This window comes from Vanessa tameamea, chromosome 8, assembly GCF_037043105.1.
Source record: "Vanessa tameamea isolate UH-Manoa-2023 chromosome 8, ilVanTame1 primary haplotype, whole genome shotgun sequence".
NCBI classification, from domain to species: domain Eukaryota; kingdom Metazoa; phylum Arthropoda; class Insecta; order Lepidoptera; family Nymphalidae; genus Vanessa; species Vanessa tameamea.
The window spans coordinates 4,598,590-4,670,678 of NC_087316.1; the positions used below are offsets into that span (position 1 = coordinate 4,598,590).

The 72,089-nt window shown below is 31.8% G+C and overlaps 1 protein-coding gene across 1 annotated transcript; it reads right to left on the reverse strand.

Moving 5' to 3' along the window:
* Positions 1–1,535: 1,535 nt before the first annotated feature.
* Positions 1,536–39,796, reverse strand: LOC113400053 (ras-related protein Rap-2b). The gene is made up of 3 exons (XM_026639428.2): positions 39,568–39,796; positions 13,399–13,834; positions 1,536–2,656 (listed from the first exon to the last, which is right to left on the reverse strand). Exons 1-3 carry the CDS (start codon positions 39,654–39,656, stop codon positions 2,333–2,335), a joined length of 849 nt encoding a protein of 282 aa, XP_026495213.1. The 5' UTR covers positions 39,657–39,796; the 3' UTR covers positions 1,536–2,332.
* Between the last annotated feature and the right edge of the window lie 32,293 nt (positions 39,797–72,089).

The window sequence follows — 72,089 nt, forward strand, 5'->3', positions numbered from 1 at the left end:
GTTTTGACTAACGGTTAGATTATGAGACCTGCACCACTCATTGTTATAATACTATGGTCGAAACCTTTACGAAATTATCAACGGATACTATACAAAGTTTCAATTCAATCGGATGAATAGTACGGAAACGCCCGCGTGGGTAAATAAAGATAATAAAGATACATTTATTTTTTTATTTAAATAAATATATATCGAAGATAAATATTTGAAACGTACTCCAAGTTTGTTTTCTTTGTGTTAAATGTCAACGTTTCTGTTGCGGTGTTGGACAAATTCCATTCAATTCGAATCGATGTTGAAAGAAAGATATGCTTTTCGTTTATAAATCATAAAATACTGGACAAGAACGGAGATACTTGTGTCAATACTTTTTGGCGTTTTTCTATCTTACTAAGGCTGGCCTAATATTCGTATTGTCCGTATTTATAAATTAAAAAATCGGGAGTGTTTTGTTACGATATTTTTTTTATTTCAGTAGTACGTTCAGAAAATAAACTAACTGTATACAGATCTACGCAGTTGATTTAAATGTACTTCATATGATTGAATCGATTTGAAACTTTGCAAGTGTGTGTAATTCAAAATACAATTCATGGATGGAGCATTAAATAGTAGTGTTGGACTAATATTGAACCTGGGTTTGTGTTTAGTTGGTTTGTTACGTCCAGGCACACTAGTACATACATAACACTGAAATTAAAAATATTCATTTATTAAAATTATTTTCTTGAAAAATGTATTAAAAACGTAAATTGATCGACTTGATAGGTATTTATATAATATCAAATACAAACAATTTTGTGACTATAATTCTATAAGTAGTTATTTAATTGATTTAAATGGATTTGATAATTTATATCCGTATAATTTGATATTGTGTACATCAGTAATATATAATGTATTAATTGGAGTTATTTAAATCATGACTTGTCTAATCCTATAACATATATTGTATAAAATTTTAAAAATAATATTTAAACAAAGTTACAACAAAAATACTTACTATGAACTTATATAACAACAGAACTACAATGCGAAAATAAACTATATTTTTATTAAATAATAAAATATTATTTTAATATTATATATTTTTTAATAAAAATATAGTTTTAAATAGTTTTTCTCATATGTAATATATTCACATAGAAGTACATTTAATTACGATTGGAATCAATGTAAAACAAAGACGAAAAAACTATGAAATCAGAATACGTATTTTTACTCCTACGCTTCCAGCGACTTATGGTTGTAATATAAAAAATAAAATGAAAGAACTTTTTCCTAGTATTTACAAAATTGTCCTGACTTTTTTTTCATCGTGTAGTGCAATATGAAATTAACCAATTGACTTCACCCCTGCATCAATAAGGTAAATATATCTGCGGTAGCAGTCTTCGGACACGTTTATATGATTTCGAATTTTAATATCTCTGACTATATGAGATTATGATTTTTGAACCTTATATTTACAACAGAATTGACTAGAATAGAATAGTTTTATATTTTAATTTAAGATTAAAATTTATAATCACGATATAAATCCGATTAATAACATTGTTGTTCAAGTACACATTACAATTTGAAACTTGAAAAACGTAAAAGAATAGTCGGTCCAATAGATTCTGAGTAGCACAGAGGACGGACCAAAGAAGAATGAAGAGTTAACTATTCTAATATTTTCTTACGTTATAAGTGAAATAATTTTACCTTAAAACGAACCAGTCATGATACAATTCAACCTACACTTAATCACCCTTTCCAAAAATTTCATTTCCAAGATATATTTTATAAATTCTAACTTATATAAACTAATTGCCTACGGCGTTGGCGTTACATTTTAATTTTTAATTTAAAAAATCTCATTCGATTATTCGAAGGCTTAATTAGTTTTAAAATAAAACGGGGTAGTTGTTAATTAAAAGGAAGATAGATGAAGTGATATACGTTTTATAAAAATGTTACGAAGTAATGTATACATTTAGACGTTTTATCTGTTAAATCTTTTTATACAAGAAGGATAAGAATTTACTCATCTTTTGTTAACAATCGTTTTTGAAGCTGTGGTAAAAATTCTGTGTCACTGATGACAAAACATATTAAATATTAAGAGTTGTGCTAGATTTAGTGTTCGCTTTTAAGTAAATAATGTATCTAGAGATAAAATATCTTTGAATGTTTTAAAAAAATACGTTTAGGGATTTATTTTCAATGGAATTCGAATCAAAATAATAGTTTCGACGTAAATGCAAGGAAGACAAGTTATGTTACATGCAATATCTTTAAAAATAATCAGTAAAGATTGCATGATTATACTTCAGAATGGAAGGATAATTTAGGAGATAGTGCATGAATTACGTTTGCTATTAGCGTGTCTTTCCCTGATCTGTTGTAGGTGTGCGAGCTGCGCAGGCGACGGTACATGAGGTTGATTGGATTGTGAAGGACTTGGAGCAGAACCAGGGGGCCCTTGGGGGCCAGTCGGCAATGATTGACGTCGTCGTCGCCGAAGAGCTGGAGATAGATTGTATTTTACTTTCGCTTGCACCAGCAGCTCCTTGAAGATCTGGGACACGTTTATGTTATCCTTCGCTGATGCCTCCACAAATCCGTTCTCCCAGTCAACCGTTACAACTGATTCGGTTGTGTGGAACTCCACCTGTAACAACATGATATTGTAAAATACAACAACGGAAAAGCAAATGAACAACACGTGCTAAAATGATGGCCTAACTATGGCGACAAGTTTGCGCCGATCGCTTGTAAAACTGTTGTACCAATGCTACACGCTGTTGAGGAGCTTTAAAATAAATCACGCCTTGTGATGCCCTGTTCTATGTTTAATTTTTTGTTGCAAAGAAGTTTTGAAACAAAGTTCTTTTACGGAGCTAACAGTAGAGTGAACTGGCAGAAATCGTCACGTAAGGAAAACGCTTTACCGTCCGTCCAGGTGACCTTTTCCTTTATTTTTATTTTCTTTAGTGTCTTTTCACATACGGTTTAATATATAATTACTTAAATTATTTTTTTGTAATCGTCTCAATTTACTTGGAATTTTTAATAACAATTTTATTTCTTGCTATTTAATTATTTTCAAATGTTGTTAATTGATTCCACTGTCTATTATATAATAGCGATAACAACTTCTTTCCAACCGGGTGTCCAACGACACTTTTTTTTTAATAAATGTCCATTCCACTTGTAATCTTTCAAGAATTTACCCGAGTATTGGTCTTTGGAATATATTCCAAATTCAAGTATTTACCTTAAATACCCTTCGTTAAGAAATACGTTTCATTATAAACGCGGGCTTAATAAATCCGTTTCATTTGGGATGTGACACGTGTTTCTAGGTTAATACCTTTAATAAATCATGGCCTTAGAATTTAAATTACCGTAGAAGTGGCGACGTTCTAGGTGTGCTTATTACAAATTACCTGAGTTATTCCGCTACTTTTGATTTAAAAATATATAAAATTGGCAAGTACTTGAGTAGCATTCAAATAATACAATTATGTAATAAATATCTTAAAAAAACATTACAATTGTAAAAAGAAAAATATGGTTAAGTAATGCTTGTTTGTATACACTTACAGCCTTTTCAGATTTAAGCTTTATTTAAGGCTACCCAATATATATATAAAATATCCCAATGGTTACAATTAAAATAAGTATTTAAAATGTTAATTAACTAATAATCGAAATGACTGTCTCCTCAGCTCAAAAGGCTACGGGAAAATTAAAATGACATTAAATTCTGACACAAAAGCAGCTTGAATTTTGGATGCAAGTAAATCCGTTTCGATTCGATCCGACTCGGTGCCTGAAATACTTTAGGTCATGTCAGAAAGCCGTCTCATTGGAGTATGAGGATTTACTAATCACAATCAAATGTAAGCTGAAATTATTTGAGAAACCATTAGTATCAGACTGACACCTTCAATTACTATGCAAACTGCTAATACTTTTTATATGAAATGTGTGTCTGAGTGTGTATGCGTGCGCGTGTGCGCGCGTGTTTGTGTGGGTGAGTATGCGTTTGGGTGGGTGCGTGTTGAGTGAACCTAACCTGTTATATATTCATTTTGAATGGTTATAATATTGGTGAGCAAGTGGGCTGTAGGTAAGTGATTACCACCGTTCATAACCGTTTGCGTCGTAGGAATAATCATTTCTAATATAATGTTCCTTCAGTTTGAGACCTAGCTTAATAAGACAGTCTGCGCTTAATTCATATAGCACTCGCGGCACGTACCGCTTAGTTCATATAGAACTCGAGTTAATTGCTCATTTATTAGACGTCTTGGAACTATTGAATATAATTAACTGAAGAATGTTTCTGTGACATATTATAATCTAAAAATAAGTCGTAATTAATCTTTATTTATCGAAGGTACTAGTAGTTCTAACAACTCGATGTATGATATTAAATCAACATTTTAAGATAAATACTAAATTGTTGACTGATTAAAGTGATATTTATCTTATTCGTATTGATTCTTACAATAAATTTAAACAACAAATATTGTACTAATATAAACATAAATCACTAGATCGAAATATTGTTTTCATTGACATAAATCGTTTTAAAACTGACACGTTACTTTTTTTAATTAATTATCCTAAATATTAATCAAAATCAAAATATACTTTATTCAAGTAGGCTTTTACAAGCACTTTTGAATCGTCATTTAACAAACTATTTAAAGTAAAACTACCACCGGTTCGGAATGTAGATTCTACCGAGAAGAACCGGCAAGTAACTCAGTAGTTACTCTTTTTCAACGTCTAAAAATACAGTCATGTTAGTTAAATATATATGTATGTTATGTCTCCTGCCTGGAAGTCAACAAGCATTAACTCCACGCTTTTTTATCATCAATATAATCTTGTATCGAATAATATGCCTTCTGTACCAATGTATTTTTTCAATTGACTTGAATCTATGAAACGGCAAAGTTAAAAACGTCTGCGGAATTTTATTATAGAAGCGGATACCTTGCCCCAAGAATGATTTATTGACTTTGCGGAGTCGGAAACTTGGCGTTCTAAGCTTATCCTTACTTCTTGTTCAGATACAATAATTATCACTGATTTTATCAAAGTGATCAATGCTACTGTGAATATACATAATATTGTTGTAAATATACTGTGACGCAACTCAGTATTCCTACTTTGTTAAAAACATCCCGAAGAGAGTCTCTAGCTCCAAGATTATAAATGCTGGACTCTGACTTAAATATAAAGCAATGTTTTCCAAATACTGGTTAGCCGTTCCAAATTTAATAAGTGTAACTACAATTATGCCACAGGTTCAAACTAATTATAATATACAAACAGGATCGATGCAAGCAACCTGTTCGCTCGTACAATGTTAATCCAACTGACCGCACGCCACACGTATCTGTTCACATGCGTTTTACAACCTAGATCAAATTGTAAAGTGTTAACAACGGGTTTGTTTCATTATTTATTGTGTTGGTGTAGAAAAATGTTTTATGTTAATATATATATTATAGTCACTAGGTGGTAGTCCTATATGCAAGTCTGTTGAGTAGGTACCCTTATATATTTTACCGCCAAACAGTAATATTTATTATTGTGTTCCAGTGTGGTTGAGTCAGTGTAACAACAATCTTAGCTCCCAATATTGATATTATGATATTATGAGTAATAATTAATATTATAAACAGTACCAGGGTTTATGGGCAATGGTAACCGCTTACCATCAGGTGGCCCATTTGCCAATCCGGTTACTGATGAGATACAAAAAAAATGAGAATTTTTTTAGGACACGGAAATTTCTTCCTCGAATAATGTGAACTGAAATCAGTTTTAAATATTTATAAAAGAAAAATACTAATATCATAAAAGTGAGTATTTTTTGTTTGTTTGTTTCGGGTTTCATGCAAAAAAATACTAATCATACTAAAAAATACGAATTTCGTTTATCGTTGCATTGTTTGATATGTTTTGAGATACAACTGGTTTTAGTGGGTAAGAATCCAAAAAAATAAACATAACCCGGTCCCAAAGGGACGGGTTAACCGTTCTAAAGGTTACTGAATTGAAAAAAAGAAGTTCGGATAAGTAGATTTGTTGGCGAATGTTTATGGTTAAAAAATAGCTCGAAAAATGTGTGACTTTTTATTCTACTCGAAAATAATACGGCACTGTAAAGCTATCCTGTGAAAAGAAATTTCATGTGCGACATTGACTAAAATAATTATAAAACATACATATACAGGGTTATTGATAATTCGACGTATTCCCGTTAGGAGGTGATAGGGGTGATTATTTGCGATAATTTTAACTCCCATATGCATGATGCAAAAGTGAACCATTTTTGAGTTATCACGTTTTTTAGATCTTTTCAAAATAAGTCCAAAATCAACTGTTTAGTAACTTTTAAAATGTATTTATCACAAAATTCACTTATATTATTCTTTTAAAGTCAAACTTTCGTTAATAATACCCTCCCCTCGCCCTGCTATCCCCGCGTACCCATTGATATCTCAAATGTTTTACATTTCCGATTGCTATTTAGGAAATGTATAGATTTTCTAGGAAATGTGTCTAATATAATTTAGTTAAATTTTAATTTCATACATTTCTGGTAACATATATGAATTAAGACTTCTTTTATTATTTATTTCTTCAGTTATTTTGTAATTACGTACAAAATAAATTTCGATTATTGAATAAATGGATTGTTATGATAACTTTACAAGAGATTTATACAGTCTAAGGTCACTTATTACGTAATATGTTCTCAAATGTTATATAAAACGTTATATATATATATATATATTTAATTTTAATTAAAATTGTATAATCCACAAGCTCATATCAGAACCTACCTAGATAGTTTTATTAATTTATTAAACGGATACAAGTGATTTCTCTGAAATTCTAGAAAAAAAAAAAGATCTGTAATGAAATCACTCGTGTAGAAAATGCTATTTATTACTACAAGTAAAGCACACGATCAGTACCATTCGAATGTGATAAGGTAGAAAATGTGAGGCAGTATTGTAGAAAACGCAGCAAAGCGGATATTGGCGGGTCGGCGGATGCTGCAGGCTATTATCCAGTCCATTCCGGTCTTGTCACAAGCCCTCTACGTGGGTAACTGCGTTAATCCACGGCCGCTACAGCGCTGTGGCGTAGTTACAAAGATAAAAAGTTTTACGTTTTTTACTCAAACGACAATTATTAACGTGTTTGATGAGTTATTGTTGATGAACTATAGCTATGCAACAAAAGACATATTTGTTAATATTAAAATTAGTTAGTTTTATCATGAGTTTGAGTTGTGTTTATCTCGTGTCAGACGTTTAAGGAAAACTTCGTGAAGAAACATTCTCTCAAGTGTGTATCTACAACAAAACGCGTTGTAACGGCATCTTTGGAATAAGTTCTTAACTAAGATGAGAATTAATTTATACTCATATCTTATATCAACTATGTGTGCTATAAAAATGGATACTATAAATAGTTCATCACTGTTTCTACTTGTATTTCAACAATATATCCTAGAGCCTTTTCTATCAGAAATATCAATAAAGATCAAAACAACGCAATGTACACACGTTTATTTGTATTAGTTAGCAAAATATGTTTTGAACCTATGACTTCCAAATTTACAGCTTTAAATGCTAGCCACTAGATCAATGAGGCATAAAATAATATACAACTGATGATTGCTACCTAGGAAACCTACCCTTATCCCGTTTACCTAACCGACGATAAAAGTTACATATGATGCGAAGCTAAATATATTATATAGTTCCATTAAGTTAAAATATACGGAAATTAAACGTTACTCTACAGCATGTATTAAGGTTGTTACTCGAGCTACTCGGGAAATGCAAGCGTCCGACGTGCATCCGACATGAGGGCGCCAATGCCGACTGCGAAGCTATATTTTTACTTTACGAAGATCCGGATATTCAATTTATTCTCGGAACTAGTAACTCACCGAAATTTACCTTTACTATATGGGAACCGAAAATCGATTATAATAAATTTGAAGGCAATTTTGTGGAAAATTGTCAGTAATGTCGCATTATATTACATTGTCCCAGAAATAAGTATTCATAAGGAAAATTTAAATGTGATACAAGGGATAAGATTTGTATTGTATACTATTTTCTGTATAAAGAATGAACTCATTTAATTTTGTAATTAACTTATAGCCAATGCCAAAATTAGCCCTGTAATAATTAAAAACATTCTTGTTCCATTATAAATACTAAATGAATGTTTTTACACTTATTTTTCTAAAGTTATCTCTAATAAATCATTATAAGTTTTAGGACCCGTCTTTTCATCCTTTTTTTTTCTGTGACACGATCTGTTAGTAACGTACAATAAAGAATAAAATAATCATATTAATGAATAAATAAATAAGTTGGCTGATAGAAAAATGATCACCAGATGTACAGTTGTATTCTCCGCCCATTGACATTCGTACTGTAAGACATTAACTGTTTTTTAAAGAATAGCAGCAATACCATTGGTAATTATAGGAATATCAGTAATTTAAGGAATTATTAATACATACAAATTAAGCGTTGCAATTTAGCTTAAAGCGTGTGCAAGGAAAGGGGACGATGAGTTAATTTCTTACGTTAATAGTTAGACGCAAACCAAGGAAATTTACTAGTGTCTCTTATGGCTGTAACTAAACTAGCTCACTTCAAACAGAAATACAATAATACGAATTAATGTTATTTGGAGGTGAAAATACTTATAAGAGCTTGGTAATTAAAAAAAAACTTGCGTAAAATCCTACACTCAGCGTGATACTGAAAATACTTTATCAATCACAAAGCTTATCTAATATTCAATGCGTTTTTTATTGTTCTATTTGTATCTCCACAAACATGTTGTTCGTGCTATTGGTGTTTTTTAATGTGTTAATTTTTTATAGTTGTGTGCATGCAATGGTATAAATCTGTGCGTAGTAAAATTTCTAATAACATTAATAATAAATTTTACTGTTTTGCGTTTGCAATAATAGAAAAGGTATATATTTTCCATGTTATACTAAAAAACATTGTCAAAGAATAATTATTAGCCCCAAGATAGGCCGTTTCATTATCTCAAAGGAAGCTTTTCCGTGAGCTTCTTAATAAAAGAATTATAAGATCGCGAAATACTAGAGTTTTTCTATCATTAAAACCACCACTTTTTCATCTTTAATATACCTTTATAAGTAAAAATATTTTTCTTTTGATGTTTTCATAGTACTTCTTATTAGTTATACGATTAAATTAATTAATAAATAATACAATTGTATTTTTAAATCAAAGGCGTTCTTTTACTCGTAAATATGATAAATTTTCTACGATCAAACATAAATAAGTTTATCGTCATTTAAATAAAAGAACATCCCTCTTTTGTTTTATACGCGCATGCTAACTAAATATAATATTCAATCGCACTTTTGCCTTTAAATAATTAAATTAAAAACATATTATAATATAATATAGAACTGCATATCTGCTTATTAATCAATTAAACTTTTGCAGGGAGACTATATCAGTTTTTTAGTTAAGACAGTCTATTTTTTTTTTTTAGTTTTAAATAATAATAGTGCGTTGACAGTATTAGAAATGCTACCTTAATCTTAATAATATTGTAATTTTTGTAAACAGTACTTCTATTGTTGTATTCCGATTTGGAGGGTAAGTGAGCCAGTGTGATTACGGGCAAATGGCTCCTTATTTCTTTATCCCCAAGGTTGGTGTTGCATTGGTGGTGTAATGAATGGCGATGAAACGTTTATATTCCTTGCGCCAATGCCTATGGGCGGTGGTGGCCAATTAAGATCCAGTATCCCATTTGTCAGTTCACCTACCTTTTATAAATGGAATCATCGCTCAATCAAAAATTCATGCGTGTAGTAATTAATAATATTAAGGATTGTTTTTTATTTATTTATAAAAAAGTTAATAAAATATTAGTTATGTCGAGCGAAGCGCGCGGATCAGCTTCATACGTCGATTTTATTTACTGAAATCGACGTATGAAGCTGTATCGGTCTGTAGCCAGAGGTCGACTCGATTATAAAAATAAGAATATCAAGAGCAGAAATTTATTCGAACATAGTTTCTGACAAAGGAATATATGTATATGATACGGCTTGAATCACAAGTCGGAGTTCTAGCATTGTCTGGGGAACGTACCTATAATGTTGACAGATGAATTATAAAGTTTGAAAAGCCTTATTTTTATTATAAGCCCATCGTTGTCAGTATAAAAATTACGGGTGCTATTACAAAATATATAAGATTAAAGTTTTAATTAATACTTTATTCAAAATGATAAGATTTTTTAATCGTTATTTTATAAAAAGAATTAAGCGTAAACCGCCAAGGATCAATTCAGTAGTTAACGGATTTTACAAATAAATATGTGTTCGTTTTTTAAAAATTGGTAATATTTTTCGATCATTAATTTTCATAACATGTCAAATCGACGACCATTGTTAACTGGACATCTGGTTGTCTAGATATAGTTTAATACTGATTGATAAAATTGTTTGTAAGAACATAATTTTGAATTATTACTTTAAAAAATATCAGACATGATACTAATATTACACAAAATAATTCTATCTGTCTGTTACTGTCTAAAAATAAATATCTTTGTGTAAAATCAACATCGTAATAGCAATGTTTACTGAACACGCCTATACCCAAACAAAATATACAAAATGTGGCATAGGTAATGAATGTCACCAATAGTGTTCATATTATACAATTTCAGTTTTATAATCAGATAACAATTATGTTAATAACAAACTTATGATATTACGAGTATGTGCTTCCAAATGTCGTCTTATTTTTTTAAATGTTTTTATTTTTATTTTAACATAATTCATGGTATCTGCGTGCAGGGCAAGCATAGGGGCAATTGGGTCTGATAGTAAATGGTCATCTTATTGCCCTTAGATTGGCACCGTTTGAAATATTTAAAATTTCTTGCACGACTGATGCGCTACCGACCACTGGAACTGGGATGTTATGTCCCTTGCACATGTACATTGCCTCACTCACATTTCAAACTGGAACACAACAATAACAACAATTGACAATACTATTACTGTTTGGCGGTAGAATACATTAGTGGAATTTTTTGGAAAATCTTTTCGTCGAAAAAATTAAGTCTTAATCCACAGATTGTTACTACACTTTACTTTATCCTGTTCAATTATTTGTAGTTATATCAGACCAATCAAGCACTAATTTCACCACTAGTCTCCGAACGTACCAAGATTTTCTTGACCCAGTGGGAATACATCGAGTACTCGCTCTACGTAATTTTTATTAAGTGTCCTTCTTAGCGTCTTTTCACTTATTAACCATCTTCCACATTTTTCAAGTTCAAATGACTTTTTTTTATCTCCTACGTGCATTGGCGAAATAATCTGTGCCCTGTCGGCACAACTAAAAGCCATTAAACTAAGAATTGAATTGAATTGACTTTTTTATCTACGAAATAACTTAAATTAAATATATTTTCAAGCCATTGTTAAATGATTACATTTTCAAAATGAGTGATTAATATGAATAATTTGAAGAAAAACAGCGTCATTTAAAATTTAAAGTAATTAAAATTTACAAAGTGTACGAACGTTTTTTTTTAATGTTACTGTAATAGATTTGACATAGAATCTACTTGCAAAGTCAATATTATTAGGCTTTGTTAGCAATTATTATAACGAAGAAAATGTAGCAGTAAATAATCCCATATGAACTAACCTAATAACTTTACTCTGTGTTAGATATAGATGACAAAACACTGTGAAAGTATTTGTTAATTATCTAGATTCTAGAGATAACCTAAGTATTGTATGTATATGTTATGTATTAGATGGCAAAGTGTAACTATTGAATTTCTGGCCGGTTCATCCCGATAGAATTAGATTATGATCATTAGACTAAGATTTAATTTTACAAAGCTTAAAATATGATATTCTACTAAATGAAACTAATAATTAAAATTCACAAAAAATATTATTGGTTTTTAAGATTACGTGAATTTTTACCGAGGATAAGTTACAATACATTATAAATATAATAAAATTTTTTTGAAACATCGTCATAAAAAGGCACAAGTAACATTATTATTGCACACAAATAGAATACATCATCACACCACGTCAAGTTAGAAGCGTGCAAACGTGGCCTTATCGATGTAGCGATTTGTTCCAGGCGACCTTTATTAAAGTATAACTTCTTAAATTGATGGGTTTGGAGATATGATTTTCAAAGCCGTATTAAAGGCTGCGAATCAGATCGTAAGTCGAGCCATGGGAAGGAAAGTTGGTCGCCCACGTAAATAACCAAGCTATCTTACATTACTTCAATATAAAAATGCGTTTGTCCATAACGTAAATGAGAGGTCTTAGAACCGATTTCAAACCAAGATAAAAAATATATAATAGCTGACTACACCATTTAATACCGAGACACTCTGGACTTTTTATTATTTTTATCTTATCTTGTGCTACCCTCGCGATTTATGAATGTTTTGGATAGCATGTGATACATTTCACCTTTTATAAGGAGACCAGGTTAATGGGTTTCACAGTTTTGTTTATTTCATTCATTTGTTTTTAATAAATATGCAATAATTTCGGTATCTACGTTATTCAAGAATTATATAAAATTTTATGTTTATTGTGTGTGAGATGAGAAAATATCTTTGACGGTCAATTAGCATTGCTGAATATACATATATAATTAGCATAGTACTTAATAATTTAAAATATTCTGTAAAATAAATTATTTATGAATTTTATCGACGGTCCAAACCCACCTCAACTTACTTATATTAATAAATAAACAACGAAAATTATCTTAAAATTAGGCGAATTTATCGTACAATTTCGTCTAAAAACGATTGAGCGTTTTGAGGTAGAAGCATTACTGGTTTAAATTAATTTGATAATTGTGATATACTACATATTTTAGTAACTATTAAGATTGTTTGTTTTAATTAGATTTAGTTACTTGGTTTCGTTATTAACTAAATAAACGTTTTATTTATCGAAGTTATAATTATCAGCACCACAAACCGGCAATTATCTTGCGCTATCTAAAACTGATGAAATGTTATTTCTCTGCAAAGTATATATATAGTATAGTATATGGATAGACAAACTTACATATGAGCCACCTGCGAACTAAACAATTATGCCTGTTCCTTGTGTCTGTAATTACACTGGCTCATTGATCCATCACATCGGAACAGTATAATAACACTAATTTAGTTTTTGAATAAGCATTGGGCTTGTACCTTAGCACTGAGTTGTCGGTGATATTTTTTTTAATTTCACTTTAACAAAAAATAAAATATTTAAATGCAATTTAATTTAATTTTACAAACCTGTCTCTCTCCGGATTCAGCCAAATCAACTTTGTTACCGACAACCACAATCGGAACCGCTGTGCTTTCCTTAGTTTCATGAATTTGATCCCTCAGCGCACGAACTTCGACGAAACTATTCGCATCAGTTATATCGTAAACTAATATAAAAGCATCCGCTGATTGCATGGATAGTGCTCTCATCGCTGGAAACTCGTAAGCACCTGACGTGTCCAAAATATCTAAAGTTAATCTCACGCCGGCTACGTTGAAGTCACCATGGTGCATTTCTTCGATAGTTCGCTTATATTTTGGAGAAAATGTATTATACAGGAACTGTGATATGAGGGATGATTTGCCAACTTTGGCCGCGCCAAGGACGACTATTTTGTGTCGTACTGCATTGTTGGTGAGGTTGCCGCTGCTGGATGTAACTGTGTGCTCGGTTCTTTCAGACCTGCGAACAAAGACGAAATTCGTAAATAAAATTGTTAATTACATGAATTGCAATAGTATGAAATATATATAGTTATTTTTTCGGAGGCCACACAATCTTTCGTACTTCACTCATAAACATCGACACTGTAAAAATTATAAACCACTCGAAATATTGACCTACTTATTGGTGTAACTGGCAAACTTACAATAAGTATTGCTGTATTTTTGGCGGTAGAAAAAATGGTGTATAGTTCCTAGACGTACCAGCACATATACCTAACCTTACATATTAAGCAATTGTCAATATTCATGCGAAGATTACCTAACGACAATGATATCAATCACTGTATGAATGTATTCAACCACTGAAATGGCGCCCACGCTCGCTTTTGTACGTGGGACATATTTCGTGAAGCGAATGTGAATCGTTCGGTTTTCGGGGGAACCTCGCAAAAATAGCCAATTAGAATAATTTATGTACGTACGAATTGTTAGATAGCAATAAATACTATGTACTTATTGTTTAAGATCTTACTTAATATTTTATATACTTACTGATATTTATATGAATATAAATGTATATATAATATGCGATATGATTTCCTTTTGTCATAGTAATTTATCTGAATTTATTTAAGTATAATATATTAAGTACTTTTTAGTTTGTATATTATGAAGCTTACATTTATTGTATGCTTAATTTCAAGTTATGGGACGTGGGTAGGTTTAATAAAATATCAACAGAAACAGTTACGATCAGCTAACTATTGAACATATCATAACATAATAAATACGACAACACAATAAGAAATCTAGGTTTTAATAAAATTTTCTTTAAATCCGAAATATTTTCTCGTTAAAAATGATTAACAAATATATTATAAGTGTTATAGAAGGTGCATTAAGTTAACTAAACATTTTTAAGCAAGTATAAGTCCATTGCAAATAAACTTATTATCTTTTATCGTTTGTCTTACAAGTTATTAACTAATTAACAAAAAAGCCCCAGACATTTTGCAACTCACAAAAAAAAAACATATTTTTCATTCAGTCTATTCGGTATAATTTATTGGGATATTTTTGCTTCGCGCCACCCACACCACCACCTTTTTAGGTTAATGTAAAACGCGAAAGGTTGTCAGTATAAATTTACGCCATGTTTTCATTCAAAGAATTCTAATTTTAAAGACAAAAAGTAAGTAAGTAAAATAAAAAAAGTTGCCGTCACGGGACGCCAACACAGATTTGAAATAGCGAAGTTGATGATTGATGAAATATATTATGATTAAATAAAACTAATAAATAAATAGTAGTAACCAAATATATTATATGCGTTACACACGGAAGTAGATAATGGCGGCAGCGACATAGTACCGTGACGGCTTAAGCGATATTTTAACATAAGTATAAGAATAATTCATTGAATAAGTATATAAAACAAAGTATGTAGCTATATACCATAAATACAATATTTAAAATACATATAAGCATTGCAATTTCAAAGCTTATGTAATTTCAGTAGTTCGGGATGGCAATAAAATTGTTTTTTACAATGATGCTCCAATCTCTCTATATATCTTTTACAATCCCCCACAATCCTCCAATTGTTTTCCTTATGACAGCTCAATCATTTTTAAAATAAGAAATAGTGCTACATGCCAGTATTAAATGTTATCCCATAAAATAATATTAACTAAAGTTGTACAAATTATTGATCAATTAATTACAATAATAATTGTATATATTTATAATATATGATATTATTAATGATATAATTAATTATAATATCCTATGACGTAGCACCGTATGGGGGCTAGGGCTAGTCTCGTAACACTTATTTTGTTAAAAAAGTGTGTTTTTGTTTATATGATTTTAACAAAATTGTCCTCTATCAATAAGAGTATGATATTTATCGTTTGTACGTATCAGTTGTCCGCGCCGTGTCACCGCTTATCGGTCGGCAATCACACGGCGGATCAATACATAACGTGACTATTCCCTGCCTGTCTTAGTTAAAATATAATTTTACGTTTATATTTATTATATTTAAACATCGGTTTGGCTCGTGATTTCGTCTAGTTAGTTACGATCCATATAACATTGATTCCGCGAACATGGGAAGTGCAATTTTATAGTGTGCCAGCACTTTGTTAAATAATATGTGAACTAGAACTAAATTCCAGCAGGTATCACAGCCGTAGCTGAGGTGTATAAAAGACTAATAGTCTTATTAATAAACTAGACCGTAGTCCAGCGGATAGCACAGTAATAACTACGTTATTCAAATCGACGATTAGACTTATAAATAAATCAACAAACTAGACCGTGGTCCGGTGGTTTTCACAGTCATAACTGCGGTGTTTATAAAGTAGCCAATGCCACAACAATAATAATAAAAATAAGGATCAAAGTCCCATAAATAATCAATCAGTCATAGCTGAGGAAATCTGTAGTCAATGGGTTAAACCCTGGATTATCATTGCATTAAATCACTGTTTCTCATACCAGTTCAAGTGCACGACCATCAGGCGGCCTAATGCAAGCAAAACGTTTTTCGTTGCTATATCCACTGTCGGAGAGTGTCGTTTTTTCGTAAAATAAAACGTAATAATTCCAAACATAGTGGAATAATATTCAATGAAAGTCATAGATTATGGCATAAGCATCATTTAAGTGGATTTAACATAATTTGTTATATTTTCTACCGTAGTAGGTTATAAAGTATGAATATATATTATAAACGTATAATCGTATTCTTCTTATAACTAAGACATATAACTAAATAGAACGTTTTATATACGCTTCGCGTATCACGTTTTACTTAAATCTATACCTATACAGTGGATATACTTAACTCTAGCCTACAACAGGCACACACCCGATAATCGATTATCTAAACCAGCTTAGAACTCAGATCATTATTTGCACGTGATAATCAACTCCAAAGAGATATACGCAGCCTTATTACTAAACTAGGTGCCCTACTACAGTGTCTCTTATAATATCCTTAACACTGAGCTAAGGAGGCGTCCCTAAAAGGACGAACATTTTGCTACAAACGACACTTCTCAAATAAAGCGATTAGTGCCCCATATATAGTGATGCCAGCCTGGATGAAATCCATTATTTGGGTTCTTCACTGCATGAACGTATCACTTCAGCCTTATTACAGGCACCTTAACGCCCTGCAACATTCGGTCGTGATTCTGGTACTACGGATATCGTAACGTCAACCAGCCATAGCTCAGTACCACATAGTACATACACTACTCTAGCAACCCGGTAAGACAGAGTGAGGGACACTACCATATCGCCAAAGACGTTATACAGTAACCTCAAACCCCGCAACTGCATCACCTAAGCAAATTTAAGACGACATCGCCACGAGGGACACTAGCAGCCTCGCAGTATAACCCGCACAGCTGCACCGCCTAGTATCATTTCTAATTATGTAATTTGATATGCATTATTGCACGCGGCCGGTGCGGCGAGCGCATCGCTCCTCGCGTCCAAATTAAACTGAGCTGTCAAGCATCATACTCATATATATGCGCCGCAACGAGTATGACATTCGGCGCGGGTCAACCTGAAATCTATAGAATTTTGTATGGAAGAAAGCTGGCGCCGAGATTTTTCCTCAAAATGTGGCACGTCATTTTCTTCGCCAATACACGAACATATCCTTGAATACACGAACGATTTCACCAAAAACGTATGAAAAAAATATGTTTAATAAAATGTCATTCCTTTTAATATCCTTTATTATTCCATGTATATGTATACATTTACTATGCAATCTCATGAATTTATTTGCGTGTCGGTTTTTATGTTTCTATATATATATATATGTATGTATGCATGTTTTTGTGATTCTATATATGTGTGTATGTATGTAAACTCTCCAAAACAACTTGACCAATTTTGATTAAATTTTAATATGTTTTTAATTGGGTCTACGGACGGCTTATATTGAACCCGGTAGGAGACGCTGCGACTGATGTTATGTTTTAAAGAAAGAAAAAAAAAAATTAAAATATCAATAAATCATTCTCACGTATAAACGTAAATAATATAGTATAGTCCGTTACATCAACTAAACTTCACCTAAAACAATCGCATCACACCATGATATTCTCAAAACACAAAAGTTCTTTCTAATCTCAAAAAAAAAGTTAGGGAGTAGTTTTTGAACTACTTTTAATAACATTTTATTATAATTTTAAATTGATTCAAATACCTTTTTTGTTGTTGGAAATAAATATTAGAACAGTAAGAAATATAAGCACGATATTTAGAATCTTGGGATTTAGGATACTATATCCTTTGTGCTTTTAATTATACTGGCTTACTCGGCCCCTAATCTTCTGGAAGATTTTGATTTAGAAATTTAAACATCATTGTGCATCTTGTTTACCTTGATGTCAATATTATAAGAGCTACGTTTCGATATTACAATATACATTTTTAAAAAAAAATAACGTTAGGTTCGAAATCGAATACATGTGTATTCCTATAAAGGATTTTTTTTATATCATACATGGTAAGTGGTCACCACTGTCCAGTAGACATTTTCCCCGTACGAAATTTCAACCGTGGCTAAAATCGCCCATATGCAATCATTATAGTTATATCGGCTCACTCAGCTTTAGTTGGAACACAGAATTACTAAGTATTGCTGCTTAGTGGTAGCATATATGATGGTAACTATCCAGACAGGCATGAACAAAGTTGTACCACCAAGTTCCCTAAAAAAATATGCTCTTTACTATTAAAGACGAGATGAATTAGAAACACAAATTAAGCACATGAAACATCCTTTCCGCGGTTTCAACCCCTAATCCTCGATTCAAGTATACTTTTAGCCACAGGGCCTTATCGGTTCACAGGTTCACATATAAAATGCGTATTGTCATATTTCATCTGAAAGTTAACCCCAAGTTACCCAACTCTTATACGAGGTCTCTTCCAATTCATGAGATTGAATATATCATGTTCCTGATTCATAACTTCGGTAACAGAAAAGGGTCTTGAAAATGTTATTATTTCCAACGTTTTTTGAAGATAGATTATTGGAAAGATATCTTTATACTTAGGAACAAGTGAAATATGAGAAGATCTATGTTTCTTGATTGGCAGTTTTCATGTTAGTACCGTATAAGGAATACTAATCGACGTGGGAAAAACTACGCTTTAAATAATTGCTAATTTTAGATTATGAAATTTATAATCGTTAAAGAAAATGAGAGTCCATTATGTAAAAAGTTCCTAGCCTCGAGTTACAGTTGCCTTGCTCTAACTAGGCAGTTAGAGGGACAGCAGGGAACTATATTTGTGCTAATTATAATAATGAGTCGAGTACTTAATATTATGAGCTCTTATTGTAAGAGTAAATAATTATAAGGCTACAGTTTTTTTTAAAGTTTTATATACCTAGTCTCGATTTTAGAGACATATTCGTAATATTGGCTGCAAATTTCAAGGTACATACGGTTATGCTAACTCGATCAGTCTATCAATTATGTTCGACCGCTAACTCGGTAAGCACTAGATAACTACATGTACGGAATCGAGCGTATTTACCATGCCGACGTTATTTAGTGTACTTTGAAATGGCATACAATGAATGACTAACTGCTTGGCCGATATAGCAGAAAAACAATTGACATATTGAAAGTTTTACATAATGAAAAACAATGCAACAATGAATTTGGTTGCACTGTTTTTAGAGCTGGTCTAACATTATGTAAAAGTATCATTAAAATCGATTCATAATAATCGAAATAGACGAGATGGCCTAGTGGTTAGAACGCGTGCATCTTAACCGATGATTTTGGGTTCAAACCCAGGCAAGCACCACTGAACTTTCATGTGCTTAATTTGTATTTATAATTCATCTCGTGCACGGCGGTGAAGGAAAAAATCATGAGGAAACTTACATGTGTCTAATTTCAACGAAATTCTGCCACATGTGTATTCCACCAACCCGCATTGGAGCAGCGTGGTGTAACATGCTCCAAACCTCAAAAGGAGAGAAGGCCTTAGCCCAGCAGTGGGAAAATTATAGGCTGTTAATGTAAATGTTTGTAATGTAATAATCGAAATAGTCGAGGTAAGAGAAAAAATGGCTGAATTGGTACTTCGTTTTTGAAGGCAGAATTTCTTGCAATTACAGGATCTATGGCACCTACCATAAGTTTCTGAAATGATGACTAAAGCCAGAATAGCTTCTACTCGCTAAATACTAAAGGATTGATAAAAACCAATGAGTGGTCGCCTATTCCTTCAACGGTTGTTATGGATCAATGAGCATTCAGATAAAAGATTATTGTTTTAGAAAATTTTGAAGGATAAAATTTCACAACTTAGAGCTCCAGCTACAAAAATTATAAATCATCATAATGATATATGATAAATTAAATACTTAAGGGCGAATATTACGGAAATTACCAGTGAAATTAAACAGTTACTTAAAATTGCTTGTCATAATTTGTAACGACGAGACAATTTATAAGATTCCGGGCAATTACGAATTCAAAGTATATTTTTGTATTGCGAAATACATTTTCTAATTTTCCTTTTTTTTTGTATAATATTTATGTTTAACATCACGGAACTTATCTAACGTTGGGAAACATACCTTATATACAATAAAACACTTAAAGAAGAAGGCCAAAAATTTAATTTCAATCTCATTTCATCTGAACCGATTTATTGCATTTGCTAGAATCTAAATCAATCTGTCATCATAAAGCGGAATTATAATGTCATTTTATAATAGGTGGGCGGAAAATAGGCCACCTGATGGTATCTGGTCAGCATTGTCCATTGATATGGATGCCGTAAGATATTTTAACCATTCCAATCATCGATAGGAACAGAGATGTTATGTCCCTTGTGCCTGTAATGATACACACCCTGAGTGAGCCAGGAGTGAACCAAAACGAAACACAATAATAATAAATGTTGGTATAATATCCCTATTAAATAATAAAGTATAACAATTTAACTTAGCTAAAAATAGTTATGATACGTTTAAATGAACAGAACTTTCATAAATCAGATATCTGACTCCCGAAATAAAATTATTTGAACAAGTAATCATTTTGTCTCTCATGAAATATCTAAAATAAATTAAGTCGTGTTTTGTTTCACTAATTGTTGTCTGTTATTCTCTTTTTGAAATACTTTCAAAGTTTCGAGAACTTTTGAATTTATTTGTGCACGTAGAAGATATCTTTTTTAACTTGATGTTTTGAATATAGTCACATTATAACTGCAACCTTAGAAATAATCTCCGCTACTGAATTATGGATTTTGCGGCCGCCATCTTTCTAAGTCGGATAATACGTTTCGTAGGTAATATATTGATTCAGTCTAAGACTGCATTGATTCAAAAATAAAAGGTCGTAAGTAATATTTACATATAATAGAACATATATCTAAAGAAGAAGGAATTACTGAGGCTATATTCTTGAAAATGTAATCGTTTCCCTGTTATATATTTTATTTATCTGATTTTAACTGTTCTCTATATTTCTATTATGTTTGAATAATTAGAGCACAAGAAAAATATATGGTTGGAACGAAAAATAAAATAGAGACGACGATGTGCTTTTGTGTGAAATAAATTTCCTTACGAGGCAGAAAAATGATTGTCGGAGCTATCTTTTAGCGTGTAGAGAACAAAGAGAACAAAGAAACACTGTAAGAATCAACAGCGTCGGGTAAGCCTCTGAAAGATTTAGGAGGCGTACTTGAATTTACATTCTGCAGAGGTTGTTTTTTTTTTAAATCAAGAAACAAATTTTGTCAATATTTCTATTTAGTTTAATTGATTTATGATAAAAATAAATTAATCATAATAAGTGAAATTCGAACGTATCTCATTACAAACATCATATGTAAATATTTAGAAATACTTCGAATTAATTCAAATTAGTTAGTTTTCAATATATTTCATTAAATATTTTAAAGTTGTTGCTCCTTTTGCTAACATCACGATACGGAACCCTGTAAAATGTAAACAGATAAATATTTGTATAACGCAACAGTATAACCTTTGATATAAGCTGAGTATCGAAAGGTCAAATTGGACAAGAAGGTTCAAGGGTTCCTCCGTCACTCTAATAGAAGGTATCGACCAGTTATTGCCTCCGATACAATTATTTTGATTAAACACCCGATTGTTCAATAAATTATAAAGCAGCCTATAGTTTTATTAACCATATATTATTTAATGTACTTGAATTAATGTTGTTTGATCAAAAAAGGTTATAAACATGAATATATTAAAAAAGGTTAAAAAAAACCAGTAACATAAATTTGTTACTTAAAAAAACTTCAGATAAAAATAAGTAAAACAAGATGAATATTTAGAAGACGAACTGGAACCTTCTCCCAAGCGTCAGCACTAGTTGATTCTTATGACAAGCGAGCGAAATTAACCCATCACCACCCGAAGACATCTCGGAATCAGTCTGAGTATGAACAACAACAAGGCTGTAATTAATTCATAACGGAACTTGCTAAAGCTCAGTCAGAAAAGTCAGAAAGCTCAATCTGGTGGCGCGCTCCTTAAGGTTTTTGATTTCGTCATCACCAGCAGAACCGAAGAATATAATGTCTTTCTTATTAATATGTCTTTGAAATAAACGGAGAGGTATCTTTTTCTAAAAAAATTGGTTAAACACTTTTAAAGAAATACAGACCTATGGCGCACGCCATGTTTACAAGCTGTTCTTTTCTGGAAAGTTCTCGCTAATTATATCGCATTGAGTGAAAAGAACTCGACATTGACATCAACGGCAAATACTTCACAAACCTTTATTAAGGCAACAATATACTGACCTTCATGAAATAGATGAACAACCTTAATCGGGAAATCTGAACAGTGCTCCATAACAGGTCAGTCAGAAGACTTTCAATGCGTTAACGACATTGAGTTTGGACTCTTTTCAGTCGTTTCCAATTGCCATCTCATTGGAGTATCAGAGATAGAGAGGGAGAATAAACTTATGTATTATATAATATCCATTGTTATATTAGTCCTCACGTTCCATTAGAACCTTTTTGGTTAATAACATTAAATTATAAGCTTATATTCAATTTGTTACATAAACTAACATAATGGTAGAATTATTTATTTAAATATTTATCATTATCTTAAGTCTCGTACTTTATCGCTTCGTAACTATTGGAGCACACTAATTCTTAAGTAGTTTTATGACATGAAACTACTTAAACCTATTTATAGTGTTGGTTTATTAAAAAATTAAAATGGAACTTTATATTCATGAACATAAAAATAGAATATATGTTAGATTTCCAACTTAAAGAACAATTTACCTATTGCTTGTTATACAAAATTAGTCATAAACATCATTGGCACAATCACCTATCTTAGATCCGAACATAACATATTAAACAACATTTTTTTTAAAACTTAGATTTCATTTTGGTCATTTTCCATTATAATTGTTGACTTTGCATTAACAATTACTATTTTTAATTATGTGTCTTTGTATTATTTAAATTGTTATTGAGATATGTGTGATTATGATTTTAATAAATAAGTTTTGTGACAATCGCGTGCATTTAATCTATGATATTATTCGAAGTAAGTACTGGCCTACGACGTTTTTAATAATAAAGTGAATTTTAATAGGATTAGTTAAGAAATTTCCATTATTAAACTTAATATTACAAAATCATTAATGGATAAGGCACAAATTTATTATTTACTAAATTTGCAGGCAAGACATAAAAAATATTGGAATCATTTAAATGACAATTCGCGAAGAAGTCTAATATTTAATGTAACTTATTGAATTTCTATCCAAACTTACAGCTATTTCTTCTTTTAAATGTTTAATTTGACAATAACAATTAATAAGTTTTGAAAAAATTACAATTACTCACTCCTAACTAATATTGTACATAGGAAAGTGATTTAATGCTTTCATGTTTTAATTAGTCAACTGATCAACACAACATGTTATTCATAGACCTAATATAAAGTAACCTGATCATCCCCCTAACCCCACACTAGAATGAACCCGCGGAAACTAGTAAGTTAATCAAACTACGTATTATTAATATTTAACATCAGTTTGTGTGTTTGATCTACTTGTTGATACAAGCTCAGTGTTTCTTAGGAATAATTTCTAATACCAACAGGCTGTTGTTTATACACAGAATGAACATCAGTTTATCTTCGTGAATTCTAATGGTAACTATCATTATTTTTTTTAGAAATAATCGCAAGAATTCTTTTTTTTTTTTCATTAAATTAAGTCAAATATTAATGGACGTGATCAACATTCATCATCAACACCATCAAAAGATGGTCCAGTTATTGGACCTGAACCTTAACCAAAGATTATGTCATACTATTTGGTTGGGTTCATTCATTGGAACTCGTCATTGAATTTTGGTATTAATAATTAAGCTTAATTTTGGCTTATAAATATTTATCTCGTTAGTAAATTCAAGTGCTATATAAAATTGTGTATTCGCACTTCTTACTGATGACGTGTTTTGGTGTGCAGTGTTATAACCGATTCAAGGGAAATGCATTTTTAATTCCTAAGGTTAGTGGCGTAATGATGATCTAAGGAATGGTTCATATATGGAATGTAAGTTTTAATTTATTTACTTTGTACGTGCGTTGATGGTTCTGTAACGATTGCGAAAAGTTTCAACTTATTCAAATTACGAATGGCAGCTAAGAAACTTTATTTTTTACGTTCTATAATATTAATCTAAGATTAAATATTTGTTTCTTTTTTAAGTATAATAAATACTTACATTATAAAGATTAATGAAATAATGCTAGATTTTTATCAACAATGTAACTGTATTATAGTTCAGTATAACTAATGTCGAAAAAATGAGTTTTTTGTCAATATTTTCAATGAGATAATAACAATTTAGAATATATGGTTTTCTTTTACAATCGGAAAATAAAAACATTTAGGATTTACAAAGTGCTGAGTGTGAAGGTAATAACAATATCGTAAAAATGTTACGACGAGAATAAATAGCTCTCGAGTGCCTGAAAATATTAACTGTGATGATCACTCTATATAAAATTATAGCCCGTTTACAGTAAATCGAAACGAGTTTTATAATACTAATCTCGATCATATTAACCTATAATTTACGATACTCGAATCCATCTGATAGTAAATCATTCGTCAAGTATTTTACAGATAAGATATATCGTAACGTGATCATGTAAACGGATTCTTTGATATAATTATTCTAAGAAAAGCCGCATACATTATTGGAGCGTTTTATTTATCAGTAGGTGGTAAACAAAATATCTTTATTGAGTAATCATGAGGCAATCGAAGTTCGTAACGTCATAATGTTTATTATCAATTTGAGAATGCTATAAAATATTTTCTTTCCGTCTTAAGCTGTTATCCAGTTAATCGTATTTTTTTATTATCCTGCTTGAGATGGGTGATTATATAGTCAATACTCTATTTAGTCTCAAGCGTCATCAACTTTACAGAACATTTGACAGAGCAATTATTGACAGTTTAGCGGTATACAAAAAAATACTTTTTAAAGACAACGTAATAGGCTCGCGCATCGCATGTGGCGCCGCCCTCGCGGCTCAATCGGAAAGTTAATAGATGCCCGTGTGTTTTTGATTCCAATCGATCAAACGTTTCGTGGTAGGAAAGAGACTTTCTATCGTAACACCTTTTTTATATTTTTCAACCTGACTCTTCTTTGGTTGATTCCAAACTTGTGGCTGATCAGTTTTCGAATTTGAACTTTACCTTTTGATATCGTTTTTCCACGAAAAAAATGTAAATAGATTGATTGAAAACCACATTGGATTATCGTCGAGGTCATAACGTTAATTATTTTCGATTAATAATGACCTCGAAGTGCGTATGAATCATATACTACTTGGGAAGGCGCCAGTCAGCTGGGCATCTACGTATTGTCACCACTGTTCCGCGAGATCGCGCAACAGTAGGCGCATCGCGAGACGCACGAGGCCTATATAATTGTTTTTAAAGTAAGAACTTATTCATACTAATAATTTGAAGTTAAAATGAAAGTCAATAAAAATATTGACTCATGGTTATCATCAAGAAATATTTATTTATTAACTCTGAATCTAAGTGTCAACTCTGAGAAATATCAACAAAGTAAAATTTTAACGTTGGTCCTTTTCCCTAGTGTAATTAATTAATTGCATTTTTAGGTACCATGGGTATTTGCAAGTTATTAAATCCAAGACGGCTATTACTTATATTTTTGTTTATCTTAATCATACTTTATCACCGTATAAGGATTATTCCAAGGTTTTTTTGTTCCATGTATAAATTAAACGCGGGTCAAACGTCACGTTACGGTTGCGGGTACAGTTCACAGAACAAATAATCTATATTTTATAAATGCAACACTAACTCTGTTTGTGTACCTGTCTGTTGCCCTTTCACGTCCAAACCACTGGACCGAATTTGATAAAATTTCGTATCATTGTACGGGAAGCTGCGGGAAAGAACTGTTTTTCTATATTCTAGAAGTGAAGAACGTCGAAAATTGTCGAATTACAATATTCCACACATTTTACACATGCGGTTGACCGCATAAAAGAAACGCCCACATGAATGTATAATAAATCAAAACAGTATGGAAGTTGTTGATATTTACCAAGAAATGAAGATAATATTTTCCTTTGCACAATGCCGCAGTGTATTGCTTACAAATCGTTTCTGTGCGTTTACGTAATGTTCTGTGTATGAGTAAATCAGATTGGACCAATATCAATTGAGTTTTATAATGAGAAAAAAAGTATGCACTTTCATGTCTCAGAAGGTGGTCCTGGTTCTGGTCTGAAGAGACGGCCATGTTGACTGGCCAATTATCGGACTATGAAAATACACGTTTGCACAGACGTTCTGTTGTGGATTATCTTTGGTTGAATTCTCGTAAGTTCTTTTTAAAGATTTTATTTGTGTGGTATTTATAGTTATATATATATATATAGACTGAGAAACTTCATAATTATGCGTCACGTCTCACGCAGCACTTCAGTACCCGGCCTTTTATCCAACAATCGAGCGAGAAGTTCTTAAGTTGTTGTTACTTCTCATTATTAGTTTATCAACCGGGTCGATAATTCATTCGACATTCTACATGACAATATTCTGGTGAGCAAGATCCGAATATAGTCGTATTTACACTTCATGACGTAGTCGTATAAATTAAACACATGATATTAACTTCATACTAATCCGTCAAATCATAATTTATAAACGAGTGATTATTATTTAAAGCTTTGTAAAAATTTAAATCTCTAATGTGTACTGAGAAAACTGCATATAAAGTAAATAAATATTGTTGACAAGGACGTGATAGTAAATAGCGTACGCAGATGAAATCGTACCAGAACCAATTTTTCTTCATGTTGACATACATTCATAACACTGGATAGAACTAGGAAATAATGACTATTCCGCGGGCACACATGTTCAAACATTGTATATATATAAGTGAGATTGGTGTATATATGTATATATACATAAATCTTACTGATGTTTGCATCACACCAAATGTATATTTGTATGTCTGTTGCCCAAACTATGTTTCAAAAGTAAATACCTTTTATATAATAGTGCATAATAGTTTGAATTTTCACGTTATTCAGAAATGTTTGGTCCAGAGCACGAATTTCTCTTTACATTTTAAAAATTATTTGCGAACCAGAGTTTTGGTGAGCATTCTACAAGACAACTACTGAATTTTGAAGATTGGGGCCGGATAAGTTAATCTATTAAATACTTTTTAAAATTTGATAATTTAAATATAAAAAATTAGACTAACCTGATATATCCATGCCAACGTAAGTTTAACTAACCATTTACAAAGAAATGTGGTCGACTCGTGACTAAGCAACGCTTGGGTTGAGCACGACGCGCTTTTTCCGGGCGGAAAATTATGGGGTGCGTCTTCGTGGATTGTCATTAGCAGTCCAATTGGTATTAATCTTCAGGTTCACACAGTATATAATATCTAATTACATATATTTCAATTCACTTATATTATAATAAATACTTTAACTTTAATAGCATAATAACTTTGGATGTTCACGTATTCATATAGGAATATTAACGAGTACATACTTTATATTTAATCTAGCAATTTGTTGGAGATTCAAGTGAAAATTAACACATTTACAATTATAAGTTACTTTATACAAGTCATAAATTAGACAGGCAATATTAGATAGACGTGATTACAAGTAACCAAGCTTTGTCACTTATTTCCACCATTATTTATGAATGATATTTATTATATTCAAACAGTGACATATTCCAATTAATTGATATTCCTATATTGATCGTGAACGTGCCTGTTAAAGCCAACTGTAAATACGAAATGTAAAATTAATATATACTGTCGTACAAATTAAAATACATTCGAGTGCAGTCACAGTAACAATTACAATACAAAACATGACGTACTTGATTATGTTTGAGGTTTCATTTTAATAAATTGAAGTTCATTTTATTTCTGATATCAACATACCTACTTACCTAGCAGCAATTAATATCAATTCAATGATAATTTTTTCTATAAATTAATAAATTTTCACAAAATATAATGAATATTAATAAACGTAATCGAAAAATATCGAAAAATTTAATTCGACTGTCGCTGAATTTTGATATACTCGTATAAGGTGTCGTTAGATTAATTTAAATTATAGGAAAGATACTTCTATAACAATATGAGGAAAGGGCGGCCTTTAGCCTGTATATTGATTTCTAACGGTAACAAAAATAACTAATCCTTCGGAGTGAGGCGTCAAAATGAAAATATTTAGAAGAATATTTTTTGCATTTTTCTTTAATCGAATAATAATAACAGTTTTTTTAAGCTTCTTATAAAATTTTACATAATTCAAGTTCTAAAGATAAAGAATGAGCTCCCAGAAACAGGGTAGCTTCGGTAGATACCTGCACTGGATAGCGAGGCCGGAGAAGATAGTGGAGTGGAGTGTGTCATTTGGAGGGCCCAGAGGCATTTCCTGATGGCGGAGATCTCTCACTACTGAGCGTAATAAACGCCATGTATAGATGTACTGGGCGATGACGATGATCTCATACTGGTAAAGTGTCATGTGGCAGAAGGAGGCCGCAAAGCGGGAGCATAAGGAGTGCGCCTCCGCAGACTGGAGAGATAACGTCGACATTATGCGCACCTTCTCCCCCGCCGTAGTGTCGCTGGGAGTGAGAGGGTTCTCTTTACTTACCCCGGGAACCCCTTTAGCTTGAAATCCCGCATAGTTGGGCCAACCTTAGAGGCGTCACAGTAGCATGCGCAAGCGATCCCGTGATGGCCACCGAAGAAACAGAGTATTTTAGTGGGCATTCTGGTGTTCTGGGCTGCACCGGACATTTAGGGCAACGACGAATCTCACATTCCTCCGCTTCATATGGGGGAAATGCATAAAAACGTTTTTTCAGAGAGATAAAAAACGGTGGTTACGCCATTAAAACTTTTTGGTCGGATCTGGCCGTTCGCAATGAAACAAAAAAGCTTAAAATAGATTTATTACAAAAAAATACCGACTGCGAACTAAACTGAAAAGAGGCAATCAAGCCATATACTCTCGGCTTAGAAATGTAAAATGCAGTCGGAGACAAAAGGGTATGTCACCAAGTTCTAGTTGATTTTTTTGAAAGAGAAATAAAACGCGCGATGTATTATTCGACTTCTTTTTGAAACCTAACCTTTCTTAAGCCTAGAGATTTGTTTCCCATTGTTATATTTTTTGCTAGAGCGATTTATTGCCGACGTAGGTTTGCCGTATTGGTTTTTTAACGATTTTTTTTTAAATTTTATTTGTACATATATTAAAACATATATAAGAAACAGCTGAGATGGCCTAGTGGTTAGAACGCGTACATCTTAACCGATGATTTCTTCATCTTAATTTAATGTTCTATATATTAATATTATGTACTGTATCGGTACATCGTTATGAATATCAAAAAATAATAAGAAGCTTATATTAATAGATCAGCGAATTGATTCAGCAGGTGGGCAGCATGCGTAATCAATTAATAAAGCATACTTAGCTCAATGATATGGATACGTCTCATCTGTTGTATTTCAGTTACATTAGTTTAGTATCATAAATTGTGCTCAGTGATAATGTTGTCCATGTCAATAAGGTCGTTGTCCTATAGACGCGGATCATTGTATAGTTCAAAAAATAAAACTTAAGGCATTGAAAGGAATTAAAATACTAACTGTCTCATCTAAATATATGGTTAGTAATAATACTCGTATGGTTGTAAAATCATAAAATATTTTTTTAGAAATTGTGCCGCTCTAACTACGTTTGCATATAAGGAACAAGCATTAACTTGTAACCTCTAACACAGCCAGAAAAAAATTGCGGACTGTGTGTATGCTATTTAACTTAAAAAAAAAACAATCGTATAATGATATAAATGTCGAGGAGTGTTTGTGTCGAAAGTAATTGTAAGGTAAAAAAATTATTGACTACTTAGTGTTTGCACAAAAAAGCAAAACATACACGAATTTGCATATTTCGGAAATTTGTATCTACTCTTATTTATTTTTTTATTGATAACAACACAAATCTACAATGATCGACAAATAGAAAAAAGGTGCTAAACCATTTTCTATTTATCTTTTTATATATAAACTCACATACACGACACAATATAAGCCTAGGAAAATATGTCACATGCATGAATTTGTGTTGTTGTTTGTTTTGGAATAAAAATATGAATCAAGCTGAATTTCTTGCTAACAGTATATCTTTCTTGTTGACTTCCAGGCAGGATATATTACATACATATATTAGTATTTAACTGACATGACTGTATTTTTAGATCTTGAAAAAGAGTAACTACTGAGTTTCTTCCCGGTTCTTCTCGGTAGAATCGACATTCCGAATCGGTGGTAGCTTCACTTGATATAGTTTGTTAAATGACGATTCAAAAGTGCTTGTAAAACCCTACTTGAATAAAGTACATTTTGATTTGATTTCCAAAACGTTGAAAGATTTTGTTTACATTCAATAAGTAAATTTAAAGCTCTATGGAAGTTTCTATATTGAACTAAGAATAAGTCTTTGAATTTGAAATGAAAAATGTGAATAAAAATTGTTATTATTTCTTACCTAATCATGTAGATTTACACCGACGTATATATAAATAAACATCGATCGTAAAATTCGAGCTGAGCTGTATAGACACTCGTACTCACAATACCCTGCCCTTAATAAGCAAGGCTTTCAAAAAATTCAAACAAATTTCTTCAATATAGAAGTTATTAAATTACACTCTACCATTGGTTCGGAAAGAAACACCTCAGACCTAAGAAGCACCGGTGGAAGAAACTCGGCAGAACTATTCTTCTTTCCATCCATGACGATTCAAAAATGCTTCTTTGTAGAGTTTCAATTAATAAAATATATTTGATTTAAAGTCATTAGTTTTATAATATACTATAATACAAAATAATCCTTAATTAATATTTTGGACAGCAAAATAATTATTAACCCTGTTACCGGACTAACATTCATAACTGGCTTATGTTTTTTCCTAATACTATTGGTGTACGATGTACATTACATACGTCACAATTTATACAAAATACTATCTTATACTTTGAATATGATATTATATCCTCTTCGAATTCCTATAGAATTCTTTAGTTGGCTTTGAAATAAATAAAATGAATGTCTCTTAGAATAATTTACTATTCCATGTAACTGCTGTTGACAATGGCGTAGAAGTTTCTGGCGTTGTATCTTCAACGTACAATAGGTGTGATGTGAATTTCAATATTTGATATTGGCAATATTTTATTTTATTCACTTGCCAAAATCATATATCAATCCTTGAAATATTAGTAAAAATAGCACAAATACCTAATCAATTAAGTTATATTAAACTTTTATAAATCAAGAATATGAACTATTCAAATCTCTTAGAATAAGAAATTAATATCGACGATAGGTCCAAGTAGTCGTTTGATTTAATAAAGCGATTTTGTTATTTCGATCGATAAATTTGTGTTCAACAGAGATTAATTTAGTTTAAGGTATTTTATTGATAAGCCAGTGGAAAGATGAGAAGAATCTTAAATCTTATCAAAGATCTGATCAAAGCTTTGTAAACTATTGAGTATTCAAGTAGTTAATCCGTGTGTATAATTCATCTCGTGATCGGTGATGAGTAAACCTCGGAAAGGCTGTATGTACCCATTCCACCATAAATGATGTATTTAATCAACATGCATTGGAACAGCATGGAAGAAATACCTTGCAAATCATTACAGGTTACCCATCGGTCAGATATAAGAGTTTCGTACTGTAAATGCTATGACAAGAATATATACATTTTAACAGGACGTATAACATCTGAACTTTCCAATACAGTTTATCGATACTTTTATTTAAAAAGAAACAGCATTAATATCGGATGAATGGACAATAATAACGTTACAGTGATAAAGAGGGTGCGACGTCGTCGTCGTCAGTGCTTTTATTCGAACATAATGGGACAGTTTCATAAAAGAGCTGACGCTATGCGATTATTTGTAACCAATGTAAAAATGTTCGGATGCGTCGTTGAACGCGTGAACGGTCATTTGAAACGTGGCATATTTTTTATTCAACATCAATTTAATTATTGGCGTTTTTATTAAAGAAAAATGAGTATGAAAGTAACGTCATGCTGAAAATAGTCGTATTTATAGCTACTGATGACATGCTATATATAGCAATATAAACTATATATCTGTCTCTCTGTCAGATAGAATGTCTGTTCAGCTGGAAAATACGCACAGAATGGACATTCTTACGCGTTTTATGAAGAGTTTTAATCTTCGAACTCTGAACTGCTATGGATAATTTTTCGGAAGCGGAGCCCGAAAACTTTTACGGATCCAATTTTTTGTTTCTAACCCGTGACTTAATAATCCGTTGCCATAATATAACCTAATCACTAGATCAATCAAGAAGTTGACCTAAACCCTAGAAATTAATTCCACAATTTGCGAGGATGATTTAAGAAATGTATATTTCCTTTCCGTTATAATAAACAGAAAAGCAAATGAGTAAATAGTACTTTTTAGGTCCTGGTGGTAATTAGTTCCGGTTGTATTTATTGGTATTTTGCAAAATATAAGCTAAACTTTACACCGGTATCACGTTGTCAATAATGCATACTTTTCTGGAAATGCAATAGCTTAAGCATACCGCAGGCAATAGAACAGAAAAGAAGAGGGAATGGAATATAAATTAGCTTACATATTAGAATATGACGGTAGGTTCGAAGTTCGTGTAGCAAAAATATATATCTGATATAACGTTTATCAAGTGTTACAAGTTCGCGCAAAAGCCTTTGTTAGCTGTTTAAAAACGGAAGGACAAGATAACTCGGGATTTTGGCCCTTATGATCTGTTAAGATTTCTTAGAAGCGGTCCCTAAGGTTTCACCCACTTGGTTAACACATTGTGGATATATATAGTCAGCAACGTAAGACATTGACTAACCATGTTTGTTTTCTGTAAGACAGTCTTTTCTATTAAAATTCGAAATGACCAATCCGAACACTTTGTTTGAAATTCGAGTGAAAATATAACGGACTCACAGCGATATAGTCGCACATATAACAGCATATAATGTTGTAGGGATCGAATTTTCAAAGTAAAATATAATGATAATAATAAATTTGGTAAAAATGAGAGAAATTTCTAGAACAAAACGTTTGTCTAACGTCACACCTTTTTAGAAATTCTTTATAGTATCTGTTGTTTTGATCGTTATGTGTGGTGTTCCTACGGCATCCGTTGTTTGAAATGGAGTATTTTATTATATTTATTATTATTATTTTATGTATTGTTGATGTGATTGTATAATGAAATATTACATTCATGTAAAACGAGGTCATTCAACCCACTAAAATGTGTCTACAATATTGTTGAATCGTTATGTGATAGGATAATAACAGCCTAAAAAACTAGTACAGCTAACGCCATGACGTAGCACACACATAAAATATTCTCTTACCACGTCATGTAATCAATATAAAGTTTATAATTACTATAATTAATTAAAGAAATACTTAACGAAAAAATATATATTTAAATATACATAAATATAATAATTCAAAAAGCATCTACCACAATTTAATTTTCACATATTCTTATTAAGCTACATAATAAAAAAAACAATTACTAAATTTAAAAGGCTGTATAATTAATAATGCAAGTGGCGTTTAAATAAAAAGTATTGATGAAAGTTAATTATCAGAACCGTAAACAATAGCAAACTTGCTACACGTGGCGCGACTCCATAATGAATGTAATAGAGATGGGGTGCTTTATCTCCAAACTAGCTGAAAATGTCGATGAAAACCGATAAGCTTATATCAGTTAAACGTAGTTTTATATCTATTTTTTTTTAATATATTGATTAAAATCAAAATCAACAACAACACTTAGTCCTTGGAGTGTATTGCAAAAAGCTTGCCTCTGCCACTGGTGACAGGAGGGCTGGTTCGCTTTTTGCCCAGAGGATCGGAATTGCGATTCAATAGTTGCTGCTAGCATTCTTGCCACAATTCCCCACGGTCAATATTTATACAGTAACTATTTTTAATATATTTTGTATTTGTATATATTTAAGTACTCGATGTTAATAATTCTTATGTAAATAATTACATTATACAAAGTATTTACTAGGAAATCGAGATAGTTACGGAGTCAGAATATATGTATATCAGGGAGGTTATGGATCTGCGTAATCGTAACTGAAACTATGGAATATCCGAAATAAAACCTATCCTTATAGCCGAAACCGATAAAAAAATATTAATTTTTTTTTTGCATAGTGTATACTCTCTATAAGTATAAACTTGTAGAGAGTAGCTAATAGTATTTTAAAGATATTTGTTTTCTTTCTGTAATACTACCTTATAGTAAATAATAGCCTGCGAATAAAGTCAAATTGATATATTGTATTTATTTTAATTAAAATTTCTAAATAATCTATAATCCGTAACTGAAAAAATCTAAAATGATTTCGTATCTGGTCAAATATTTTTCATATATCCATACCCAGGTCCGAAATTACATATCCATAACCTCCCTGACATGAACAAAAAGCTATTTTTTTCACCCGATGGACACCACTACCCACGGACTTTAGTTCCGTAAGAAAATTTAACCACGCAAATCCATGGGAACTACGACGTTATAGCCGGATATAGCAATATTAAATATTACTGCTGGCGGTAGATACGATTAGTAGGTGGTACCTACCCAGACAACTAGGACTCGTATAAAGCCCTACTACCAAATAAAGTTATTTTAAATGTATCGCTTTGTATTATATTTTATTATTTAAGAAAAACATTAAATACTGAGTATGTTACCGGTTGATATCGGTAGAATATACATTTTTAACTGTCAGTATCTTTATAATAAATTTTGTAACATGACAATTGAAAAACTGTAACTTTAATCAAACAATAATCATCCGACACGGATGGAAGTGTTTTACGTGATTCCCGATACAGGAGAGTGTAAAACTCACAACTTCTTAAGTTTAAACTTCTACTGTTTTTTTTTTTTTATTTTGAATGAACCCACTCCTTTTTTTGTTTCTAGCCAGGATTAAAACTGAGGATCTTAGTAAGTTTAGCAGTAGAATATCGAAGCAGTTATAAAAAAAGTAAATTAATGAATAAAATACGTAATATTTATATTCAAATAGTGATGCGCTCCATTTGTGAAGTTCACTTTTTAAATCTAATGGACTTCCATTGAATAAACATTTTTTTCCGACCTGGCACTAAAAGTAGCACATTCGTATTGTTTCCCATTTCGTAAAGCCATTAGAAAACAATTTAATATAAAAGCTTTTGTCTGTAGCTTCTCTTTCATAGGATTTCCATAACTCTTATCTAGGATACGATCATACATATTACGCTTTCATATTCGTTGTCAAAGTACTTATAATCTTATAATTGTATAGAGATGAATCTACATAAATAACATTGTACATTAAAAAACATATACATAAAAATAAAAAAAAAGTAATGCATTCCGCAATTTCACACAGAGAAACTATTGAAATTAAAAATGTTCTCATGTCATTCAATCCGGTGCCCAAGCTCAGTGAATTATTGCATTCATTTATTCAAAACCGTATAATACAGTAACTAAATTTATTCATCACGTAATCATTATGTGCACTCACACATAAAAACAGGGATATACATACGTGTGTAGCGACTACATTATGTCACACACATTGCGGGGTATTTGGGGATGTATGAGCGCATGGGGAATACTTTTGCTCACATAGGCTATCTGTTAAGCAAATGTTTTGCGTAAACATAAACATAATGTATAAACGTACAAACAAGTATATGCACGTATTTAATCATAATTAATAATTCTATGATGCTTTTGTTTAGTTTGAATGAATTATTTTATTGTGAAGTAAATAGAGAAAAAAATTTTAATCATATTGTTTTTTTTTTTTAATTATATCAAAGAGAAAAAGTCTTAAAATGAAAACAAAATAACGACATCAAATTAAGTAATTAATATCGGGTGTATTCATTACTTAATTTGATGTCGTTTCAAAATAAATAATCATTAATTAGTTGTTTCCCGTGGCTTGTCCTCGCGTTAAAGGGGTTGATCGATCCTTTTTTTTAGCGAAATCGTTTCAGTAGCTTAGCTGTAAAAGAGAAACAAACAGACAGGCAGACAGAGTTACTTTCGCATTTATAATATTAGAATAGACTAGTTGTGCCCGCGACTTCGTGCGAGTTTGAATTTAACAAAAAAGTATTTTTGTTGTAGCTTATGTTACTCCTTATTACGTTAGCTGTCTACCAGTGAAAGTCAAGTCAAAATCGGTCCAGCTGTTACAGAGATTAGCCGGAACAAACAGACAAAGAGACAAAAATTAAAAAAATAAAATATTTTGGTATATGTACCGTGTATACATACATAGGCATTTAGTAAAAAGCTGTTATTTTAATATTACAAACAGACACTCCAATTTTATTATATGTATAATAATAATAAAAACGACCTAGGTGAATAGGGGAAACCTAGAAACTGTTTATAGTTAATGTTTAAATGTCTAATTAATGTGCTAAGTTTGACGGTATAAATAATGCATTATATGAATTCCACAAATTTGGTTTATTATGTAACTAAAATAGAATACCTAGTCTGTTTTATGCAAATCTGATTCAGTTACAAGATTGGTCCACACTCAAACACTCCCTGTGTTCTGCTCTAGAGCTAAAGCAAATCCGGGTTGAAGAGGGCCAGTAAATTATATTAAGTCTGTATCAAATCCCGACGGAAGAGAAGCTTTACTATCTATTAATAGTTAGCCAACAAACTTAGAAAAATTAGCTAAGATTTTATTTTTACAATTATTATAAATATTATTTATATATAGTGCATGACATTTCTGTCATGCGTTTGACACTCGCCAAATGTCATACAAATTAGTGTGCGTGTACTACGCTTTCGGGTTTCGTTTCGTTTTTGACGCGTTCTATCGAGATATATAAATAATTAATTAATCAAAGGATTAAAAATGGTCTTTTTTCTTAATGAATACTTGAACGTCATCATTTGTAATCAATTAAATCATTGAATATTACAAAAAAACTTCACTTTTATACTAAGAATAGCTTTAGGACTATTAAATTATTATTATGGATAAAAAATAATGCCACACAAGATTTGTTAATTTAAAATGTATATTTGGAAATGTTTGCGTGTTACAGTTTACTATAGAACGAAGCGACTTTTTTGATAATACCACACCTCAAATGAAACAGACCGATTATTATCAATGATTCGACATAAAGATTATGAATTTTATAATTGTCTTAAAATACTAGTAAGTATGAAGTAGAGTAATAAAAGATATTTATCTAAAAATTATTGCTTTGCAATTTTCTCGGATTATTGGAATAATAAACAAAAAAAAATACATTTTAATATTATTGTAGGTACATATATATTATATATGCATGGAAATAAAAGAAGAATTGATTATTAGACTTAAAAGGCAATCCTTTCTTTTTGTGTATATGTAGGTTAAGGCCAGAGATGTAGTAGATAGTCTAATCTGAGCGTACTTATGTTGAAGTTTAAAGCAAACCTAAGAGTGTAGTTTCTCCAAATTTAACACCATCCTGCTAAATCTATCCACGGTCTTCTCCACATAATTTTACTTTAAACGTTTAAAATTTTCAACGTGGATAGCAACCAGTCTGGATGATTCATTCAAATAATTTTATAAGTTGTTTCTTTTTTGAAATTTATAAAACCGTCACTTTTTTATTATTTAACGCAAATATACACAAATGCAATCTCACTTTTTATCGATATGGCAATAATTTTTATACAATAAATTGAAAAAAAAAACACGGTTAAGACAAATATTATCAGAAACGATTTTAATTGTATGGTGATTGTTTTTTAATTGAAAATAATAACGAAAATATATTGCTATATTTTTTATTTTTCTTATATATTTTTTTGTTTTTCATAAAACCTTTTTAAATGCTATCAATTTACGATGTGCAAATAATATATTTCCATCTTTTTTTACCAAATAAAATAAATACGTTTATATTTATATATTATAGGATCTTAAATGAAAATAAAAATAAATAAATAATAAAATAACAAACTTGATTTGATAATATAATCTTAAATAAACTAAAGGCTGTTCAGACGTTAACCATTTATTTTATCTTCTAGACATTAAGAGTCGAGTAAAATACATTAAAGGTAAATCCTAATTTATTACCGATCGTTAAAACAAGCGCAATACTGACAAAGGCTTTTAATTTTTAATGTCCGCTAAATGTTATGCGTCATTTATTTATATAATAATGTTCTAAATCTAAGTTCCAATATTAAGTTTGGAAAACTTAATATTGGAACTTATTGGTGGTAGGTCCATCTGGGTACGTACCATCTATTCTATCACATATTATACGACCAAACAGCAATAGTTTATTGTTGTGTTCAAGTTGCAGACTAAGTGAGCCAGTGTAACTACAAGCACAAAGATCTTTGATTCTAAGGTCCGGGATTCTTTGGACATCGAAGAGATGAATAATATTTCTTATACTATCGCTGTCTACGGCAGTGGTGAACAGTTACCATCAGGTGGGTAAATGAAAATTAGTTACTAGTCTGCATATCTATTTCAAATAAAAATATTGTTATGCATTTTAGGAAAAATCTCTATTTTTGCAAAATTTACTTTACCATACTTCATAATTTACCTGTAAATAGCTTATACCATTATAAATAATAACAAATTCATGCACTCAATTGGAGTACTATTTAAATGACCGCGAGCAGAAGTATATTAATTGAAATATCTAAAATCAAAGACACTTTTACTAACTATATAATCGTTTTCACTCGATATAGCCATTAAATGTAATAAATTCTCCAACGGAAAAGGTGTAAAACTTTGACATAGAAATAAGATACGTTCATGGATCGAGCAATTTAGCTCCAATTATGTTAATTGTCCAAACTTTCCTTCGACCCGACAAGTTACGATAAACTATGTAATACAACAGGCCTTTGCAAACATAGCCTCAATAAAAACACTAACAATAATATTGACTTTATTGATATTTATTAAAATATTTTTGGTATTCACATACCTTGGCGGTCTTCTGTCTTCTTCGGGTTCTTCTTTCAGAAAGGAAGGCTGTAAACTAAATCGGCGACGGAATTGATGTCTGCCTTTCATATTGCTCAATTTAATGACCACTTAACACATGCTACCACGATTGTCAGTGTCGGGACACGTAAATTCCGTCAGGGTAATGATACTATGGAGACGTGCGTAACGCGGGACGCTCGGGCGGCGAGTGGTGGCCGGGACGCTACGGAGTACGGAGTATACATCTACGCAGCTTCAGGCTACCACTTAAATAAGCCAATATGACAATAATATTACTAACTTTTATAATCTAATAAATAACATTAATATTTTCTTCTCTTAATAAATAAGGATGTTATTTGAAGGAATCTAAATGGGAATCCTTCGATAAGTTCAACAGTCCAGAATACGCTTCGCATTTTTCGTTTGTCACAATCGATTTTCACTTTGTTTTATCGCGAAACTTATCGAATCCGATCCTAGATTATGTCTACTTTATTTTGTGAATAAAATACATGTTATGAATACTATTCGTGTAATGATAACTAGAAATGTTTAATTAGAAATAGACATTTTATTTTATATAGAAGCGAACGTTAATTTTTTGACTTATGAATCCTTTTTAAACAAGAACTAAATTAATAATGAAGAATTCTAATGACAAAAGTTTATTAGCTTAAAGTTATCATAAAGAGTAATATTTTAACTTAATAAAATTATAGAGCATATCCGTTAAATCAAATTGTGATTGAATATACGAAGCGTAGGTACATTACGGAGAACCAGCCTGTTGCTTCGATATCTCAACGTACGTTTATTACGAGGTATAAAATATTCAAGCGATCGGCGTTTTCAGAAAGTTTTGCTGAAATGCTTTTCGTTTGTAAAGATTTTAATTGAATGGAAATATATATAAATTTCGTCTTTAAAGCTTTGATCGTATTTTTATTACCATGATGACTTATATCGATAGTATACTTTTGAAATTGATTAAATAATTATTTGGAAAGTAATATACGTTGTTATGAAATAAAGTATAATTTTCTTAATTATTTAAACAAACATTTTCAGCGCTTGGGTGCTTTTTTTATTTCTAAGAAGATGTATGAAGTTACAAGTATATTCTTTCGAGTTCCAGAAAACTGAAGGCAATTTAAGAGGGTATGCCGCTGTTAAATATTTACTTTCATAACGAGGTCGAGTCGTCTGCGAAATAAATATTCTATCTACGGTTTAATTAAACATTTGTAGATGTCTTATTAAAGGATAACGATTAATACTTCGCCATTGAACATTGATATGCCAGATTTAAAATTATAGATTTGTAATGTTTTCGATTTTATTTAGTCGGATTTTTATATTTGTGGGATGATGGTTTTAGTTGGTTGTTAGAAAATTGCTTTGGCACTTTTTGTATTTAATTTACGATGTCTTTCATCTCATATACTTAACTAACTAAGGGTTTAAATTTTTTACTCTCATATGTCTATTTTATACGTGAACTGATTGTCTAGTTTGTTTAGTGGCTTGCGAATATGATTGTTGGTCTCGATGTCTTAAGTTCAATCTTGAGTTTGGAATGAACAGTTCAACTGACGTGACTTACTTAGTAGCATCCCGAAATCTAGAAGTTGCCTCGGAAAGCTGTTTAAACCGTTAGTCATGCGAATAGTCTGTTTCCGTTTGTGTGAGAAATGCCGTCCCATACGGTTATAATAGTGGGGAAAAAGAGAGTGCACTTTATTTGTATTTTACGCACACATGTGTAGTATTATAATATTATGTCCTGCGCAGTTTGCTAATTTTTGTACAAGGTCCACAGTGGCTGAATTCGGTCAGGAGATCAACGCATCGCGCCTTTTGCCATTATCATTAACCATATATATATATATATATATATATATATATATATATATATATATATATATATATATATATATATATATATATATATATTTCCCAGTGATTATGGGACGATTGCTGCACATAAAATAAAGGTTATGGTTTTATTTTGAAGAGCTTCAGCCTTAGATGTATAGAAAATTAAAGACGATTCTTAATTGCAATTTACTAAATTGTTATGATTTAACAAAGAATTAATTTTAGAGAGCGGAAAAAAGTTACTGGCCGGGTAGAGAGCGGCGAATAGGCTTTTAAAAAAAAAAAAAAATATTGGAATTCCAAATAATTGTATGATTTACGCAAACGAAACGATAATTAAGTTGTGAACTTCACTTATGACTTTACTGAAATCGAATTCTGATTCTGATTCTGATACTGATACGTGCTTGTCCATTTATTTATCGTCGAACAGGAGAACGCGAGATTATACAAGAATAGTTAGTTAATGAAATCAACACAAAGTTATTAAAGTTGATTGTTGGAAACTCAAATGGAATTGCAAATAATTTTAACAAAGTAGAAAATCAGATCACGTACATATTTTGTTAAAGGGCAACACCACTGTGATCCCCTGTTTTTTGCCGTTTTTCAAGATTTTTTTTTGTGGGAAAAAATAGATCTTCCAAAATAATCACGACCCATGGTGGCGCTGGGGAAGCTCCCGCGTCAGGTGCTGTTGCCTCTGCAGTGATCCGAGGCACGCAGTAGAACTGTCCTCAAAGTCGATCTGAAAAAAAATACCGAGTGTTTTCGTTAACAATATGATATTTCGAAGGTAATCTGTAGGAGTCTTTCGATTTAGTCGTTACATAAATATATTACCAGCCCCTGACTTGGCGGTAGGGCTTTTTGTAAGCCCGTCTGGGTAGATACCAACCACTTATCAAGTACTAGCTGTTACCCGCGCCTTTGCTCGCGTAGAATATGAATATATTTACAAATTAACTTAAAATATTAGGTTCATGTAAGACCTCTTTGTAAAGCACATTGGTGTGTATTTCAGCCCTTAGGGTAGAATATCCAGAAACGCTTAAATGCGAATCAGCTCATTTTTAATCAGTAGCCCAAAAATAAAATTTCGAGCTTCTAACTTCAAAATGACGGACTTCCAGATAAACCTGTATACGAAATGTCAACACCTATTTTTCCCTTTAGGCCTAAAATATGCAGAAACGCTTAAATACGTATCTACTCATTTTTAATCGGTAGCCCAAAAATAAAATTTCATGCTTCTAGCTTCGAAATGACGGACTTTCAGGTTAATTTGTATACGAAATGTTAAACTCTATTTCTCCCCTCAGTCGTAAAATATCCAGAAACGCTTAAATACGTATCAACTCATTTTTAATAAGTAACACAAATATAAAATTTATGCTTCTACTACTACAAAAAAATGACGAACTTCCAGACTAATCTATATAAGATATGTCAACCCCTATTAAACCCCTTAGAGGTAGAATATCTAGAAACACTTAAATACGTATTTAATCATTTTTAATCAGTATCTCAAAAATAAAGCTTCATGTTTTTAGCTTAAAAAATTACTGACTTCCATGCAAACTTTAACCCCTATTTCACCCCTTTAGGGGTAGAATTTCCAAAATTCCCTTCTCAGTGGGTATCATGATATGTTAGTTTATTTACAGCCTAAAATATGAGTTTTATACTTCTAATTCTAAAAATGACAATACTTTCAACAACTTACAACCTTTCATCCCCCTTTTCAACCCTTTACAGCACTTTTTCCAAATAAAAAGTAGCCTATGTCCTTTCTCAGGCTCTAGACTATTTATGTGCCAAATTTCATTTAAATCAGTCCAGCAGTTTTGGTGTGAAAGCGAGACAGACAGACAGACAGGCAGACAGAGTTACTTTCGCATTTATAATATTAGTATAGTATAGTATGGATTAGAATATTAGAATGGTTTGAAAGGTGAGGGAGCCAGTGTAACTACAGGCACAAGGGAGGTAACATCTCTGTTCCCAAGGTTGGTGTATGCCATTGATTCATGACTGGTTCTTTAACTGAAATTTATGATTATTATTTTGAATAATTTCATCTACATCAGATATGTATATATTTTCAGAAAAAAAACATGTTATATTTCTATATTTTAAATCAAATTTGCTGGAGGAACAATAAAACGGTATGAATAAAACGAAGGCTTTCAAGCTATAAACTGAAATAAGACAAATCATCTCGAAGCGGCTGCCGTAATAGTAACAATAAAGCATTCCAATACATCGTGAATTGAAATTTCTTGGCTGGCTCGGAATAGTGACATTTCAAGAATCCAATTATATCATTTTAGTTTTCATTAGAATCGATTCTGAGACCATTGTGTATTTTTTCCTTCCTCATAGTTTTGAATTTACCCATCCATGCTCAGTTGAAAAATTCACCCGGTATATACAGAATTCATATGCATCAGAATATAACGTTGAAATTCTTTTAAAACGACACTTATAACATTATTTCTCAAAATGATTTTAGCATTTATTTTCATCATAAATGTTCCGTTATTTTTCAAACATTTTCCTCGGAATGTAGATGGAATGTGTCATTATAGTTGTGTTAGTGACATTTAATGCGAAGTTGAAGTGATATATTATATAACAAATGACAGTGCACGTATACGTGTGTGTTAACACGCACACTTGTGAAATTATACAATATATTCATGTGTCTTATACTTCTATTTTAACTTGAACTTTGGTGTTGCCCCAGCGGTTAGCAATTAATCTTCGCTGTCGAGGGCTGTTATAAACAGCATCTGTGGTCAGAGGGAAATTATCATCGTTATATATTTTATAAATTTCGGGTGGAGTTGTATCTATAATTTATCTACAATTCCAAAGTTTAAATATTTTTATATACAAGGCAATATCCTTACAACTACGGACAATTAATGATATTTTTATGACTTGAAAAATTGGAGGAAAATTTTGGTGTACTAAAAATATATATTGTTACATAAACGTTATTGAAATGGAGTAAACGTTACTTAATAGTTATTTAAATTATATCTCAGTTCCGTTTGATGTTGAATCATATGGACCTCAGAGTAATCGTGCAAAGACTTTCACAAAACATATAACACACCGTCTTGCAATTTAACAAGGTAATACTGTTAGCATTCTTGCAACCATTCCACGCGGTCATGTTATGTATAGTAGCTAGTTTTTTTTTTCTTGCCTTGGTTGTCGTACGAGCATATGGGTCACCTGGTGGTCATCATCGCCCATAGACAGAGGCGCTGTAAGAAATATTAACCACTCCTTACATCACCTATGCGCCACCAACCTTGGGAACTAAGATTATGTCCTTTGTGCCTGTGATTACACTGGCTCACTCACCCTTCTAGCCGGAACACAACTATACAGAGTACTGTTATTTGGCGGTAGAATATCTGATGAGTGGGTTACCACCCACTACGTACCCAGACGGGCTTGCACAAAGCCCTACCACCAAGTACACATTTGTACATATTTACTTTAATTCTCAATGTAAATAATTTATATATAAATAAAGAGTATCCGTCGAGTAAACGAGTAGCGTTAGGATCGCATTAAAAACGTATATATTTAAGATTTCGTGGGCGAACTCGTGACGTGTTGTACAACATTAAGTAGACATTATACTAATTTACTCATACACCAACCTAGACCAGAAAACAACTAGAAACTCTGAAGAACGATATTTGTTTTTTTTTCCCAATATCTTTTTGCGTACCATTTCTTTTTAACAGCTTGCAGGCTATATTTTCATATTAATTAAATTAAATAGTAGACTAACATAAATTAATTAATTAAGTCGTCAATGTACATAAGAATATTATAAATACTGATTCGGTTTTTTTTTGTATGCAGGAAATAATCGTAGCCGAAGGCAGCGCGCCTCATGTCTGTGGATAAACAGTAAAAACAAATATGTAAAGCACCGTTATTTATATTGGCGGATGCTGTGAATATTATATAAAGGTCATGTTCGCTATATCACTATGTTGCAAAAATCCACAGCTCCTCAAAGTCTGTAAAGAAGAAAACGCAAATATTTGCTAAATATATACATACCGCATAGAAGACATACAAGGGAAATAAAAACCAACCGAAGATCTGACCGTAGATTCTTGACTTGAAAACTGGGCCAGTGGCGCTGGGCCCTAACAGCACTGGCAGAGTAAATAAGAAGGAGAAGATGGAAATTAATAAATGTAATCCATCTAACATATGGTTTTAATGATGTTGTAATTTGTTCGATTTACCACGACTTATATTCTTAACAAAATAACTTTATGGAAGACGTAAATTAAAGACGTTAAAAAGTTATGGGTCCCTACCGCCTTGATAGTTGTCGTATATTTACCAAAGTAATCAACTTGAACTCTTCGTAAACTTTCATTACACTTGAGTTTAGTATTAACCTTAAGGTACGATTCACATCAAAAGCGACAAAAGCTTGCATTTTACATGCGGCAAGGAAAGTTAAAATGTCTACATGTAGTTTATTTTAAGTCCATATTGGCATGATACGCGTATATCAAAACGGTCATATGGAGCATAGTCTTGTAGCCGACTGTACTTCTATTTTTAAATATAGACTTTAAATAACATGTAGAGACTCTTTTTTTAAAGGGAATAATAGCAATGTTACATTATAACGAATTATGCTTAAAGTTTGTATTAGTAGTGGGGACGACAATAGCCAAGGGTTCGGGATAAATCCTGCGACATTTTACAGCGCTAGGCACCCCTTGAACTATTACGCTATTGACTTTAATTTCCTAATTTCCATCGGTACGATTCGATGCAGCGTGGTTGATGTGAATCGTCCTTATCTGCCTCGTTGGTCTAGTGGGTAGCTTATAACCTGCAGATGAGTTCAAATAGGAGTTGGCCGTATTTATTCTCCCATGTTTTAGAATGCACATAAAGCCGCTGGTCTTGCATCTGATCTCTGTTGGAGTCGCGTCGGATTACGTTTGCCATTGGATAATGAAGGTGAGGGAATAAATAATAAAGCGCGCAATACACTATCATGCTCTGTATTATCTTATGCAGTTGCTTAGTCCCCATTGTCCCAAAATAACAACATCAGTATCTCTGATAATAAAACAATAGCATTCGCTTTTGATTCTGTATTCGCTTTTGTTTCTTTAGTCTATTGTTTTGCGCACTCTAAACACATTTTTTAATTATCTGTACTATGTACTATGACCAGTGTATATGTATATACCTTATCAAGTTTATTATATATTTTCAATATATTATATAAGATGATTGCGATTTTTATAAGAAATCAGATATAATAAAAAAAATCTAAACAAAATGAAAATCCCATTTGACGCCCTTAATTCAATACTTGTCTAATTTATATACATTTACAAAGAAGATCCGCTAAATTGTATTTATTCTGTGCTACGTTATACTGTTACGTAACAAATATTGTATGTCTGAAGTCGATTACATTATTAAATTCACACGACACCAAAGAATCGACACTAACATATTTGATATCATTAGCATTTTGAAAAAACCCTAAAATAAAAAATAAAATTTATTATTTATGGCAATTGTTATTCGATAAATAAATTGCAATAATTATTTATATCAACCGTAGAAAATTGTTGGTATGTACTAGTTAGTAGCATACTTCGTCTTTTTTGCAATCAATTAATGCTTGCAGTAACCTGATAGTATACATTATTATTATCTTGCCTTTATTCAATATAATAAATAATAAATAAATATTGGATAACATCACATACATTACTCTGATCCCAATGTAAGTAGCTAAAGCACTTGTGTTATGGAAAATCAGAAGTAACGACGGTACCACAAACACCCAGACCCGAGACATCATAGAAAACTAATGAACTTTTTCTACATCGACTCGGCCGGAAATCGAACCCGGGACCTCGGAGTGACGTACCCATGAAAACCGGTGTACACATCACTCGACCACGGAGGTCGTCGTTATATTTGGGATGTAATGGGTTATAAAATGGCAAGAAAAATGATTTGTCAGACTATTACAGCCAGCTACCTAACGCCTAACTTTCTAAGGAATGGTTTTTAATGGTTGGATGGCCACCATACGGGTTCTAGATGCGATCAGTAAAATAAAAGAAGCACAAAAATCACTCTTTAGTAAGTTTATAACTACAAGGCATATTTATTAAAATATTAAATTCTTCTGAGAAAAATACGTAAAGGTTAGGTAAACAGGAGTTATAAAAATCGATCGACGTTATAGGAAATTCTAAATAAAACGTAATTTTATAGCACTCACTCGCGCGAATACATTAAGATAATGCAGTGATTAGATTAAGAACGTATGTAGATTTTTATATATACCTAGGTGTTTTAAAGAACGATCTGGCAACATTAAATGTAATGTTTTTATGTCTCATAATATTTCCGTACTAAAAAAGACGTTTATGAACACGTAAATAACCAAAATTAAAAAGTATATTTTTCAAAGGCATTGATTTTATTAAAAGCCATTTTCCTCAACGTAAATACATAAGGATTTTCTTTTCACGAATAATTTTATCGAAACGTCATGGACGAAACCTACAGGCGGTAACGAACTCAGCCAGGGGGCGACTCGAGAAAGCGCTCTGATTTATCTCGTTTCTAAAATGGCTTTCCATGTATTAAATTTTTATTGAAAACACACAGACCTTGTATTTGAAATACAGCATTGCACTTTGGTATGAATATTGCTATTGATTTTCTTTTACGATAAGGTTTAATATATTTTTATAGTCAAATGATAGGTGGTATGCATATGCTCTTACTAACAGCAGGTTTGCAAGTGTAAGCCTTAAGTACTTATCTCGTGACAACGTGTAAGCTAAATTTCACAATCACCAGTTCAGAAAACTGCAATTTAATTGGACATATTCAATTACATTTTAAAATAAGTCTCATTAAATACTAATCAATAGAAAGAGTAGCGTCTGACAGGAGTTCTCGTTATGAATAGTCAGCTGTTTGACAGCAGCAAAAATGACATTAGAAATGGATAAATCAGAATCCACTTAACTGATAAGGCGACCCATTCGCCCGTCTACTTAATTTTTTAAAATAAAAAATCTTGTTTCGTTAAATTGTCAAATTCCCTTTCTGTTACCTGGCTTAGGAATCTCTGTAGTTTGTTTATTATAGCGACATGGTTCTATTTGTTTCTATTAAGATAAAAAATATATGACAGAAAATATAAATGCCCAAACACAAACAAATACGTAACTAACTAACCCCTTCTTGTCTTGTTAGTAATTAATTAGTATATTCTATAGTGTACGTATAACCTAGCGCCCGCCCCGCCCGCCGTGTTTGCGTGTGTATGGAGGGAGCAGATGTTTATTTATTATAATTTATATTGTAAGATAGGTTATGTATTAAGTCAGCTATCTTATAAATGTATCGAACCAGTAAACGTAGCGTAGGCAGGCCCCCTACGAGGTCTGAGGATCTAAGTGAGGGTCGCGGGATGTCGGAGGCTTTTATCCAGCATTGGACGTCTTTCGATTGAGAAGAAAATGATTATAATCTATTTTATTTAAAATTTCATCAAAACCTGTTTAGTAGTTTTTATATGAAAGAGTAACAAATATCCACCCATCCACATAAACATTCGATGGATGTCTTATTTCATTTAAAAAAATACTCATAATGTATTTATTTATTCACGCCTTATACTTCGACTTGAATTGATCGTAATGATAATAAGAATAGTTTACGAAGATAATTTGAAAAATCGATTTAGTCTAACAAAGAAATATAATCAATTCAAATTACTGATAAAATTACATTTTTTAATTTAAAAAAAAAAAAAAAAGTGAAAAAAAATGTAAGTGTTTTAATATGGTCGGTAAGTGCTGAATTATTTTAATAGCGGAAGACGCCTTTCAGGGATAGTGATAATGGTTTTTTTTTAAACGATAATGGCATGATAGCTTTGTATTTAACTTGGAACAAAAAGCTGTATTCATTACTGATGACATTCTGATAAATTATACAATAGGTCATTGTTCTAGTATTTTCTATGGGCGTCAGTGGCATCAAGCGAGTTTCCTAGAATACGGAAACTTGATCGATAAATAACATTAATCCGCACACGAACCTCTACTCCGAACTAATGGCGTTAATAAAACACTTTTTCCTTTATTTCTGACAAACTGCGGGTTCAGATGTATATTTTGCAAAGATATTATATGTATAGTCTATTCCAATTGAAGGAATAACGATAAACAAACCAAATCTAATTTGCGTAATCCACGCGATTTTCTGATAGGTAATGCCTATATTGTGCACTACTAAGAGTTCTTTATTTATATATATTTCAGAACACAACCTTATTGTACTCAAATACTTATATCTACTTTAATTTAACTTCCAAAGTTCCGATAACAGTTTCGTCGACGATCAATACGCAGTTCCACAAATCCGTAATGAATATCATAGATCAATTCTCGTGTTAATTCGATGTTAAATGTTGCTTATTTCGCTTTTGTCCTCTTCTGGTTGGAATAGACTATACTAGTTTCCATTGTGCTTGCTTACTGAATCCAATTTCTATACTAGATATCCTAGTTCATATTATAAATGCGAAAGTTAGTTTGTTTATTACGCTTTCAAGCGTTAACCAATCAAACCGTAATATTGAAATTACACGTACTCACTCAGGGGTAAAAAAAGATAGCTAACACCTGTAAATCCATATTTTTATTTTGTATGACTAATTAAATGGGAGTAACAACTTAGTGCTTCGAATAAATTCAGGCTAAAGTAACTCAAGTAACGTAACTCAAGACGCTCATGTCCTAACATTCATAACGTAAACGAGATGGTAACTCGCTTCGTAGTTATCTGAAAGTAAAGTTATACGAATATTTTAAGGTACTAAATTAGAAGACGCAAGTACTCGTACGTCGTACAAAGCTGGGAAATGAAAATTTAGTAGTTTGACTTCGAGTACATTTTAGTAATTCATGTAATTTGGATTAGGTAATGGTACTAATTTAGAATCAGTTATGCGTTAACGTTCTATTTTTAAATTATATGTTTAAGTAAAAATATACAAGATTCAATAACTCGTTGATATATAAACTACACTGACATAAATCTCCGGTATCTTTTCAGAACATTTGGAATCTTATTATTGGGGTACTCTGATAAATTGCGCTATATTCTCTTATTCCTTTATCTATGGGAGATCAGCTTGCATCAGTTGATTTTCTATAGAGAATATAGAATCTGTTATATATATATATGTACATTTGTACATATAATGTATAGTAATGTTCTGACTAGTCATTCAGTCAGTAGATTGTCGTTTATCAAAACGCAGCTTAGCCTGTGCGAGATGTAAATTAATAATTTTGATTTCACTTTGGTAAAGGACGAGGACTATCATTAACAATATTCCACTTCACGTAGAACGATATTTATTGGAAGTAATTGTTTATACAGCTTCAAGTTAATTAAGCTTCAGGTAAAGTAATCACTTCATATCATCATATACATAGTACATGACGTTAAAATAAAAACATTATAACAAATTTTGCTTAAAATATTAAAAATAATCTAATTATTCATAACAACACGATTCTTCATAACAAAAAGTTTTGATTAATGACTTTTTAATGTTTGCGTGCTATTCCGTTGCACCAGTTTAAAATCTCGCTGTTATGGACTAGAGAACTTTCTAGAAAATACACAGCACTATAAATCATCTGAATTCTTAGCTAGGAACAGCTGAGTCTCCGCATCGTCGATATTGTAATAAATTATGTAATATTTCATTCGGCCTCTGCCTAAGGGTTACATCCCTATTTTTGTGATTGCTTCGTTTCTTACAAGTCTTTAATACTATACTACTACAAGGGAATTTTCATTGAATAGTAAAAATAGTTTTTTAAATTGACGTTGTAATAAATTGTTTTAAAATGGATGGATGAGGATAATTGTAAAAAAAAACGCTATGAGAAAACAAAGTGTAATAAATAAAAATAAATCAACATAAACATAAATATATTATTGTAACCATTTTAAACATAACAATAAACAATATGATCTATTATATTTTATAAATTAAAAACAATACGATTTTCACTTAGGGATTATTTATATTTTAATTTCACTCAACGAAACGATAAAAATATCCAAGATTTCTTTTAACGTAAATCCTACTAGGTCAGTTTTATATTATTTTACATCAAAAAATTATAGATAAAAAATATAATTATGTATTTTTTTATCTCAATTATATAACACACTAATTTCCTTTATACTTTCAAGAAGAAATAATCACTAAGTACATATTTGGTGCTACTAAAAATGTATTGCTATACAAAATAATTTTTGACTTTCAGATAAGATATATTATATATAATTTAATCAACATAATTTTGTATTTTAAATGTTGGAAAAGAGTAACTACTGAGTTTCGGTGCCGGTTCTTCTCGGTAGAATCTACGTTGCGAATCGGTGCCGGTGGTGTTTTTACTTAATATAGTTCTGCAAAATTATGATTTGTAAGAGCCTACTTCAATAAAGCATATTTTTGTTTTGATTTTGAATACAATAGTAACGAAACGAACCTTATAAAGTAATACAAACGGAAAGATATTTTGAATTTTTCATCGCTGCGAAAAGAAATTCATCTCTTAGTCATTTCGAAATGGCCGGTATGTAAAAAAGATTTTATCGTAATTATATGCAATGCGACACAGAAAACCTTTTTATCCGGATTGCGAATAATTCGATTCTAAGAGGGCAATAATAATAAATTATTCAAGGGGAACGCTTAATGTTGCCACGTGCAATGTAGCGGATAAGCGAATACATACATACACAAATATATTTCCTTCGCAGACCGCGATAAATATATGTACGAGGTTTCTTGAATATTCTTATTAAATCAGCAACATATCCACGTCCGGATTATACTTTTAATATTATGTCAATTAGTAATTGACCATTTATACGATATTTTAATTAATATATTAAAATAATATAATTAATGCCAATCTAATACAATAACAGTTCATGATTTTTATTCATATTTAAAATATATTTAATTTTAATTTATGGCGACGTTTATGAATATAATATTTGAGTGAAATGGCTCTATACTTACAAATAAATTACACTATTGTAAAATAATATCCGCGAGTTGTGTGCGTTTTATTTTAAAATAATACAGACTAACTTTTTCCCGCCACTTCGTTCGCGTAGAATAAGAGAATATTTGTTAATTTAATTATAAGGGGCGAAGGGGAGGGGGGTTGGGGAGTAATGTGGATCTCATTCTAAACCGAGTGCGAGAATTCTCATTAAAAAACCAGCGGCATCACGCAGTGAAAGGTCTCTGACGATAATTGCTGCCAGGGAACAACGCTGGGCCAAGCGGCACACTCCAGCACAATATGGTGCGCCTGTCTGAAGTCCGACCACACTCGCGCCATGCGAGTGTGGTTCCCACCTGACTATTCCGTGCAGGTACTTACCAAAGCACCCACGTCCGGCACCTTCGTCGGCCTGATGGTTAGTGTACTGCCCTTTCTCGCTACCCAGCGCCTCAAGTAGGATCACCTCCATTGTCGCTAGGCCTTCTCTTGGTCTCCAGGTCCTTCCCTACCAGTAAATTACCGCCTGTGAACGACCGCCACTCGTCCTGGCTTCCCGAAACCGGTACACTTACGCCAGCAACTCTACCTGGGGTTTAAATATGGTTTATAACCTAATAATGTTTCTAACTTCATTTTTTTATTTAAAATTGGATCCTTATTTCCGGTGATTATCCCCTAACTACTACGCAAACAAATTTTACCTCTTTATAATATTAGTGTAGGCTTAGAAACGGTAATATGAGCAACCCCTCTCTAAATAATCATACGAAATTGAGTTGAGTTAAATAAATATTTATTTATGAATTACCTACTGATAAACTTGACGGCTATAAAATTTATTTTCAAACTGTCACTTCATTATTCACGTGAATATTACACAATTATAATATAAACAGGCCGCGACAAATTTTCGATGCTATGCATAATAATGAGCCGTGATATAAATTAGCAATTTGTTATTATATTTATCTTGTAGCACACATGAACATGCCTACCGAAATATCAAAGGTCACGTAGCTTAATTGGATGAATGATTTTATCGTTAATTATAAAATTAAAGTTGCTCAGTCACTCGTTCCTCCAAACGAATGTAATAATTACGTTGATTACGCCACGTTCAATGTAAAATTACTACGATATTTCATTCCAATCCATGAGTTCCATCCTAGTGATAAATATTAACACGGATTAAAATTGAGCTAGGACAACTTTTGCCAGTTTGCTTTAAAAATCAGTTCGTACCGGTTAAGATACATAGTGTACGATACTATTTGAAATCATAGTTATATTTCTTGAAAATAATGACTGATTTTTTTTGGAAATTTGATTATGTTTTTTTTTATATTTTTAATATGTATTCCCTTCGTCCATGGTCAGAGTGACAGGGAAGAAATTTTACGGACTCACAGACATGTAACATTTATACTGCTGCTAAAAATACGTCTTCAAAGCTAAATTGTTTATCGATTCTCTTTTATATTCTTAAAATTATAATAAATTATTATGTCGTCTATACCACTTTCAGTAAATTTACGTCATCATAGTATTATACAGACTGAGAGAGTACGAGTAATCATACTCTAATAAGGAATATCTTATTGAGATTAGCGCAACCAATGATACACAATTATTCTTTATATTACATATTATTAATAAACTAATTAATAACTAACTAGATAACAAATATAAATATTAATATTGGACAACATCACATACATTACTCTGATCCCAATGTAAGTAGCTAAAGCACTTGTGTTATGGAAAATCAGAAGTAACGACGGTACCACATACACCCAGACCCAAGACAATATAGAAAACTAATGAACTTTTTCTACATCGACTCGGCCGAGAATCGAACCCGGGACCTCGGAGTGGCGTACCCATGAAAACCGGTGTACACACTACTCGACCACGGAGGTCGTCAAAACAAATAATATAAGTCTTGAAAAATCGCGGTGATTACACAACTTGGCTTGAACACACCCCAGTCGGCTTAAAGCCATCTAACCAATCCATATCAATCATATCGGCTATATTTGAAGACTCCCCCTGCGTTCTTATCTTGCGAGAAAAATTGCTACGGCTTATATTTACATAGAATAAATAGCCTTCTGTATGTTTCATATTTTAGTATAATATAAAGCCTTAAGATTCCTTTATAAAAATATAATGATAAAACGCAAAACATTTCATCTTTAGAACGCAGTTTATTTTTAATAAGCTATTAATTGCCAATCATTTATATTTATTCATCAAATAGAACATAAGCTTCATACGGCAAAACATTATCTTGTAAGAAATATATGTATTGTTGAAATAAAGTGATTTTTATACTTATTTCGATGTCTTCTATCTGCCGGGTCCCACGAGGAACGCATTTTATTTTATTTTATAGTCACCTGATAGACGTTGGCACTGTATAATATAATCATACTTCACAACGTCAGTGCGCTGCCAACCTTGGAAACTGAGATGTAATGTCCCTTATGCCTGTAGTTATACTGTACACTGTCTCACTCACCCTTCAAACCGGAACACAACAATACTGAGTATTTTTGCTTGGCGGAAGAATAAATTATAAGAGGGTGGTGTATCCCACCGCTAAATAGTGACGACTATTCTAAATAAAATAAACTTAAATGGTGATAAATTTTTTTTTATAAGGTTTAATTTAGTAAACTTTTATATTTAACTAGTTCTAAAAAAAATGATAATTTATACACGTGAAATAATAAAATAAGAATTAATCATTTAGTAGAGTCAAAGGAAAATGTTAATTTACATCTGATTTACATTATAAGGTTTGCAGGATTATTAAAATTTATTATTTGAATATAGAACAAAATGCTAGTAATGAAAGAGAGATAGCCTCTTATTTCATGACCCTGGTGTAAGTCGTTATTACGTGAGATGAAATGTCTCTGAATATAAGAGATAAAAGAATTAACAGGCAAAAGCAATAAATGTCGCAAGGAGCACGAAAAGACAGTTTCTTAATGTATCGTGGATATGAAGAGAAAATCATTTTTACCATTCATTAAATATTATTAAACTTACTTTTTATTGACATACCTACTTCAGCCAGTTTTAAACATATATTTTTTAAATTTAAAAACCGAGATCATACGTTTGGTAGATTGAAGAAAATAATGTCGAACTTAAAGTTTGAAATAAATCTTTGTAAAACAAAAAATAAACATTTTCAACAAATATCCAACTTATTTATACTAATATTATATAAGCGAAAGTAACTCTGTCTGTATGTAACGCTTTCAAGGTTTAACCACTGAACCGAATTTGATGAAATTTGGTATGAAGGAAATTTGAACACCAAGGAACGACATAGGCTTAGAATTACAACTAAGTATAGTATATGCGGCATGCCACAAGGGAGTGCGGAGGGTGGCGGAGGAGCGGGGGTATGACGGCATAAGAATGCGTCACGCCGTTTGCCGTCACGGTATGCGAGTCAAGACGCACTGATAAATGTTTGACATCATAAACCGAGCTTCCTGATATTTAGTCGAATCATTTTAAAGTAAATTCAAGGTACGTTTAAAGGTGCTTGATTGGGTAAGCATAGATATTGACACTTGACAGTCATTTTTACTTGCGCTTGTCACTGACTTTTAATCTGAATGATCCTGTTTGAGTGTTCGCGCGTTCATTATACATATAATACAACATTAAATGTTAAACAAACTTAATATTGAGTGATATTTGTTACTTGTGGACGATAGAATACAATCCGACGCAATCTAAAGCAAAATGAAACCATGAAGAATATTCCAATACCAATTGTTCTTGCTTCGTCGAATATATATTTTTCTCCTACGTGCTACATCACATGAAGAATTACACTCGTGGCACGTTTCGGCGCGGTGACTTAGCGATTGTTCGACGTACCGTCTAGTCCCTGAGGTTTTGATCTCTACCTTTATCTAACTTTGTTTCATAAGAAATGAGAACTATTAAATTGACATCATTGAGCCGAATTCCGTTAGTAAAATAAAATTATTTTTGTTCCGATATCGTCACCAATAACATATTATATGTATACTGCTAGTAAATAAAAATACGTCTTCAAAGCTAAATTGAGTATTAATTGTAGTATTATATACTATGATGACGTAAATATACTGAAGTTGGTACAGATGACATAATAATATACTACAATTTTAAATTCATAATAATTTTAAGAATATGAAAAAGAATCAATACATAACTTAGCTTCGAAGACGTATTTTTATTTAGCAGCTTATAAATATTATATGTCTGTGAGTCTGTAAAATTGCTTACTTTTTACTCTAGGGTGGCTGAAAGGAATATCTTATTGAGATTAGCGCAACCAATGGTACACAATTTTTGTTTATTTTACATATTATTAAGAACATGATTAATAACTAACTAGATAACAAATGATAAAATAACCTAACCTAACTTTGATTTATAAGAAATGCGAACAATTAAATAGACATCATTAAGGCGAATTTCGTTAGTAAAATAAATTTATTTTTGTTCTAACGATCATTTTGTCATGATTATGTGTAGTAGATATGTATAGGTACATTATACACTGATAGGATCTTTTTGTCCTAGCTGAGCACATAGGCTAGCCTACCTTCGGACTTGTTGTATGTACAAGCGATCCCGTGGCGCAAACTTATTTATTACAAACAGTTTTAAATGATTATGTGACAACAAATGATAGAATATAAATCAGTGATAGTTCAGTGGTTCATGGAATCAAAGATTGCAGTTCAAACCCAAGAACTTTTTTTATAATATAGGGTGCAATCGAGCAAGGGCTCACCCGATGGAAAGTTATTACCAACGCCAATGGACATCTTACAGATGACCGGGGGGCTTGCAGGTGCGTTGTCGGTCTTTAAGGAATGAGTTTTCATGTTTCATGTGCTCAATTTGTGTTTGTATTTCATTTCGCTCACGTCGGTGAAGGGAGAAATTGTGAGGATCTGGATGTTTCAGGTGATAAATTGCCACATAAATATAGATTTATATAATTTATAAGCTACAAGCCTTGATCAGAAAGATATGAAACCCAGCAGTAGAGTATTTACAGGCTGTTGCATCTGTAAAAGGTTTGATTTAAACTAGTAAATTTCGACTGTCTCTGGCTATCAAAACTTGGATAATTAAAACAATTCGATTACATTACTTTATGTAATAAGTTATATTTAATATTTTATTCATTTAGAAATAAAGCCTATTAGATGTATGTAAGAAGTCAAGAGAATTATAAATTTTATTCTAAATTGAAAAGGCTCAGCTAATGCTGATATTATGTTATCTCGCCTTCGTTTGCTCTTTGAAGTAATTAATTAGTATGATGTATTACAATGTTGATTTCTGTAATATTACAATTTGAATCTTCTTATCTTAAAAAATATTCTTAAATATTCCAAGTCGATTGAATATTATAACATTTTTTTATTATTTAATAATAATAATTATACGCGATTTTTTTATATTTTGAATGATGTTTTTATTAAAGTCCTTTTATCGAATGATGGTACGCGGTTACCATAGGACACAGACAGTGTGATTTTTATTTAATATTCCTAACAAGTTAATTGTTCCGACCACCATGAGGACACGAGTTATGGTTGACCCTAACTCTCCGTTCGAGAGAACGGAGTCAGACATAACAATTGAGAAGTAATTAGAATATCGACATTGAAATATTTGATAAAGACTGGACTGGAAGAACAGCCGCTTATACAATAATATTATAGAAACTGCAATAAGTGTGACTGGGTCGTGGCAGCACTTGATGAAGCTGGGCGAAAGGAATATGAAGAACGAATTTACCCAAGTATCAATGTGGCGTCTACATCGACCAAAGTTGTTGTTGGCCATTGTTCAAAGAACAATAAACATTTATTATATCCACCTATATTATCATACTTATATATAGTTATACTATTATATAGTTATACTATCATAGTTAATTCTCGTTATATACATGCTATTGTAAGAAATGGTTATGAATACGCTTTGTATATTTAGATTAAATAAAAATATAAGTAAAAAAAACCACGGGAAATAAAAATGTAACCTTATAATCAAACGACCAAATTCTAAAGTGGGAACACGTCGATACAAAATATTGGTAGCAAAATAAATGGGTGGATGACACCCATACAAGCTAATACAAACCACCAATAAGACGTTTCAATCAACTTTCAAATTAGTGGAATTTCAACACAATGAATATTAATAACCTTGTTCAATTCTTGAGTAACGAAGTTTACTTAATACTCGCAACGTATTTGAACAAACTCAATCAAAAGTTTATAACTACGCTATGGGCTTAGGAGATTGACAAGCGATGAAACAAGATATATATTTATATAAATAAATATGCAACACATTACAATTATTAATATTATGTAAATAATAATAGGAAAAATGACTGAAGATATTACCAAGTGTGTCACTACGAACGATGAATAAGTTACTGAAAATTTTATTAGTAAACAAAAAAGTACTCGACGAACGTACATAAAAATCAGACAAATTGTACGCGATTGAAACAGTCTACGTGACAACGGCATTCATTACTTTTTCTATTGCTAACATAATTACCTTAAATTGCTGTGGTCCGGATCAAAGCGTGAATGAGCTGTATAAATACAGCATTGCGATTCACTTCGCATCTCAATCATGAAATGTTGACAACAGACTAATCCTGATGAGCTATTTTGATACGTATATCGTATATATTTTATAATTATTTTAGTCAACGTCGTATATCACATTTTGACATTAATGACATTCCGTCGTGAGTTTCGAATTTCTCTTACAAATATTTAATAATATATTTTTATATAACGGCTACATCAAAGGAAGCCTTAAAGATAACTTACATTCCTATTCACGCTACGCGGATAAAACTGCTACCAGCAGATCATGACAGAGTGATTTTATTTGCACGTATTCCTTTACGTAATACTTCCTTGTATTTGAATTTGTATTTCGACATATACTCGTACATAAAAAGCTATTCAAAATGCCACAACAACCGATGCGAGTATCTAGCTTTGTAACTCTCTGTTACATATTTATTTATTACCAGATGAAGACCCGGCTTTGCTCGGGTAAAATAAATAAAACTAAACAAATACGGTTTATCAATTATTAATAATTTATTGTGGATAAGTTTCCCATGAGTTTACCGTAACCCCGCACAAAATTATTATTTGGAACACTTACTGAACGCACCCGTAAACGTCAGACATTGCCGCCCGTTGAACTTTAATGTCATTGAATTTTATGGTTTTATTATCGAATCATCTCGATTATACGAATTTTGCGATATAGTTGTCGACTAAAAAATCATTATTTTTTTAACGATCTATTATTGTGTATAGGTTTCGAACGGATCTATCGTAGACCTGCACAAAATTATTAACATAGATATAACGCTTGTCACGTCTGTAGTATAATTGCGAAGCTACTCATATACAAAAATATTATATACAAACTTTCTCTACAACGGTCTGATTTTTAGGTATAAGTTAGTGATACAAACAAAACATTTCACATTAAACACATTGTAAAAAATCATCTCACTTATTATCATTGACAGATACTGATATTATTAATACAGGAATACATATTAATAGTCGGTGAGTAATCACTAATCCACATTAGTAGTGGAAGAAATATTAATTATCCCTTACGCGTCCTGTACTCGTTATTATGTAATTAATTACATATTGTCAACGGAAAACAGTCCTGTGACATATGCCATATAACATCGATTAAACTGTTACTGTTATATTATTCGCGTTGATGTTTTGTTTTTGGTTTATCGACTGTTAAACTCTATGGTGAGGAGTTCTACTAACAATCCACATCATCAGTAAGACAGAATTAATATTTTTTCAAGATACAGACGATACAGATATTTATAATGATAATTAATATGTTCAAGAAGCTAATATCTTTTTGTGGCTTAATGAAGTATTATTAAAATAAATTGGCATAAAAGTATGGTATCTGTGCCTGTAAAGCTTTTTTTTGCATCTTATGATGTTTTCTGTAAGAACCTTGAAAAACAAACTCCAGTGAATTTCGTTACTATGTGAGTACATTCAGTTTAATGATATTCGAAGGTTTATAAAAGTAAAGGAAGGCGAAGGGAGCGAATCGCATAAATCTTTACAGATGAGACAAGCGACGTTGTGTCTGACGACGCATGCCTATGACGAAAATAGGGGAATTCAATTTATATATATCACTACGAAAGTAGAATAAAAATCTAAATCCGTGACATTATTTACATAAATAAATTTACTATTTGACATAAAAATAAGAGCTGATAATCGTAAGAGAATATAATATAATATAATATGTACAGAACGCCACAGGACTAGATGAACTGACGACCTAAAGGCCGCGAGAAAACGCTGCACTCAGAAGGGTCTGGAAATGCTGCATGGATGGATGACTATTTACTTGTTGAATGGTTTTCAGGCTATACAATTGATTTAACTTTGCTCTATTATGCTTAAAGATCCTCTTTCAAAAAAACTCTTTTAGTTAAGTTAGCTTTACCATTTTTTTAAATATTATTTTTGATAACCTGCATGGTATGAGACTGACATAAAAATCTTATAATTTTTAATGTAACTCAAAAAACTAAAACTATATATTCCTTATAGTAGATAAAGTATTTCTATAAGCTTTTATTTCAAAACCTTGTTTATTCGAAGAGTAAATTCCTTTGATCAAATTCAGCATCGGCGGCGCTCTTCTTGTTTATTTTCCAGCGTAGCAAATCTATCCGCCTACGTTGGTGTTTTAAGAGGTTTCCACTATTGCTTCTCAGCTAACATGAAGCTTATAAGCGCACATATTATACATCTGTGTGAGAGTGTAGCATTCGTTTAATACAATTGCTGGCAATTACAAAATTATATAGTAGTTTGTAGGTGGGGGAGGTGTTCAGCAGGCTATAAGGACAAAAGTACCCTATGTTTTGCTCCACACTGTAATTTGTCACAGTGACAAATTACATTCTTATCTGTTCAGCCCTCAACCGATACAAAGTTTCGCACAAAAATAAATGTTTATTGTTACATACAAAAGGCTTAATCTATAACATTTCCATAATCTCGTAAGTTGCTAGTACCAGTACTTGTGTCAGGTTGGACTCGCTCGCTCTTCCATATCAAAAAATTAATGAATGAAAAATCTATTCTAATATTTTAAAACAGTATACATAAAATTAGACCAAAACTAAGAGTATGTATTAGTGTGTGAGTTGAGAAACTCGTCGTAATAAACTTTCTGTTTAATTTTATGCACATTAATAAGGTGGTTTTATTTTCGACATCGATTCGAATTTAACGATACATGCCGGACAAATATACGATATACAACAGATATATATATATATATATAACAGATCGAGATAACAGTATCTCACACCTGTTATTGTCCAACAACCCACAACAAATACAAAGCTTCAAAACAGTCAGCCGAATGGACTAGGATAGCATACGAGAGCAATCACGAAATTGGCTAGATTCATAATAGTCATACCTGGGCATCAGTAACGAGCTAAACCAAGTTCTGACCTTGGCCGACGGCTGCGTTTTGTTAACGTTAATTGCAAGTTAATAACGTAACTGCAAAAGGCAAACATTTACAAGGCTTAATTGCTATATTTTCATTTACATATACTTTACACACGCGGTTTGGCCTTCACGTGTAGCGTCGGGGTAGAGGCGGTCGTCGATTTTAGGCATTAAAACCTTACGTCCTTTCTAGGCGTTTAAGATTTCTTCATACCAAAATTCTCATTCCGTTTAGTTTAGGAGCAAAAGCGTAACAGATAGGCAAGCATAAGACAGAGTTATTTTCTTATTTTAAATATATGTATAGATAAGCGAGAAAGAATTTATTTTGGGATAAACGTTTTTTGGGTTTGGGTTTGAAACTCTCCATTGTATTTGTTGAAGCAATACATATTATATTCTAGAGATGTCTTTAAAAAAAATACTGCATTATATTATCTATAAATATATATGTATAATTTAATTTTATTATATGTATGTATGCGTGTGTGTGATATATACACACATGCATACATACAATAAAATTGGAGTGTCTGTTCGTAATATTAAAATAGCCGCTTTGTACTAAATCCATATTTACGATACTTTGACCAAAATATTTTTTTTTACCATTTTTGTCTGTCTATCTGTCTGTTTGTTCCGACTAATCTCTGGAAAGGCTGGACCGGTTTCGACGGGACTTTCACTGACACTGCTTTTATTTTATAATTATTTATAAAATAATAATAAAGTCACGCTGCACTGTCCAGTACCGCGCACAGCCATCGCGCATTTCACCAATCCGCCGTCATTCGAGTGCCTCCCACCAACGAATTATTATCACAAAAGCTGCCTAATACAGAATTAATAAGTTATAGTAAAATCTGCGAAATTTTTGTTAAATTCAAACGCGCACGAAGTCGCGGGCACAGCTAGTCTTTGATAATATTCATTCGTTTATAAATGAAATAAGTAAAGCGACGCGACACAACGGAAGATATACTGTTAGTTAGTAGTAGTTAGTTAGAAGATACGCTGTTAGTAATTAGTGTATCGAAATGAGATTTCTTTTAGATACCATACTGGAGCTATGGTCTTAATCTTATTCCAAATCTAAGTCTAAATCTTAGACCTATTGTTTATAACAAAATCAAATATTCAGTAAAGCTCCAAATATTTCTTCTTAACAAAATAACAGGCTTTTCCAGATCGATTTTAATCATCTATATTATTTGATTTATATTCACATTATTCAGTCCAAGTTAAACGAAAATACATCTTGCTTACTTTTATGGACGTAACATAAATATTTGCCGCAAATTCTTAAAATAAACTCATTGTTATTCTGTGAACGCTTACCTTTATATCTCTTGTTGGTTCTAAAATAGATTTTAAACATTAGATTTTAATCCTTGTAGGATTATATATGAACAATTTATAGAATAAAAATCTATTTCCAGTTCAACGAGATCAAGTTACAGATAGAAGCATTTCTCGCACTGCATATGATATTTAAAGACTGACATATTACTAAAGGACTTTTTCCCTTATATTTTTATATTATTTAAATTATAATTAATGAAATGTTTTTTTTCGAACGTATATTTATTTTTTGTTAGTTCATTGATTTAATAACTTAAAATTGAATAATTTTTTTTAGTAGGTTTTACATTCTTTGTTTTTATGATATCGGTAGGCGGACGAGCAAATGGGCCACCTGATGGTAATTGGTCACCACCGCCCATAGACAATGGCGTTGTAAGAAATATTAACCATTCCTTACATCACCAATGTGCCACCAACCTTGGGAACTAAGATGTTACGTCCCTTGTGCCTGAATTTACACTGGCTCACTCACCCTTCAAACCGGAACACAACAATACTAAGTACTGCTGTTTGGCGGTAGAATATCTGATGAGTGGGTGGTATCTACCCAGACGGGCTTGCACAAAGCCCTACCACCAAGTAAATAAAAAATTTAATATAATAAAAAAAAAGAGGCAAATTGTCCGTTCAAATACGCTCTTTGTACCTCTCTATCTCTCATAAAACAACAAGAAGATAAGCCAAAAAAGATCAAGAACAAAGACTTTTCATACAATCCGAGGCACGTGTGAGTAACACTGCCAAATTTAACTTATTCACTTTTTACAGAAAACCCCATTATTTTTTGGTGCATCATAAGGCAGCCGTAACGTGCTTGTTTAATATACACGAAGTATGAATGTCTATTAGTGGAAAGTTTTGTAAACTTTCAAGCTTCAACTAACAGAATATTTTCGAGGTAAAAGAGAACGTCATACACGCCTCTAACTTGTTGAAGATAAAGATGTGTTACCTTACACCAGACACGAACTTTTGGTAATGCATAAAACATGAATCATAAAAGATCGTGGCCTTCAAACTTCAAAATAATATTCCTCATCAAAATACTTACATATTATAATACATAGTAAGAACTTTTTAGATAGAACCGTTTTTTTAGAAAGTTATGATTAAATTTGTATATAGAACACCGTTCAGTATAGAACCTTTTTCTTTTATAATAACTAACTGTGTCTCGATCTCACACGTGTAAAGTTAAAAATTTACCCCTTGATGTTTTTCGAATATTTACAACTAATGTCGTGAATCTTTACCAATGAGTCTGAGTTCAAATTCAGGCAGGCATTGAATTTTCATGAGCCTAATTTGGGGTTCTAATTCATCTCATATTTGTCAGTAAATGAAAACGTGAGAAAACATGAATGGTGGGTTAAAATATGCCACGTTTATCCACCAACCCACATTGTAGCAGTGTTGTGAAGTGTTTATTGAAATGTATCTTTTAAAAAATAACACAAATTTTTAAATATTATATCTTTGTTTAATTTTTCGCCTAGATAATCGGAATTACAATTCACATTTCGAAAATAATATGAATATATCATTGTTCAACTTTTTTGATTAAAGTTATCGATCTAATCGGATGTCGTTGGTAATTGAAAGGCTTCAAAGTAAAATAATATACTTTGAAAAATCTACCCGAGATTATTACCCTACAAAATAATTTCCGGGAACCCGTAACAAACTTCTGGTTAGAGAATCTGGAGCGAAACGTTATATCTGTTTAAATTGAATCCAGCTCTGAAACTTATCACGGCAAATCTAGTCAGATGAAATGTTTACAATCCCACTATCATTAATATTTGATTTAATTTTAAATTCCGTTCCATTCAATTAGAAAATTAATTAATTATAAAATAAATCCAACAGATATACGGATGAATCCTGACAGATGTTATCCTGCCTCTCTATAATACCACCTCGGTCTACCTTTGACTGTATCGTTGGACTAGTGGCTAGATTAAAAAGCCGCAGATCCTTACGTCCTGGGTTCATAACCAGGTTGGGCCAATACAAACTTACTGGGTTTTTCAATCCAAAAATTATCTGTAACATCCCGGAATCTGGTAGGTGTAAGCGTGTATATTCCCATGTCTCGGGAAGTATGCAACGCCTGAAAGCTTAAATTATTTCCGATTGTGTCGGGTTTGGCATCCTATCGAATTATAAGATATATCCCGTATCAGTTAATCTTCCCTTTAGGCCGTGGCTGAAATTGGTCAAGAGGTATAAAGTTGATATGAAAATGTTCTAATACTCGACTCGTTTCAGAAAGACTACGATTCCTATCACAATGAAACGAACACTTCGAAATGACGTCATCGATTCACAAATAATAAGTAATAATAATATTACAAGCAACTACGATAATATCAGTAACATTTAGAGTATTGTGGGTAATATTCAATTTCACCGGCAGTTTCAAGTGCTTCCTTGCCTCTGAAATTGATTACCACGGTAACGATTTACTCAAAATCCAATTGCTCGACGACTCCGTTAGTGCCAACTCAACGAAGATTAAATTTTACATCCAAGTCGTTTGCTCTCGGCTTCAAGTGTTGTGATATATAAATAAAAAATTGTTCGATTTTATCTTATATGGAATGTTTGAGAATAAGTGGACATTATGTGTTCCCTACGGTAATATATATAAATTAGACTAGATCTTCATTATTTAAATTGTGTTATAAAGAAAACTCTACACAGTTACTAAATGCTCCTTCTGGCTAAGACCAACTCTCCTGGAGATGGAGCTGCTCCAATGCTCTTTGATGGATGAACATGTAGCAGATTCTCATCCGACACGTTCAAGTGTACATTACGGCACATGAAAATTTTAGTGGTTATGTATCACGGATTTTAACCAGCAATCTCCCATAAACGTTTAAGTATTCTTACCATCCGTCGCCTCGGCTCCTTTGTGAATTATACCTACACATGTGTCTTATAGAACAATACATTATTTTGAAAAACTATTCTTGAGTGTGATATATAAATTTAGATATACTCGTACAGTGGAGTTTGAAGATACTAGAAAATACTAATTGAACAAGTTAACACAAGAATACTCAAGTTAAGACATTCTATTTTCAAACATTCCTCCGACAAAATATAAATTTAAAGTGAAACAACTTTACAGTAAAGGAGTTGGAGGTAATTGTATTTCTATTTCCTTTTAACATTTAGGCTGTTAAAACTTTTTTTTCTTTTTATTGAGAACCTAATTTATTTTCTTTGCGATGGAACGTCAGAATTTCAATAATAAATTTTCCTTTTACATTTACACGTCAGTGTTTTTGTACCGATCAGTCATAGTCTATAGTTTTTGCCGTGTGAAATGTATAATGAGACTTCGTGAACATGGCGTTGCATAGATATTGCTAATGTACACTATATAAAATTTATAACACATTTTACCCACTTAATGGTAACAATTACATTATTAACAGTAAATTTTATTAATATTCATCGAAAACAGATGTTTAATATAATAAAACGATAATAATAATTTCTTTTTTCTTATAAAAAAACGATAATAGAAATTATTATTGTTAATTATATTGATAATTATTATGAAATTATTATTAAAAGCTTAAGTTGTTCATCATTTAGAAAGCTAATTAATATTATATTTGGCTTTTTTCGCAGCCATTTCGAATAGCTATTTTCATTTATTTATCAACAATATTATCTTTCAATATTCGCTTTCAAATTCAGACGAACAAGACGACAAATTGTGAAGATAAACATGTCCTGAATACACAAAAACCGTGGTTGTTACAAACAAAAGCTCATCTAATTATTTTCCTTTTCATCAGTTAAACTCCGACCGAGATAACATATTTTCTTTTCCTTTTCAATTTACCTTATAAATGCTTAATTATGGCTACTTCACTACATAGCCGAGATCTTTCCTAAAATGAGTATAATAATTAATTATTATTGTGTGATTAATTAATAGTAATTTATCGTTCAAAAGGCGGGCAGCTTAAAGCTAATTAGTGCCGCCCGACTTGCTCACTTGAGTGATTTCATTTGGTCTCACTTATTTTAAATGGGATCTCACAATATTCTTAAGTTACTTATTATATTACTAGAATATTTTCGGTTTTTGAAATCATCAAAATCACTTAGATTCCTTCAAATGATACTTCGGGTGTTTGCGTCCAACTAGAAAAACAATAATTTTAATATTGTTTAAGTTTTGTCTTGACTCACGATCCCCATTTAAAACTTTATCTATATTTGACGTACATTAAGTATAATATAAAATAAAATTTTAATAGGAGTGTGGGCGATAATTTATCATCAAACTCAAAACGAAACAACCCACATTGTTGAAAAATATTAATGAGCATGAAATTGAAATTTATTCTAGCATTATTTAGAAGTTTTTGAATATTTTTTCAACAAACAAGTCTCGTTTATTTATTTATTATGCAATTCTATTAACATTGATATAAATATAAAATTCAAATTCAATATTTTTATACAAGTAACATTCATAGCAGCTATTTTATCAATCACATGTATCATTTTCAAAATGAATATTTTATATTAAATAGTGCACAATTATTACTATTTAATGTAACATGATGCATCAAAATAAAGTATACTAATTTTAACCTTGTTAATATGGCATAAAGATTATTTTTTTGTTTTTTATATAACGACTCCGCAAAGTCAATACATCCTTTCTAAAGCAAGGTATCCTATTCCATAATATGTCCCGCCGACTGTAAACATTTACCAATCATACATATTTATAAAGATTTTTTTTATATACTCGAACAACTTGCCACAGCAGTGCCATTAATACTATTAAGTAAGAACTAATTTCGTATCTCACGCTAGAAATCTTAAAGGATGACTTAGAGTGATTGGCTCTTTTGATGCGTGTATCCTTTTAGTGCTATAATTTTAATTATTATGAATTTCGTATATCACTCTACTAAACGAAAGTCGTCTCGGAACACGAGCGTGAAATGCAAGAATGTGGTGTGTGTAAATTTAAAGGTCATATGAAAAAAACATTATTAAATAAGGAATATTACTCAATACAAAATTATATCAAAGATAAAAAAGCCTGAACTTATTATTTATTGACATCTAGGAAGGAAATATTAAAAATTAATTGTTGTTTACTGACATACTCTGCAATTAAAATGGTGGAAAACAGTTACTACTGAGTTTCTTGCCGGCTCTTCTCGGTAGAACCTACTTTACGCACCCGTGGTAGCTTTAAATTTAATTCAACAGTGTAACATGACTATTCAAAAATTCAAAAGCTTTTATGAGCCTACTTGAATAAAGAATATTTTGATTTTGATTTTTATTGACTTATATTCTACACGTATCAAAATAGCGTATTACCGATTGAGATGCTTTAATATTTCACTAGTGTGATATGAATTTAATTCTTACAGTATCGCACTGCTTCTGTAATATTTGAATTTATTATTAGAAGATAGCGCTACAGGAAAAAAAATTGACTATGCACAAATATGTACATAGTATAAAACAGTCGCTTATCGACATTTGTCCGCTGGATCTTTTAAGCTGTGTAACGGATTTTAATACGATTTTCATCAATAAATATATTGATTCAAGGGGAAATTATAATAAATTACATTATATAATACGGCGCATCTATAATAAATGCATATTATGGCACAGAAAACCCAGGAAATCCAAAATTAGTACCCAAAAAAATCATTCTGTTTTTAAATTTTCTGCTTCAATCTAAAATTTGTATATAGTAATCGTATTTATTATTGTTACATAACCTGTCATGTACTAGTCCTTACTAGTAACTCAAGTACTAGTCCTGAGTACTAGTAGGGATTACTTAATATTATTATAACAATGTTTTATCTGCAATATTGGTAAATATTTCAGAGATATCCTTCGTGCTACAAAAATGCATTAGCAAGCGTAAGATAACTACATTACATGACTACATTAGGCTTTTAATGTGAAACGCGACCAGCATGACGCTCTCTTGTGTACCGCTGGGACGCTTGTGTGACCGGCGCGCGTATAGTAATAAGAAATATATATTTATATGAACGGAACCCACTTTTTATATATTTTTACTAAATATTTATTTATTTCTGGGCTTCCCGCGAAGGCCACATTTTTAATTAAAAAGTTTGTATGTATGACAAAAAGTGTATGGTATCTGTGTTTAGTTCAAATAATAAGTCCTATGATTTTCTTAGCAATTAAACAAAATATTCTTTGTTCAAGTAGGCTCATAAAAGCACTTTTAAATTGTTATATTACACTGTTACATTATATGTAAGGCTACCGTCGGTACGATACTCTATAGGGTAGAACTAGTAGTTATGCTTTTGCACCATTTTAATTACAGTGTATGTCAATAAAGTACACTAAAATTTATTACCTATAAAGTTAAAATTGCTTGAAAATTCGATGTATTTTCGTATTTTATATGCAAATTTAAGATGTTTTTCTACCACTTTTTAGCCACTCTTAGTGATGTTTCGTTAGATTCTTTAATTTAAGCGAACAGAAAAAACAATAGAAAATTGTCGGGAAACTGTTTTGACTTTCTAATTACCTGTTTTTAAAATGTTTTTTTTTTAATGATATCAAAAACAGCCAGTTACAAATAATACAACTAAAAAGATTTTACTGCTAATTTTTATTTATAATATACGAAAAGACTTTCCCCAACCTCTTATATAGGTATGTATATGATCAATAGCCAATATTACCAAATGCCTCGACTTTTTTAAAACGCTTTTCGAAAGATCTTATAACATATCCAAAAGTTCTAGTCTAAATATTGTAAAGTACAAACAGTCCGTCCAAGTACAGAATCAGCAAACAAATCCCATACCACTGCATCGAGGAGTGAGACAAGGGGACGTTATTTCCCCCAAATTGTTCACTAATGCAATGGAGGACATGTTCAAGACGCGGAACTGGAAAAGGTGTGGCATCAACATCAATGGCGAGTACATCTTTCACTTGAGATTCGCAGACGACAACGTCATCATGGCAGAAACGCTGCAGGACCTACAACAAATGCTGAATGAGCTGGCTGATTCTTATATGCGCATCGGCCTATGGATGAACTTGGATAAAACCAAGGTCATGTTCAATGAACATGTTCTACCGGAACCGATTGCGATACACGGTACCGTCCTCGAAGTTGTTCAAAAATATGTCTACCTCGGGCAGACATTGCGATTAGGTAGAAACAACTTTGAGAACGAGTTGAATAGACCAATTCAGCTAGGTTAGGCAGCATTTGGGAAGTTACGACGAATCTTCACATCGTCGATCCCACAGTGCCTTAAGACGAAAGTCTTCAATCAGTGCGTCCTACCCGTCATGACATACGGACACTCACGACAAAGTTGGTCCACCGGGTTAAAGTCGCTCAGCGTGCTATGGAAAGGGCTATGCTCGGAGTATCTCTGAGGGATCGCATCAGAAATGAGGTGATCCGTCAGAGAACCAAAGTCATCGACATAGCCCACCGGATTAGTAAGCTGAAGTGGCAGTGAGCCGGCCATATTTGTCGTAGAACCGATAACCGTTGGGGAAAACGTGTTCTAGATTGGAGACCGCGGCTCGGCGTAGGACGTCCTCAAGCACGGTGGAGTGACGATTTGCGCAAGACGGCTAGCAGGAGCTGGAGGCGAGTTGCCGAAGAAAGACCACAGTGGCGTGCATTTGGAGAGGCCTATGTTCAGCAGTGGACGAATGCGGGCTAATGATGATGATGACAAACAGTAACAAAACACACACGGCAACGGTTCAGCAACTTCTATCTCAAGGTACGATTCAATTTTCTAAGTGAGACTCATAAGCGGGTTTTCAGCTTAGATGAGAATCTAATTCATTCCATTACTTTCCAGTCTTCTACTTTCTACTTAAAGCCATTTGAACTTTACGATTTTAGAATTAACAACCTTTGCAATTACAAAGTCAATTCTAGTTCTATATGTATATACTTTTTTATTTATGCAATACGAGACACTAAAACCGCTTTTATCACCAAAATTAACCAATATTAATGTCGCTTGTGAAGGCAATAGGACCCCGTTCTCTATAATATGTTTCAAAAGTGTAATTAATTTAGATAAATACTTAACATAACATGCAGTTTGCTAAGTTCATCGTAACAACTATATTAATACGGTGCAGAATACTAATGTATGATAAACTAAGCACGCTCATAAGATGCTGAATAGAACATTTCTCTCAGATGTTCAGCCTCTGACATGATATACGAATATGAATAAAGCTTCATTTAAATATCCAAGACGAAAATGTCACTGGTATGTTACAATTGAATTTCTGCATCCTTCAGCGGAAACGTATATGATACGACGAAAACCAGAAGCTGTCGCATATTGCAGAATTATTTATGTCACGTATTAGAATTATTAATTAGTGAAATATTTACTATTACTATCTCATTTAAAATGAAATCTGTAATTGATAGGGGTTCGTCATTGGCTGAAAAA

What these genes read in the sequence shown, in the direction of transcription:
- LOC113400053 (XM_026639428.2), bottom strand. Translation starts at nt 39,656, where the DNA reads ATGAAAGGCAGACATCAATTCCGTCGCCGATTTAGTTTACAGCCTTCC. An exon ending in GAAGACAGAAGACCGCCAAG is followed by an intron (nt 13,835 to 39,567) that starts GTATGTGAATAC and finishes CTTTGTTCGCAG; the next exon opens with GTCTGAAAGAACCGAGCACA. An exon ending in CTGAATCCGGAGAGAGACAG is followed by an intron (nt 2,657 to 13,398) that starts GTTTGTAAAATT and finishes ATGTTGTTACAG; the next exon opens with GTGGAGTTCCACACAACCGA.